The 72,089-nt window shown below is 41.5% G+C and overlaps 5 gene segments (V, D, J or C); 2 read left to right on the forward strand and 3 right to left on the reverse strand.

The window, feature by feature from the left end:
* The first annotated feature begins 13,947 nt into the window (after window positions 1-13,947).
* Window positions 13,948-14,938, forward strand: LOC123487053. The segment is given in 2 exon segments: window positions 13,948-14,126; window positions 14,256-14,938. Coding segments are annotated over 2 exon segments (399 nt in total).
* Window positions 14,939-16,011: 1,073 nt separating this feature from the next.
* Window positions 16,012-18,297, reverse strand: LOC121580035. The segment is given in 2 exon segments: window positions 16,012-16,636; window positions 17,844-18,297. A coding segment is annotated over 1 exon segment (243 nt).
* A 14,905-nt stretch (window positions 18,298-33,202) lies between these two features.
* On the reverse strand, window positions 33,203-35,463 carry LOC121579022. The segment is given in 2 exon segments: window positions 33,203-33,791; window positions 34,994-35,463. Coding segments are annotated over 2 exon segments (438 nt in total).
* Window positions 35,464-40,240: 4,777 nt separating this feature from the next.
* LOC123487052 lies at window positions 40,241-41,579 on the forward strand. The segment is given in 2 exon segments: window positions 40,241-40,350; window positions 40,488-41,579. Coding segments are annotated over 2 exon segments (399 nt in total).
* A 908-nt stretch (window positions 41,580-42,487) lies between these two features.
* On the reverse strand, window positions 42,488-43,717 carry LOC123487054. The segment is given in 2 exon segments: window positions 42,488-42,832; window positions 43,530-43,717. A coding segment is annotated over 1 exon segment (243 nt).
* Window positions 43,718-72,089: the final 28,372 nt, after the last annotated feature.

Below are 72,089 nucleotides of genomic sequence, written 5' to 3' on the forward strand. Positions count from 1 at the left end.
TTCAGAATTTGTTGTTGAACAATTATTGAATCTACACAAAAGTATAATGTATATTAATGTAATATTTTATTCATAACAATTGCTTAATATACGTGATATTCGTTTCATATAAATGTTTTATTCTATGTTTCAGAATCCAGAAGCCAGGTCACTGTAACTCAGACCCCTGCAGTGAAAGCTGTTCTCCCAGGACAGACAGTCTCTCTGAACTATAAAACCAGCAGAAATGTGTATCAAGCAGGTTACTCTGATGCCCGTCTTGCCTGGTATCAACAGAAACCTGGAGGAACTCATGAACTCCTTATTTACCATTCTAAAACACTCCATCTAGATGCAGTGGTAGTGGAACTCATAGTGACTTCACTCTGACCATCAGTGGAGTCCAGGCTGAAGATGCAGGAGATTACTACTGTCTGAGTTTCCACTACCCCAACAGTGTCTGGGCGTTCACAGATACATAAACCTCCCTCAGTCACACTGTACTGCTACAGCTGGGACCTACTGCAGGTGATGAGGGGGATGACAGTGACATGGAACACTGATCAGTAGTGGAGGTCAACTTTGATAATGGTTAGAAAGTGTCATTCAGATCACATGTTCTCCACATGTTCTCCAACATCCTCATCATCATCATCATCATCATCATCATGGTTGTAACTTGTTATATTGTCATGAACTGAAAGTGTACATAAAAATGTATTAGAAGTTTTTGGAACACATTACCAGTCCATTTGCAGAGTAAGATCTACTGAAGTAAAAATAAAAGTAATGTTAATTCAGCATAGACAGGGCTGGGTGGTTCTGCTTGTCCCAGAATAGAGCAGCACTGTCACCAGATATTCACTCTGTTCACAGGGGGTTGGAGGTAGAGAAGACCAGGGGAAATATAATGGAGAAGTGTAGACCACACATTGTTGAAAACCATTGTAAAAATATCTAATTTAATAAAATCATATTAGGAATATGGAAAGTAACTGTTTAGTAGTGTGAGTTCTGAGAGCAGATCTTAGAGGTTTATTATCAAATATCACTAATTATTATAACTGGTATTGGTGCTACAGTATAACAGGATCATTCAGTTCTAGAAATGATTGCAGAGTGTTTGTTGGATCAGATGCCCTTTAATTCTGTTTGAAAACATGAGAGTAGCTATATGCTACAATGCTGAAATTATAAAAGAAGCTGATTGATCTAAATTAGTATGAAGTGTTCTGCCTATTCATGCGATAGTGATCACTGGAATGATGATTAAATCAATTATTGGATTATTTTCTAATCAAAGCAAGCTTCATTTGAACTCAGAGGCAAGAAGACATGTACAACATAATCTCAAAATAGTTCATTTAGCACACAGCACTACTGATATTATTCACTATTATACTGTAACATTCAGCTCTAAAACACTCATGTTTCCAGAACTAGCACCATGTGGGTATTCTCTAGAACCCTACAATTGCTTCTCCGGTCTCTAGACACTATATTGACTTTTCCTGAAGGCGGCTGAATCACTGGTGTCGTCGTCGTGCAGGTGTACACCTCTCCATCTTCCCAGCGTGCCTTGCTCAGGGTCAGGGTGCTACTGCGGCTGAAGTGGCCACCCTTCTCTTCTTCTGTGGTGGTCAGGACCCCATCCTTGTCCTCCGCCCCGTCCACCTCCCAGCTCACCATCGCCCCCTGGGGGGAGTAGACACTCAGCAGGCAGGCCAGTTTGGCCGAGCACCCAGAGAGTTACTCAGAGGACAGGAGGGAGCAGAGACACTGTGTGCCTGACAGAGGGAATGGCTGGAGAAGAGGAGAGATGATAGAGGAGAGTCAGCTACTACTACTATTGTATAATGGAATATATTAGGAGAGGAGAGGAGAGAGGAGAGGAGAGGAGAGGAGAGGAGAGGAGAGGAGAGGAGAGGAGAGGAGAGGAGAGGAGAGGAGAGGAGAGGAGAGGAGAGGAGAGGAGAGGAGAGGAGGTAATACACAGGGTAAACAACTAGCTACAGTACTGAGAACAACCGACAACAACAAAACACTTAATCTATAAAGATAAAGGCAAAAATAAACTCTGAAAACATTTCTAGACAAAACAATTCATCAGAAATATGTATGTTACATTCATGCTCTACAGTTTAGCACACCAAGAGCAACAAAACACTAGGAGGGGGTTTCCTGGACACAGATGAAGCATTGTCCTAGACTAAAAGCTCTTTCAATGAAGATTATCCAATTGAGTTTGCTTTTCAGTCCAGGACTAAGCTTAATGTGTCTGGCAAACTGCCCCTAAGTCTACAAAGACATGCAGTAAACAGATACACTACATTACCTCATCAGGTATATGCTTAAACATTACAAAGCACGACTGATCATGACCTGGGGTTGTATATCCACAGCCTGTAAGGCTGAACGCATGTCATGTATGGTAAAATCAGCATCCAAAGAAGAGTCAACAGTATCCCTTTTCTTATTCACATTAACATGAGCATTTCAAATCTCACACCTACGTTGCTTTTATACTTCATCCAAAGTAACCTCACTATGTACACTAGTAACTGTCTTCCCCAACAAGTCAGCTTTTTCTTTATCATTTATTGACCCACAACCAAAACTGGAATTCGAGTGGACTTGCTTCTTCCGGTCATCTTCTTCAACATAGACCATACATCCCCCAGCTCAGTACCCCTGCCTATTGTAGAGCAGAACTGCCTCCATGCATTTCTCTTGACAGACTTAATGACCCTACGTACTAAATCTCATTTCCTTTGGAAATCAATTAGATTCTCAGGAGTCATAGAACCTACGCAACACTCTGTAAGCCCTATTTCTTTCTCTAATAGCCGCAGTGCACTCTTCAGTCCACCATGGAAACACCTTCCTTTTCTCACCCACTTCACTCTCTGGTACATACACATTTGTAGCACTCAAAATCAGTGATGTCACAGAGAAAGCACATACATCAACCAGCCTCTCTAAAGATAACTGTCCAACATTTAAGTAATGATCACCAAATTTTCCCAGTCTGCATTATGAAAGCACCATCATCTGAACGGTACCCTATCTGGAGTAGTAACATCAAAGTTCATGGTACACGAAATTGGGAAATTACCACTTCCAACAGTAGAATCATCCATTCCATTCACACATAGATGCAATAGAGTTAGAAGCCAGCGAGGTCCAGGCAGGATGTAACCCCTCTAAAAACATAAACTCTTGTACCACATCCATCGTTAAGACATATGCTCTTGTTTCCATCATATCTTCCACAATAGTACCATCAGCATCAGTATGTGTGCTTCCCCATAAACTATTATGTGCATTAAAGTTGCCGCACCATATCTCTCTAGAGCCCATTTCTCCTGATATTTCATCAAACATCGCTACAGACAGTTGTAAAAATGTTGCAACTTAATATTACTACCTGCAATGTATATTTCCACCATCACACATTCATATTCAGATGGGACAGGTATGTTACGATATACAAGACCTTCTCTTATGAACATAGTACAAATACCACCCTGTCCAGTTGATCTATCGGATCTGATTGAACAATAACCAGGAATAATAAAATCAAGATGTGGTCTAAGCCACATCAGGTTTAATCCCTAAATCAATGATATATTTCTTAAACGCTTGACCGTTAGTACAACACCTCGTTCCTGGCACGCCCTGCTATCTTCCAGCACCTTCCCAGTCTTTAATTGATTCCAGCTGAGGCTCATTTACCAATCAAGGCCATGATTGGCTGGACAATCAGCTCTCAAACTTTTTAAAGGTCAGCTGCTCATACATCGAGATGGTGGAAGAAAAAGTGTCGTTTGAAGCTGAAAACGCGTTGAGTACAGTTAGTGAGAAATATTAGTGGACAATAGTGAAGTCCAAGAATGGAACAGAAAGGGCTACAATTGTTGTGGAAAATTAGTCTGATGAATCGTTCCTTGTTGGAGTAAGTTTTTTGGATAAAGATGTTTATTTGGGAAACCCTTTTGAAGTCACGAGGATGGTGAAGTAGGCGTTGGGAAACGTGGATGCAGTCAAAGTAACCAGGAGTGGTATGGTGTTGATATCATAGTAACCAGGAGTGGTATGGTGTTGATATCATAGTAACCAGGAGTGGTATGGTGTTGATATCATAGTAACCAGGAATGGTATGGTGTTGATATCATAGTAACCAGGAGTGGTATGGTGTTGATATCATAGTAACCAGGAGTGGTATGGTGTTGATATCATAGTAACCAGGAGTGGTATGGTGTTGATATCATAGTAACCAGGAGTGGTATGGTGTTGATATCATAGTAACCAGGAGTGGTATGGTGTTGATATCATAGTAACCAGGAGTGGTATGGTGTTGATATCATAGTAACCAGGAGTGGTATGGTGTTGATATCATAGTAACCAGGAGTGGTATGGTGTTAATATCATAGTAACCAGGAGTGGTATGGTGTTGATATCATAGTAACCAGGAGTGGTATGGTGTTGATATGGTGTGTATCTAAAGAGCAAAAGGAATGTTTATTGTGGCTCACGAAAATATCGACGCATGAAGTGAACAGCTTTGGTTTTCGGAGCAGGAAACCGGTAAATGGTGTTATTTCTGGCATCCCGTTGGACATTGATAATCAATATCTTAGGCTAAAAATTCCAGGAGTAGTTAATGCACGTCACTTGAACCGTATGGAGAATGGGAAAAAGGAGCAAAGTTTATCTGTATTATTGATGTTTGATGAGTATTTACCACCCTATGTAAAGTTGGGATATAAGATACGCTGTAAGACCATTCGTGCAAAACCCGAAGCAATGCAAAAAGTGTAAAACGTTTGGCCATGTGTCAAGTGTTTGCAGATGGAAGGAATATGTTATTGAAGAGTCTGTGAATGTAAAATGTTTCAACTGTGGCGGGGATCATATTTCCAAATACCCTGCGTGTTCTGTTAGGGTGAAAGAGGTTGAGGTGTCAAGGATCAGGGCTGTACAGCAAATCTCCTATGTGGAGGCGGTGAAGAGCGTTGAAGTTCTGAAGAAGATATGGTGGTGGATGCACCACAACAAGTTGCAAATGTTATATTTCAATCAAGTAATCTGGATACACTTATTGTGAAAAAGGTGTATTTTATTAGCATTTATAGCCACAGTTATGTTTATTATTTATTTATTTTTATTTTGTAATTTTTATCATATTATTATTATTATTATTATTATTATTATTATTATATTTTTTATTTTATTATATATATATATATATATATATATTTTTTTTATGGGGAATGTATCAGCTTAATATTGCAGATAGATTGTATCTTCTATCAATGTAATTGTCTGCATCACTTCCAATCCCCATGTCTTTTTTTATTTTTTATATATATATTCCCCTTTATTACTTCTCAACCCCACCATCCTTTCCCCACCCGGAGCAAACTAGTGAACAACAACGCCCAGGCCTCTACTTCCGGTCTATACTTACTATCCACACCTTATGGACAGAGCCAACCTTACAACAATTCTATATATATATATATATATATATATATATATATATATATATATATATATATATTTATTTTTTTGCTCCTGAACTTCTTCTACTCTCAACCTCTCCGATCATTTTCATGAAGTCCATCCGGTTTGCTTCTAAATGCCATATCTTTCTAACTGTGCTCCTTCCCAAAAGCTCCCAACATACAACCTATATACTTATTATGGACACAGTATGCCCACATCATTAGCTATCTTTGCCATTATTTGTTGTTATTTGTTATTAGTCCCATCCTTCAACTCTATTCAATACCTCCCATCTATCTCTTAACACCATCCATATAGGATTTCTATTTGCCATATATATTTCAACCGTACTCTGATGTTTTACAAAAGTTCTGAACCTTTCTATTCTCATTGCTTCTACAGATTGTGAATTAAAAATAAACATTTTTGCTAAAAGTATTATTATATTATTGATTGATTGACTATGACTTTTCAGATCACCCATTAATATATAGCCACAGTTAGTATAGCCACAGTTATTAATTGTACTGCACAAGTGTCTAAGAAGCTGGACATCATTATATCTGCAGCCGAGAAGACTTAACAGCAGAAGCACTGCAAGGACTACTGTCGCCAGGAAATGTCCCGCCATCACAGGATCCTTCTGAGCCTGTGTAGGGACCTGATTAAAACACATTTCGTTTTGATTTAGTTGAATTAACATTTTGTTACTGATAGTTTGTATGGATTTTAAAAAATGTATTTATTTATTTTTTACCCCACATTTTTTTCCTTTTTGGATCCTTATTATCCATCTGTACAGTAGGTGGCGGAATACACATAATTGTTGCGAACACCATTATACCAAAGAAGAAGATCTCTTCAACTACAGATTCTCTGTGGGACCATGAAAGTCTGTTTGCGTAGAGAGAACACTTTGCATTGCCGGCACATGCTTTAGTGGTCTGGGAGTGTTTATAGCCCTGTGAGTTTAACACTTCATGACTGAGAGCTGTCCTTCATGACAACAGAACCCACAACAACCATGACTTTTATCACCATCCTCATCTGGACACTTGCCCTCTGCTTTCAGGAAAAAGATTTTGAGCTCAGACATTACACACATATCCGTAACCATAGAATTAGGAATTAGAATGTGATGTCAGTAACTGTCAATGCCTATATTTAGTAATACCCATATTTTATGTCATCTATTAAATGGTGGTTTATTCATTGTAAGAAAGTCCCCCTCCCTGAATCCACTATAGAGGTTACAGTAAAACCAGTCCACTCCCTCACATCGGGCCCAGTCCAGGGTATTACAGGCAGTGAAACTGTTCAACTACTAGACTGGTATCTGTGGGAGTGAAACTGAGATTTCCATAGACAGGGCTGGGTGCTTCTGCTTGTCCCAGAATAGAGCAGCACTGTCACCAGATGTTCACTCTGTCCCCAGGGGGTTGGAGGTAGAGAAGACTGTCACTACACTATATAGCAGCGTTTCCCAAACTCGGTCCTCTGGACCCCAAGGGGTGCACGTTTTGGTTTTTGCTCTAGCACTACACACCTGATTCAAATAATCAACTAATCATCAAGTTATGATAATTTGAATCAGCTGTGTAGTGATAGGACAAAAAACTAAATGTGCACCCCTTGAGGACCGAGTATGGGAAACGCTGCTAAATCTTGAAGTAGTGCCACTTGTAATATTTGTATTTGTATTTTTTTTTTTTTTGCTTCAAATCAAAGCCTATAACACACGTGAGAGTCCAAGATATCGGTTGACTGTTTGATAGTTCTTCTTTTATTACTGTAAAGTCTGTCAAGTCAAACAGGTCTGACACAGACTCAGTATCCTGATGAATGAAGACAGTCAACTACTACCATGGCAGAACCTCTTCTATTATATCATAGTATATTGTGATAGTATTAAATACTGGTCCATTATGATGTTAGAGTGAGTTTTAGACTTGACAGTTTTTAAAGACACCATTAATCAGCCTTACTGAATACATATTTTTCCAGAATATTGCAAATATACACTATCTATGATCCAGTTTATTAATAAAAACAACAACAATATGCATTCCAAAAAGAAATATTTATTTTAATCCATTATCACACAATCAAAGCATCAAAGCAAACATGATAGTGAATAAAAGCAGATCACATCAAATCTAAAACTAACACAATCTCAATCTACAGAATGGATTGACACATGAATTCAAGCCAAGCCCCCTGTTAGTCTACACCAGGGTGATCTCTAAATCAGAGAATTACTGATTTTAGAACAAATCTAGTCAAAGCAGAGGATCCAGCCTCCTCTCTCCACAGGGCTGTGTGGCTGAGGGGTCCTACCCAGAACAGTCAGCCCTCCTCAGGGTCTTGGTGACTGGAGTCTGGGATTTCTGCTGGGCTTCACAGGTCACCTCTCCTGCCTTGGTCCACTCCTGGGCAGTGAGAGTCAGTGTGCTGCTCCAGCTGTACAGGCCGTCCTTCTCCTGGACCCCGGGACTGGCCTCCTGCTACTTGCTGGTCCCATCCACTTTCCAGCTCATGGTCCAGTCTGAGGGGAAGCCCTTGTTGGCCAGACACGTCAGTGTGGCTGTTGTTGTACTGGACAGCTCCTCACTAGAGTGGGGAAGGACGGGTTTGGGAACTGTTACCTGGAAGAAACATAACACATCAACTACATCAAAACAAAGTACTTTGGAAATGACTTCTAAAACTTAGATTAGATTGCTAAAAGACGCTGAAGAAACCCAAACATTAGTATGATAGGAAAGCAGATTACAAGTATAAAGTATACAAGCAGAAAGCATACAAGTATGACGTGTTTAACTTTAGCATTATTTTGGCATAAATATATTTTTTTAGGATCGTTTCTCATCAGAATACTCATATTTGTAGTATTTTGCAGAATCCAAGAGGTTGGATACAAATAACAGAGACCTTTTCTGGCTATCATGAACACAATGCACTGATGACTACAATAACAAATATTATAGTTATCATACCAGAATAAGAGTTATATAGTCTGCAATCATACAAATAAAACATACAAAAAAATGCCCGCAATTTAACATTTTGATTAAATAAACTGTTGAAAGAAGGCTCTTTCAAAATCAATATATAACAATATTTTTGGAAAGTAAATTATCTCAAATCTAAATGTTTTAATAGAGATTAAAGAGTTTAAGAAAAAAAATGGAATCAGACAAACATCAAGAAACTTACTTCCAACATCTAGTCTGGTGCCGCTACCAAAAGTGTACCACAGTGATACAATCCCTATTACTGCTGGTACAAAAACCTACTGACCATTGGGCAAGCTGAAAAATATTTTTTTTAGACTGTGGTATAAATCATGAGCACATATGAATACTGGCCAAATATAATGTTATATTCGTCATTTGAAATAGTTTTTTGATTGAATGAAAAACATTATAGTTTTATTATAAAATAGAAAGGTATAAAACAAACCCAAACATTTTAGAGAAATGTTCACTAACTGATTTGAGGAACATACATAAGAGTCCAAGCATGAGTGAAGTGACAGTTAGAGCTGTATTCAATCTGTATATCTGAAGCCTTTAAATTTCAATTGGGCTTTAGCGCTGAACTTCAGCAATACGGATTGAATAGAGCCCTTCATCTGAAATAAAAGTTGTATCGTTGAAGTGTTACAGATTGCCGGATAGAAATGTCAAGATAATTTTTGATTGAGCTGACATATTACATTTACTTCACTTAGCAGATGCTCTTATCCAGAGGGACTTACAGGAGCAATAAGGGCCTTACTCAAGGGCACATCGACAGATTTTTCACCTAGTCGGCTCAGGGATTCGAACTAGCGACCTCTTAACCGCTAGGCTACCTGCCACCCCATATGCAGCGTTTACTGTGAATGCAGTCTCCGCTAACACAGGAACATTGCCTTTAAATTCCAATCACGCTGTAACGCTGAACTTCAGCAATACGGATTGAATAGACCCCTTCATCTTGATGCTTGTCATTTGCTTTCAAGTTGAAGTTGCTGTTGAATTCTAAAGCATATTATGTTAAAGAAAACTGATCTTAAATGGAATCTGATCTTGACAATGTGTTATTCTTTTCTCAGTATCCCGAGGGCAGATCACTGTGACTCAGACTCCTGCAGTGAAAGCTCTCCTTTCAGGTCACATACTGCAGTTACTCTCCACTGCTGTAAAACCAGCAGTGATCCATTAAAGGCTCTGTGCAGTCAAAATTCAGTTTTTCTTGTGTATTATATAATATTGTACAACAGCTGATGAAACTAACACTGTAAAAGTATGAAAAAAATGGATCAGTGTTATTTCATGATTGTTCCTAGTTGAAAATATGATGTACTGTACATAGGACCTTCTAATTAGCACGTTTGGATTTGAGGGAGGTTCGGCTTTCCATGGTGACATTACCATGTAGCAAATTAGTTAATAGACCAATAACAAAGAGAGTTCCAAATCTCTCTGCCAATAACAGCTAGTTTTCCGTTTTCCCCTCCCCCACTCAGACCACTCTCAGACAGTCTTAGCTGCAGGGGCTGTGGAGGAGGACTAGACCAGCGATAGTGTTAGGGACTAGACCAGTGATAGTGTTGAGGACTAGACCAGTGATAGTACTGAGGACTAGACCAGTGATAGTGTTCAGGACTAGACCAGTGATAGTACTGAGGACTAGACCAGTGATAGTGTTCAGGACTAGACCAGTGATAGTGTTGAGGACTAGACCAGTGATAGTGTTGAGGACTAGACCAGTGATAGTGTTGAGGACTAGATCAGTGATAGTACTTAGGACTAGACCAGTGATAGTACTGAGGACTATACCAGTGATAGTACTGAGGACTAGAGCAGTGATAGTGTTGAGGACTAGATCAGTGATAGTGTTAAGGACTAGATCAGTGATAGTACTGAGGACTAGACCAGTGATAGTGTTGAGGACTAGACCAGTGATAGTGTTCAGGACTAGATCAGTGATAGTACTGAGGACTAGACCACTGATAGTACTGAGGACTAGACCAGTGATAGTACTGAGGACTAGACCAGTGATAGTGTTGAGGACTAGATCAGTGATAGTGTTGAGGACTAGATCAGTGATAGTACTGAGGACTAGACCAGTGATAGTGTTGAGGACTAGACCAGTGATAGTGTTCAGGACTAGACCAGTGATAGTACCGAGGACTAGACCAGTGATAGTGTTGAGGACTAGACCAGTGATAGTGTTCAGGACTAGACAAATGATAGTACTGAGGACTAAACCATTGATAGTGTTGAGGACTAGACCAGTGATAGTGTTCAGGACTAGACCAGTGATAGTGTTCAGGACTAGACCAGTGATATTGTTCAGGACTAGACCAGTGATAGTGTTGTGACTAGACCAGTGATAGTACTGACGACTAGACCAGTGATAGTGTTCAGGACTAGACCAGTGATAGTGTTAGGGACTAGAACAGTGATAGTGTTGAGGACTAGACCAGTGATAGTGTTCAGGACTAGACCAGTGATAGTGTTAGGGACTAGAACAGTGATAGTGTTCAGGACTAGACCAGTGATAGTGTTGAGGACTAACCAGTGATAGTGTTGAGGACTAGACCAGTGATAGTGTTCAGGACTAGACCAGTGATAGTGTTAGGGACTAGACCAGTGATAGTGTTGAGGACTAGACCAGTGATAGTGTTCGGGACTAGACCAATGATAGTGTTGAGGACTAGACCAGTATTGGTGTTGAGGACTACAGTCTAGAGTATCATAGGTTCCCTTTATTATTTGACCGACCAACACCTCAAAATGAAAACAGTCACACAATGGATGATATACACTGAGTGCACAAAACATTAGGAACATACCATGACAGACTGACAAGGTGAATCCAGGTGAAAGCTGTGATCGCTTATTGATGTCACTTGATAAATCCACTTCAATCAGTGTAGATGAAGGGGAGGAGACAGGTTATAGAATGATTTCTAAGCCTTGAGACAATTAAGACATGGATTGTGTATGTGTGCCATTCAGAGAGTGAATGGGAGAGACAAAATATTGAAGTGCCTTTTAACGGGGTATGGTAGTAGGTGCCAGGCGCACCGGTTTGTGTGTCAAGAACTGCAACGCTGCTGGGTTTTTCACAGTCAACAGTTTCCTATGTGTATCAAGAATGGTCCACCACCCAAAGGACATTCAGCCAACGGCAGGCCAGTGGTCGAAAACGGGTAATTGATGAAAGAGGACAAAGGAGCCTGACATGAATTGTGCAGAGAAACAGACGGGCTACAGTTAGTCAACTGACAGACTAGTACAACATTGGTGACCAAAGACCCATAAAATAATGCACAACACATCGTACCTTGACACGAATGGGGTATGGCAGCCGACATCCTTACAAAGTTACACTTCTTTCAGCAAAAAAACAAGAAACTGAGTTTGCAGTGGGCTATGGAACGCAAATACTGGACACTGGAGAATTGGAAAAATATTGTTTGATCTGATGAATCCCTGTTCCTGCTGTTTCACGCTGATGGGAGGACTAGGGTATGGACAAAACCACATGAGTACATGCATCCAAAAAGCTGTGTATCAACGTTGGTGGTGTGATGGTGTGGGGTGTGTTTTCATGGCACACATTGGGCCCTTGATAAAAGTGGAGCAACGTTTAAATTGCCAATCAGGTGCATCCCTTCATGGCTGTGGGAAGCATTGGAGTCAACATGGGCCAGCATCCCTGTGGAAGGAACACTTTCGACACCTTATAGAGTCCATGACCTGACAAATTGAGTCTGCTCTGAGGGCAAAAGGGGGTGGAACTCAATATTAGGAAGGCGTATTTAGTCAGCCACCAATTGTGCAAGTTCTCCCACTTAAAAAGATGAGAGAGGCCTGTAATTTTCATCATAGGTACACGTCAACTATGACAGACAAAATGAGAAAGAAAATCCAGAAAATCACATTGTAGGATTTTTTATGAATTTATTTGCAAATTATGGTGGAAAATAAGTATTTGGTCAATAACAAAAGTTTCTCAATACTTTGTTATATACCCTTTGTTGGCAATGACACAGGTCAAACATTTTCTGTAAGTCTTCACAAGGTTGTCACACACTGTTGCTGGTATTTTGGCCCATTCCTCCATGCAGATCTCCTCTAGAGCAGTGATGTTTTGGGGCTGTCGCTGGGCAACACGGACTTTCAACTCCCTCCAAAGATTTTCTATGGGGGTTGAGATCTGGAGACTGGCTGAGGCCACTCCAGGACCTTGAAATGCTTCTTACGAAAGCCACTCCTTCGTTGCCCGGCGGTGTGTTTGGGATCATTGTCATGCTGAAAGACCCAGCCACGTTTCATCTTCAATGCCCTTGCTGATGGAAGGAGGTTTTCACTCAAAATCTCACGATACATGGCCCCATTCATTCTTTCCTTTACACGGATCAGTCGTCCTGGTCCCTTTGCAGAAAAAACAGCCCCCAAACCATGATGTTTCCACCCCCATGCTTCACAGTAGGTATGGTGTTCTTTGGATGCAACTCAGCATTCTTTGTCCTCCAAACACGACGAGTTGAGTTTTTACCAAAAAGTTATATTTTGGTTTCATCTGACCATATGACATTCTCCCAATCCTCTTCTGGATCATCCAAATGCACTCTAGCAAACTTCAGACGCGCCTGGACATGTACTGGCTTAAGCAGGGGGACAGGTCTCGCACTGCAGGATTTGAGTCCCTGGCGGCGTAGTGTAAAACGTAGTGTTACTGATGGTAGGCTTTGTTACTTTGGTCCCATCTCTCTGCAGGTCATTCACTATGTCCCCCCGTGTGGTTTTGGGATTTTTGCTCACCGTTCTTGTGATCATTTTGACCCGACGGGGTGAGAACTTGCGTGGAGCCCCAGATCGAGGGAGATTATCAGTGGTCTTGTATGTCTTCCATTTCCTAATAATTGCTCCCACAGTTGATTTCTTCAAACCAAGCTGCTTACCTATTGCAGATTCAGTCTTCCCAGCCTGGTGCAGGTCTACAATTTTGTTTCTGGTATCCTTTGACAGCTCTTTGGTCTTGGCCATAGTGGAGTTTGGAGTGTGACTGTTTGAGTTTGTGGACAGGTGTCTTTTATACTGATAACAAGTTCAAACAGGTGCCATTAATACAGGTAACGAGTGGAGGACAGAGGAGCCTCTTAAAGAAGAAGTTACAGGTCTGTGAGAGCCAGAAATCTTGCTTGTTTGTAGGTGACCAAATACTTATTTTCCACCATAATTTGCAAATAAATTCATAAAAAATCCTACAATGTGATTTTCTAGATTTCTTTTTCTCAATTTGTCTGTCAAAGTTGACGTTTTCCTATTATGAAAATTACAGGCCTCTCTCATCTTTTTAAGTGGGAGAACTTGCACAATTGGTGGCTGACTAAATACATTTTTCCCCCACTGTATATTACCAAATGAGGCATACATTATCTGCCTTGCTCCAGGAGTCCCATTTGCATAGAGAGGACACTTTGCATTGGCAGCACATGCTTCAGTGGTCTGGGAGTGTTTATATCCCTGTGATTTTAACACTTCATGACTGAGAGCTGTCCTTCATGACAACAGACGCCACAACAACCATGACTTTTATCACCATCTTTATCTGGATATTTGCCCTCTGTCTCCAAGGTAATATATTTTACAGAAAATTACCTGGACAATTGCGCTATATAACCTCATTACAGTTTAATTTCATATGCTACATGGAAAAATGTATTAACAATTGAATGCTCTTTCTACATGACATCTCTGTTTCAGAATCCAGAGGTCAGTTCACTGTGACTCAGACTCCTGCAGTGAAAGCTGTTCTACCAGGACAGACAGTCTCTTTGAACTGTAAAACCAGCAGTGATGTCTATAGCAATAACCTTCTAGCCTGGTATCAACAGAAACCTGGAGGAGCTCCTAAACTCCTTATTTACTATGCTACAACACTTCAGTCTGGGACTCCATCTAGATTCAGTGGTAGTGGAACTCATAGTGACTTCACTCTGACCATCAGTGGAGTCCAGGCTGAAGATGCAGGAGATTACTACTGTCAGAGTTTCCACTACCCCAACAGTGTCAGGGTGTTCACACAGTGATACAGAGCCGTACAAAAACCTCCCTCAGTCAGACTGCACAGTGACTGTACTGCTACAGCTGGGACCTACTGCAGGTGCTGAGGGGGAAGAGACAGTGACATGGAACACTAGATGAGGTCAACTGTGACATGTGACAATATGGTTAGAAAGCAATCATTCAGTTCACATGACCATCATCATCATCATTAACATCATCATCATGGTTTTAACTTGTTATATTTGTCATGGCCTTTAAGTGTGTATAACATTTATTTGAAGTTTTGAAACACATTACCTGTCAATATGTAAAGCAAGATCTACAGATGTAAAACAAAAGGTGTTCTAACCTCAACATTACTTCAAAGTTACAATCACTTCAGCCCCCAAAACAAGTCCCAAAATGGACCTCAACCAAATGTCTGATTTAAATTGTGATCTTCTACCGTTATATTAACTGTTTTCATGAGCAGGTTACTGACTGTTAGATCTGTGAATGAGACATGATGTTGGATTCAAACATGAGACACATGTACACTACATACACTATCTATGTAAAGTATAATATCAATTTTATCTGTCATTAATTACATGGTGGCATATCTGTTATGAGTCCCTCCCTGAATCCACCATAGAGGTTAAAACCAGTCCACTCCCTCACATCGGGCCCAGTCCAGGGTATTACAGGCAGTGAAACTGTTCAACTACTAGACTGGTATCTGTGGGAGTGAAACTGAGATTTACATAGACAGGGCTGGGTGGTTCTGCTTGTCCCAGAATAGAGCAGCACTGTCACCAGATGTTCACTCTGTCCCCAGGGGGTTGGAGGTAGAGAAGACTGTCACTACACTATATAGCAGCGTTTCTCAAACTCGGTCCTCTGGACCCCAAGGGGTGCACGTTTTGGTTTTTGCCCTAGCTTTACACTACTGATAAAAAAAGAAACAACTAATCATCGAGCTTTGATCATTTGAATCAGCTGTATAGTGTTAGGGCAAAAAACTAAACGTGCATCCCTTGGGGTCCCGAGAACCGAGCTTGGGAAACAATGCTATATCTTGAAGTAGTGGCACTTGTAATATTTGTAATTTTTTAAAATATATTTAGCTTCGAATCACAGCCTATAACACACGTGAGAGTCCAAAATATCGGTTGACTGTTTGATAGTTCTTATTTTATTACTGTAAAGTCTGTCAAGTCAAACATGTCTGACACAGACTCAGTATCCTGATGAATGAAGACAGTCAACTACTACCATGGCAGAACCTCTTCTATTATATCATAGTATATTGTGATAGTATTAAATACTGGTCCATTATGATGTTAGAGTGAGTTTTAGTCTTGACAGTTTTTAAAGACACCATTAAATCAGCCTTACTGAATACATATTTTTCCAGAATATTGCAAATATACACTATCTATGATCCATTTTATTAATAAAAACAACAGAAATATGCATTCCAAAAAGAAATCTTTATTTTAATCCATTATCACACAATCGAAGCATCAAAGCAAACATGATAGTGAATAAAAGCAGATTACATCAAATCTAAAACGAACAAAATCTCAATCTACAGAATGGATTGACACATGAACTCAAGCCAAGCCCCCTGTTAGTCCACACCAGAGTGATCTCTAAATCAGAGAACGACTGATTTTAGAACAAAGTAAGTCAAAGCAGAGGAACCAGCATCCTCTCTCCACAGGGGTGTGTGACTGAGGGGTCCTACCCAGAACCACAGGGGTGTGTGACTGAGGGGTCCTACCCAGAACAGTCAGCCCTCCTCAGGGTCTTGGTGACTGGAGTCTGTGATTTCTGCTGGGCTTCACAGGTCACCTCTCCTGCCTTGGTCCACTCCTGGGCAGTGAGAGTCAGTGTGCTGCTCCAGCTGTACAGGCCGTCCTTCTCCAGGACCCCGGGACTGGCCTCCTGCTTCTTGCTGGTCCCGTCCACTTTCCAGCTCATGGTCCAGTCTGAGGGGAAGCCCTTGTTGGCCAGACACATCAGTGTGGCTGTTGTTGTACTGGACAGCTCCTCACTAGAGGGGGGCAGGACGGTGAGGGTTGGGGAACTGTTACCTGGAACAAACAGAACACATCAACTAAGTAACTACATCAAGTACAGTTACAGTAAGAGATTATCTTCAGCAAAGGACACATCAAAATAAAGTGAATTGGAAATGCCTTCTAAATATGAATGTAAAAGTTAGATTGGTAAAAGATGTGGATAAACACAAACTGTAATATGATAAAGCAGATTAATGAACCGAACAAGTATTAAATAAGTAGAGTTACAAGTCATACAGCATCAGTTATACATGTCATACAGATATTATTTAGGAATGGATCTGATCAGAATACCCTTGCCATATTCATAGTATTTGCAGAATTTGAGCATAGATTGGTTTTAATCACATATCAACCATGTTAGTTCATGAAGTTGGTTACAAACATTACTGAGACCCTTTCTCTTCACACTAACAGTGAAGGCTACCATGAACTCAAAGCAACAATAATGAATACTATATCCAATACTATTAAATAGTCATCATACCAGAATTAAGAGTTATAGTCTGCAATCATACAAATCAGACATACAAATAAACCTGCAATTTAACATTTTGATTAAATAAAATGTTATTTGAAAGAAGGCTCAGTAATAAGCAATTAAAACATTTTGAAAATCTAAAATCACAATATTTTCATAGAGACAGAGTGTAAGAATAACATACTTAATAAGTGTAATCAGAAAGAAATATCAAGAGAGCTTGTTACTTACTTCCAACATCTAGTCTGGTGCCGCTACCAAAAGTGTACCACAGTGATACAATCCCTATTACTGATCGTACAAAAACCTCCTGAACATTGGCCAAGCTGAATTTCTTTGGACTGTGGTTTAAATAATTGACTCTAATATGGTATGAATACTTGCCAAAGATGATTTTATCTTGTTCATTTGAAATAAAGTATTTTTTGTTTTTTTTGCCCCCAAAATTGCAAAACCTGTTTATTGAACATTTCCTACAAGGTACAGTATGTTTATTCATACACCTAATCAAATGTAGGCTAATCACTCTCATCGTTTAAAGGCAGGTCAAATTTAATTAGATGTAATGACATACTAATTAAAATTGGCCATATTATGTGTAGGCTTTGTATTATTCCCCCCAAAATCATGTAAAAAAAAGTATGTTAAAAAATTCTCAATATCGAGGCTAGATTTATAGAGATATTGAAACACAACATCAAAAGCTGAATAAAACAATTAATTTTGTTGTTTACTTACTTCCAACATCAAGTCTGGTGCCGCTACCAAAAGTCCACCACAGTGATACAATCCCTGTTACTGCTGGTACAAAAACCTCTCTGTGTTGTGATGCTGCAGCTGTTACAGTGAAGATCACTCATACAGAATCACAATCAACACTAATACACTTTAACATCTTCCAGGTAAAACAAACACTTTATATAAGCTGTTTCTAGATAATACAAATATGTATTGTATCTTCAATCCAGATATTAGTATTTCTCCTTCTTCTGTGTATCAGGTGTTCTCCTAGTCTGTATATACAGTCCAGCATTAGATCCAGTGTTGCTAGTATTCCTCCATATTGTCCATATGAAAGACAACAGCAGCAGCAGTAGTGATAGTGATCCATGTTGTATATTCCTTTATTAAAGATGTTGATCTCAGATTTAACAGTGGTGGTGAAGTCACAGAGGACAGACAACACTACCAGAGGAATCCTACCAGCTTTAGCTTAGAGAAGTGTTCACTAACTGATTAGAGGAACTTACATAAGAGACCAAGCATGAGTGAACAGACAGTTCATTATATCTGATCATCATCAGAATAAAAATAAATGGTGGTGTGACATAAAAGTTGCCATACATTAGTTATTTTAGTAAAAATGTGCTGTTTGGTGTTATTAAAGGGAAGGCAGGTAGCTAGCGGTTAGAGTGTTGGCGTAGTAACCAAAATGTTGCTAGTTCAGATCCACAGGCCGACACTGTGAAACATCTGTCGATGTGCCCTTTAGCAAGACACTTAACCCTAATTGCTCCAGGGTCGCGTTTATAATGGCAGATGCTGGCCGTGACCCCACTCTCCGAGGATGTCTCAGGGGGAGTTGAGATATCCCCCCCAAAAAACTTGTCCAATTCCCGTATAATACACATGTGTGTAATAGGACAAATATAAGCACCCACCTAATTACTATTATTAGAAAAGCAAGCTCATGTAGGACAAAATATATTCTAACGATGGGAGCCTACTTGGAAACTGAAATAGATTTGAAACTCTTATTTGCATAATGCATCTGCCCCACTGCTCTAATAGTGTTTATAGCCTGGGAGTTTAACACTTCATGACTGAGAGCTGTCCTTCATGACAACAGAACCCACAACAACCATGACTTTTATCACCATCTTCATCTGGACACTTGCTTTCTGCTTTCAAGGTTACACTTTTCAGAATTTACTGTTGGAAATTTATTAAATCTACACCATTGAAATGTATATCAATGTTAATATTTCTATTCAGAACTATTGATTACTATATGTAATATTTTATTCATATAATTTTTTTAATTCTATTTTTCAGAATCCAGAGGAGAGATCACTGTGACTCAGACTCCTGCAGTGCACGCTGTTCTCCCAGGACAGACAGTCATTATTGACTGTAAAACCAGCAGTAATGTGTATAACAATAACTTTCTAGCCTGGTATCAACAGAAACCTGGAGGAGCTCCTAAACTCCTTATTTACCAAGCTACCACACTTCAGTCTGGGACTCCATCTAGATTCAGTGGTAGTGGAACTCATAGTGACTTCACTCTGACCATCAGTGGAGTCCAGGCTGAAGATGCAGGAGATTACTACTGTCAGAGTTTCCACTATCCCAATAGTGTCAGGGTGTTCACTCAGTGATACAGAGCTGTACAAAAACCTCCCTCAGTCAGACTCCACAGTGACTGTACTGCTACAGCTGGGACCTACTGCAGGTGCTGAGGGGAGGAGATGATCCAGTACAATGACACAGTGTGTAGTAGAGCTGAACAACAATAGAGTCAAACTAGAGCTATGTCTAGAAGACCTTAGATCATAACTGATCACTAAATGTTTATCCTGACCATTAACTACATGTTGACTCTGTTGAGTAACTCAAGGAAAACCATCAACCAATCTGAAAAGAGATGATGTGCAATGATCAAAACCCATAAAGATGACCTGTGTTTTGAATAGCTAGAATTTAATTAACATGATTCAAACACATACAATAAAGCCCACAAACATTACCCATACATCCTCTTTCACACCAATGCTGTGGTTGTTCCAGAGAGCAGCAGGTGAAGCAGGAGACTGGAGACGTCAGAGCTCTGGAGATCTCCCCTTTAGAGCTGTCATTCAGTGGCATCACACGGTCCACACACAGACTGCAGTTACTAACCCTGACCACTGGAGGGAGACAGAAAAGAGTGTCTGGTCTAATAACACATAAAAAACGACATGCTTATTATCATTATATCAGTCCTCATTCATCACTTATATCAGTGATTACAAAGCTATCATGTTTCTACATCACATCACACAAGATTTATTAATAAGTCTGATTTTCAGGAAGACTATTCAAGCAAAAGGCCTGATTGGGTGTGGTATATGGCCAATATACCACGGCTAAGGGCTCTACTTATGCACGACGCAACGCGGAGTAACTAGGCATAGCCCTTAACTGTGGTATATTGGCCATATATCACAAACCCCTGAGGAGCTTTATTGCTATTATAAACTGGTTACCAACTTATATAGAGCAATACAAATAAATGTTTTGTCATACCTGTGGTACACGGTCTCAAATACCACGTCTGTCAACCAATTAGCATTCAAGCTCGAACCACCCAGTTTATAATGACATATAATACACTTTGCTTTGAGATGATAAAAAATTATTGTAAGCCACTTAAACGAACTAAGGTTCTGTCAAAGCTTAACCTCTCTCCTGCCACGCCTGTCTGGAACCTTCCAGAACCTTCCCAGCATTTGATTGATCCCAGATGAGGCTTGTTAACCAATCAAGGCCATGATTGGCTGGACAATCAGCCTCAACCTTTAAAATGCTTCTGTTCTCACAGATCCCTTTAACGCCCAGTTGTTTTGAACGAGTGCGGAGGAGGACGAGGGGTTGACATTCTGTCGGACGGGAAAAGGAAGGAAGTGAAACATATTATGAATTAATATGGAGTGAGGGATTATTACTAGTCTTCCGGAAGATCTGGTGAAGGAGAAGATGATGGACTAGAAAAAAAGGAGGGACATGGAATATGTTTAGAGTAAATATGCAATGGAGGATCGCACATAACTTTTGGAAGAGCTTGAGGAAGCAATATATCAGTCCCCATTCAGCACTTATATCAGAAATGATATCAGTGATTACATAGGTATCATGTTTCTACATCACATCACACAACATTTACTAATAAAGTCTGACTGTCCTAGAATAATATTTACATATAAGACACTTTGTATTGGCAGCACATGCTTCAGTGCTCTGGGAGTGTTTATATCCCTGTGAGTTAAACACTTCATGACTGAGAGCTGTCCTTCATGCAGGGACGGCTTGTTCAATAGGGCGATATGGGCGACGCACTGCCAAACGGGAAAAGGAAGGGATTTTTTTTCTAATCAATTATATCACGGCAACAGCAGTTATCAGTGTTCATGTCTGATCTGCCAGCCACTAAATGTCAAATCAGGCTAAAGTCGTGCTTCAAATGGCCCCGCCCGTTTTTTGGGCGATTTCAGTCAGGTTGAAAATCGCCCAGAAGTCTCTCATAGCCTGTCATGTAAAATCTATTTTTTTCACATTTCAAAGCTTTCAATACATTCTCTATGGGTGTCTGTGTGCATGCACTTACGCCCTTCGTCATACGTGACGTAACGTTGAACGTAACTAAGACAATGGCGGCTATCAGCGTCTATGTTGCGACCTGCAGTGTGGCGTTATTTTATGTTTTTAATTTGTAGACTTAGTTTACAAACATTCTGCAAACATTCTGCTTTGGACTGATCTTCGGTTTTGGACTGATCTTGTTGATCGTGTACATACCCGCTACGAACGGACTAAATAATGAAAACGCTGCTGGCAGCGGAATCCCAATACAGCTGGGAGACTTGACTGGATGACAGAGTCCCGGACAGAGAGGTGGAGCCGGCCACCTTCACCCCTGGTCAGAGCGGACCGCGATCCTGGTAAGAGAGCGACTCTGTACCCCGACATTGAACTGCTTTCTGTGTCATTGAACCTTACTATTGTTGATAAAACAAGTTTACTGGAGAACGGAGAAAAAGTAGAGACTTTTGGACAAGGTGGATAATTGTATAATATAAGGCAGTTTATTCAGAGGTAAAGATATCTGCAATCGCGTGCACGGACCCGTTCGTCAAACTCGTAGGGAGTTTATCAGAAGAGCCCCTAAACATTGTGTGCTGACATTTTATACAATAAAATGAAGTAGGTTGAATCTAGTAGTTCTGATCTTCTGATTGGTCCTGATGAGTTGGGCGATGTCACCTCCAGGCTAGTGTCACTGTTGCATTGGCTCTGAGTCGGGTTCTCTGTCTTCAGATGTTCAGCCTAAGAGAAGAGGATTTGTGTGTGTGTGTGTGTGTTTGTTATCAGTGTGTGTGTGTGTGTGTGTGTGTGTGTGTTTGTTATCAGTGATGATGTGTGTGTGTGTGTGTGTGTGTGTGTTTATCAGTGATGATGTGTGTGTGTGTGTGTGTGTGTGTGTGTGGGGTGTGTGTGTGTGTGTCCTCAGGGCAAGAACTCGTGAGTTGGAAGAACTGAGAGACCTATGGCGTGGGTGTTATCCTTAGCCACCTGCTGACAAGGCTGACAAGATAGGACTCTTGTTCATTGTATTGAATACAAAGGCCCAACACAAAATGGGTCATGCACAAGATTTTAGTCAGACCAAGCTATAACATTATATATTTACTACGACAGTACATTCAACCAAAAGCTAATATAACAAAGGCATCAGAGATTATTTATAATCTGTCACAGAAACTGGAATCCATCTCCCCAGATCAGTCAATAAATGCTTCTGGTATTGACTTATATGCTGCCCCTGTCTTCATGTTGTTGCTGGACATATCTTTTTTAAAATGTGTGTAGGTCACCTAAATCATCAGAAAAATTGCCCCTCCTGAGAATTTTTTCAGGAGCCGCCACTGCCTTCATGACAACAGAACCCACAACAACCATGACTTTTATCACCATCTTCATCTGGACACTTGCTTTCTGCTTTCAAGGTTACCATTTTCAGAATTTGTTGTTGAACAATTATTTAATCTACACAAGTATAATGTATATTCATGTAAATATTTTATTCAGAACAATTGCTTAATATATGTGATATTCATTTCATATAAATGTTTTATTCTATTTTTCAGAATCCAGAGGACAGATCACTGTGACTCAGACTCCTGCAGTGAAAACTTTTCTCCTATGACAGACAGTCTCTCTGAACTGTAAAACGTGCAGTAATGTGTATCAAGCAGGTTACTCTGATGCCCGTCTTGCCTGGTATCAACAGAAACCTGGAGGAACTCATGAACTCCTTATTTACCATACTAAAACACTCCATCTAGATGCAGTGGCAGTGGAACACAGGCTGAAGATGCAGGAGATTACTACTGTCAGAGTTTCCACTACCCCAACAGTGTCTGGGTGTTCACAGATACAAAAACCTCCCTCAGTCAGACTGCACAGTGACTGTACTGCTACAGCTGGGACCTACTGCAGGAGCTGAGGGGGATGACAGTGACATGGAACACTGATCAGTAGAGGAGGTCAACTTTGAAAATGGTTAGAAAGTGTCATTCAGATCACATGTTCTCCACATGTTCTCCAACGTCCTCATCATCATCATCATCATTATCATGGTTGTAACTTGTTATATTGTCATGAACTGAAAGTGTATATAAAAATGTATTAGAAGTTTTGGAACACATTACCAGTCCATATGCAGAGTAAGATCTACTGAAGTAAAAAGAAAAGTAATGTTAATTCAGCATAGACAGGGCTGGGTGGTTCTGCTTGTCCCAGAATAGAGCAGCACTGTCACCAGATATTCACTCTGACCCCAGGTGGTTGGAGGTAGAGAAGACCAGGGGAAATATAATGGAGAAGTGTAGACCACACATTGTTGAAAACCATTGCAAAAATATCTAATTTCATAAAATCATATTAGGAATTAAACATCATAAATATATATGTTATGGAAAGTAACTGTTTAGTAGTGTGAGTTCTGAGAGCAGATCTTAGAGGTTTATTATCAAATATCACTAATTATTATAACTGGTATTGGTGCTACAGTATAACAGGATCATTCAGTTGTAGAAATGATTGCAGAGTATTTGTTGGATCAGATGCCCTTTAAATTCTGTTTGAAAACATGAGAGTAGCTATATGCTACAATGCTGAAATTATAAAAGAAGCTGATTGATCTAAATTAGTATGAAGTGTTCTGCCTATTCATGTGATAGTGATCACTGGAATGATGATTAAATCAATTATTGGGTTATTTTCTAATCAAAGCAAGCTTCATTTGAAATCAGAGGCAAGAAGACATGTACAACATAATCTCAAAATACTTCATTTAGCACACAGCACTACTGATATTATTCACTATTATACTGTAACATTCAGCTCTAAAACACTAATGTTTCCAGAACTAGCATCATGTGGGGATTCTCTAGAACCCTACAATTGCTATTCCGGTCTCTAGACACTATATTGACTTTTCCTGAAGGCGGCTGAATCACTGGTGTCGTTGTCGTGCAGGTGTACACCTCTCCATCTTCCCAGCGTGCCTTGCTCAGGGTCAGGGTGCTACTGCGGCTGAAGTGGCCACCCTTCTCTTCTTCTGTGGTGGTCAGGACCCCATCCTTAACCTCCGAATCGTCCACCTCCCAGCTCACCATCGCCCCCTGGGGGGAGTAGACACAGTAGCACCCAGAGAGTTACTCAGAGGACAGGAGGGAGCAGACACACTGTGTGCCTGACAGAGGGAAGAGCTGGAGAAGAGGAGAGATGATAGAGGAGAGTCAGCTACTACTACTATTGTATAATGGAATATATTAGGAGAGGAGAGGAGAGGAGAGAAGAGGAGAGGAGAGGAGAGGAGAGGAGAGGAGAGGAGAGGAGAGGAGAGGAGAGGAGAGGAGAGGAGAGGAGAGGAGAGGAGAGGAGAGGAGAGAATACACATAGGATAAACAACTAGCTACAGTACTGAGAACAACCGACAACAACAAAACACTTAATCTATAAAGATGAAGGCAAAAATAAACTCTGAAAACATTTCTAGACAAAACAATTCATCAGAAATATGTATGTTACATTCATGCTCTACAGTTTAGCACACCAAGAGCAACAAAACACTAGGAGAGGGTTTCCTGGACACAGATGAAGCATTGTCCTAGACTAAAAGCTCTTTCAATGAAGATTATCCAATTGAGTTTGCTTTTCAGTCCAGGACTAAGCTTAATGTGTCTGGCAAACTGCCCCTAAGTCTACAAAGACATGCAGGAAACAGATACACTACATTACCTCATCAGGTATATGCTTAAACATTTACAGTGGGGGAAAAAAGTATTTAGTCAGCCACCAATTGTGCATGTTCTCCCACTTAAAAATATGAGAGAGGCCTGTAATTTTCATTATAGGTACATGTCAACTATGACAGACAAAATGAGAAAAAAAAATCCAGAAAATCACATTGTAGGATTCTTAATGAATTTATTTGCAAAGTATGGTGGAAAATAAGTATTTGGTCAATAACAAAAGTTTCTCAATACTTTGTTATATACCCTTTGTTGGCAATGACACAGGTCAAACGTTTTCTGTAAGTCTTCACAAGGTTTTCACACACTGTTGCTGGTATTTTGGCCCATTCCTCCATGCAGATCTCCTCTAGAGCCGTGATGTTTTGGGGCTGTCGCTGGGCAACACGGACTTTCAACTCCCCTCCAAAGATTTTCTATGGGGTTGAGATCTGGAGACTGGCTAGGCCACTCCAGGACCTTGAAATGCTTCTACGAGCCACTCCTTCGTTGCCCGGACGGTGTGTTTGGGATCATTGTCATGCTGAAAGACCCAGCCACGTTTCATCTTCAATGCCCTTGCTGATGGAAGGAGGTTTTCACTCAAAATCTCACGATACATGGCCCCATTCATTATTTCCTTTACACGGATCAGTCATCCTGGTCCCTTTGCAGAAATACAGCCCCAAAGCATGATGTTTCCACCCCCATGCTTCACAGTAGGTATGGTGTTCTTTGGATGCAACTCAGCATTCTTTGTCCCCCAAACACGACGAGTTGAGTTTTTACCAAAAAGTTATATTTTGGTTTCATCTGACCATATGACATTCTCCCAATCCTCTTCTGGATCATCCAAATGCACTCTAGCAAACTTCAGACGGGCCTGGACATGTACCGGCTTAAGCAGGGGGACATGTCTGGCACTGCAGGATTTGAGTCCCTGGCGGCGTAGTGTGTTACTGATGGTAGGCTTTGTTACTTTGGTCCCAGCTCTCTGCAGGTCATTCTTTAGGTCCCCCCGTGTGGTTCTGGGATTTTTGCTCACCGTTCTTGTGATCATTTTGACCCCACGGGCTGAGATCTTGCGTGGAGCCCCAGATCGAGGCAGATTATCAGTGGTCTTTTATGTCTTCCATTTCCTAATAATTGCTCCCACAGTTGATTTCTTCAAACCAAGCTGCTTACCTATTGCAGATTCAGTCTTCCCAGTGTCACGATCGTCTAAGGAAGCGGACCAAGGCGCAGCGTGTTTAGCGAACATGTTGACTTTATTAAATTAAAGCAACCACGAACAAAACAAATGACGATAGTGAAGTCCACAGTGACAATGACTGAACATGGAACAAAAACCCACAAACACAAGGTGAAGACACACAGTTTAAATATGGCTCCCAATCAGAGATAACGAGCCGACAGCTGACACTCGTTACCTCCGATTGGGAGTCATATTTAAACTGTGTGTCTTCACCTTGTGTTTGTGGGTTTTTGTTCCATGTTCAGTCATTGTCACTGTGGACTTCACTATCGTCATTTGTTTTGTTCGTGGTTGCTTTAATTTAATAAAGTCAACATGTTCGCTAAACACGCTGCGCCTTGGTCCGCTTCCTTAGACGATCGTGACAGAAAAACCCACCATACCAGGACCAAGCAGCGTGTCCAGGAACAGGCAACCTGGACGTGGGAGCAGCGTCGGAGGGTCGAGAGGCAACCCCAAGAAATTTTTAGGGGGGGGCACACGGCATGGACGACGGAGGCAAAGATGGGGCGAATCCAGGAGGCCACCAGGCCAGGGGTACACCGCCCTGTACGTCCTGTGCGGATGCCTCACACAGAGTGTGTGAGGGTAGGCATTCAGCCAGGACGGGTGGTGGCCGCTGTTCACTCCAGGCCTCCTATCCGTCTCCACAGCCCGGTCCGGCCTGTTCCTGCCACCCGCACCAAGTCTACGGTGCGCGCGTCGCCAGCCCGACCCGGCCTGTTCCTGCCACTGCGCACTAAACCTACGGTGCGCGTCGCCAGCCCGGTCCGGCCTGTTCCTGCCACCCGCACCAAGTCTACGGTGATGCGTCGCCAGCCCGACCCGGCCTGTTCCTGCCACTCGCACCAAACCTACGGTGCGGCGTCGCCAGCCCGGTCCGGCCTGTTCCTGCCACCCGCACCAAGTCTACGGTGCGCGCGCCAGCCCGACCCGGCCTGTTCCTGCCACTCGCACCAAACCTACGGTGCGCGTCGCCAGCCCGGTCCGGCCTGTTCCTGCCACCCGCACCAAGTCTACGGTGCGCGTCGCCAGCCCGACCCGGCCTGTTCCTGCCACTCGCACCAAACCTACGGTGCGCGTCGCCAGCCCGGTCCGGCCTGTTCCTGCCACTCGCACTAAGCCAGGGGTGCGAGAAGTCAGCCTGGTAAGGCCCGTTCCTCCTCCACGCACAAAGCCAGGGGTGCGAGTCGTCAGCCTGGTAAGGCCCGTTCCTCCTCCACGCAACAAGCCTACGGGGTGCGTCGTCAGCCCTGTCCGGCTCGTTCCTGCTCTCCGCACCAAGTCTGTGGTGCGCGTCGCCAGCCCATTCCGGTCCATTCCTGTTCCACGCACCAAGCCAGGGGCGCGTGTCGTCAGTCCGGCTCCGGCCAGCGGGGCTAGACAGGACCAGGGGTACTTTGGGGGGTGTATCGGAGGGTGGTGGTCAAGGCCGGAGCCAGAACCGCCGCCGAGGAGGTATGCCCGCCCCAGCCCTCCCTGTTTTGTTTAGTTGAGGCGCGGTCGCAGTCCGCGCCTTTTGGGGGTACTGTCACACCCTGGCTCTGGGACTCATTATGTTGAGCCAGGGTGTGTTTCATTCTATGTGTTTATTTCTATGTTGGTAGTTCTGTTGTGTCTATTTCTAGGTTGTTGTATTTCTTTGTTTGAGTGACTCCCAATCAGAGGTAACGAGTGTCAGCTGTTGGCTCGTTGTCTCTGATTGGGAGCCATATTTAAACTGTCTGTGTTCACCTTGTGTTTGTGGGTTTTTGTTCCGTGTTCAGTCGTTGTTACTGTGGACTTCACGAGTCGTCTTTTGTTTTGTATTTAGATACTTTAATATAATAAAGTCATGTTCATTTCACACGCTGCGCCTTGGTCTACTCTCCTTTACGACGATCGTGACACCCAGCCTGGTGCAGGTCTACAATTTTGTTTCTGGTGTCCTTTGACAGCTCTTTGGTCTTGGCCATAGTGGAGTTTGGAGTGTGACTGTTTGAGGTTGTGGACAGGTGTCTTTTGTACTGATAACAAGTTCAAACAGGTGCCATTAATACAGGTAACGAGTGGAGGACAGAGGAGCCTCTTAAAGAAAAAGTTACAGGTCTGTGAGAGCCAGAAATCTTGCTTGTTTGTAGGTGACCAAATACTTATTTTCCACCATCATTTGCAAATAAATTCATTAAAAATCCTACAATGTGATTTTCTGGAGAAAAAAATTCTCAATTTGTCTGTCATAGTTGACGTGTACCTATGATGAAAATTACAGGCCTCTCTCATCTTTTTAAGTGGGAGAACTTGCACAATTGGTGGCTGACTAAATACTTTTTTCCCCCACTGTACATTACATTTACATTTCTTAAACATTACAAAGCACAACTGATCATGACCTGGGGTTGTATATCCACAGCCTATTAAGGCTGAACGCATGTCATGTATGGTAAAATCAGCATCCAAAGAAGAGTCAACAGTATCCCTTTCTTATACACATTAACATGAGCATTTCAAATCTCACACCTACGTTGCTTTCATACTTCATCCAAAGTAACCCCACTATGTACACTAGCAAATGTCTTCCCCAACAAGTCAGCTTTTTCTTTGTCATTTTTTGACCCACAACCAAAACTGGAATTCGAGTGGACTTGCTTCTTCCAGTCATCTTCTTCAACATAGACCATACATCCCCCAGCTCAGTACCCCTGCCTATTGTAGAGCAGAACTGCCTCCATGCATTTCTCTTGACAGACTTAATGACCCTACGTACTAAAGCTCTCTTTCTTTGTTCAAAGTTCATGGTACACGAAATTGGGAAATTACCACTTCCAACAGTAGAATCATCCATTCCGTTCACACATAGATGCAATAGAGTTAGAAGCCAGCGAGGTCCAGGCAGGATGTAACCCCTCTAACAACATAAACTCTTGTACTACATCCATCGTTAAGACATATGCTCTTGTTTCCATCATATCTTCCACAATAGTACCATCAGCATCAGTATGTGTGCTTCCCCATAAACTATTATGTGCATTAAAGTTGGGCACCATGTCTCTCTACAGCCCATTTCTCCTGATATTTCATCAAACATCGCTACAGACAGTTGTAAAAATTGTGCAACTTAATATTACTACCTGCAATGTATATTTCCACCATCACACATTCATATTCAGATGGGATAGGTATATTGCGATATACAAGACCTTCTCTTATGAACATAGTACAAATACCACCCTGTCCAGTTGATCTATCGGATCTGATTGAACAATAACCAGGAATAATCAAATCAATATGTGGTCTAAGCCACATCAGGTTTAATCTCTAAATCAATTATATATTTCTTAAACGCCTGATCGTTAGTACAACACCTCGTTCCTGCCACGCCCTGCTATCCTCCAGCACCTTCAAAGTCTTTAATTGATTCCAGCTGAGGCTCATTTACCAATCAAGGCCATGATTGGCTGGACAATCAGCTCTCAACCTTTTTAAAGGTCAGCTGCTCACACGTCTCTTCAACGAGGGGAGAGATGGTGGAAGAAGAAGTAGTGTCGTTTGAAGCTGAAAGCGTGTTGAGTACAGTTAGTGAGAAAGATGAGTGGACAATAGTGAAGTCCAAGAATGGAACAGAAAGGGCTAAAATTGTTGTGGAAAATGAGTCTGATGAATCGTTCCTGTCACGTTCGTATAAGGACGGGTCAGACCAAGGCACAGCGTGAAAGGCATACATGTTTATTTCACCGATAAACACACGAACAAAACAACAAACCAACGAAACGTGAAGTCCTGAGGCTAAACACAATACAAGCCTCTAACACGGAACAAGATCCCACAACTAATGATTGTAAACAGGCTGCCTAAGTATGATCCTCAATCAGAGACAACGAGCGACAGCTGTCTCTGATTGGGAATCACACCCGGCCAAACATTGAAATACAACACCTAGACTGAGAACATAGAAAATACAACATAGAACTCCACACCCTGACTCAACATACTAGAGTTTCATACGTCAGGGTGTGACAGTTCCTTGTTGGAGTACATATTTTGGATAAAGATGTTTATTTGGGAAACCCTTTTGAAGTCAGAGGATGGTGAAGAAGGCATTGGGAAACGTGGATGCAGTCAAAGTAACCAGGAGTGGTATGGTGTTGATATCATAGTAACCAGGAGTGGTATGGTGTTGATATCATAGTAACCAGGAGTGGTATGGTGTTGATATCATAGTAACCAGTAGTGGTATGGTGTTGATATCATAGTAACCAGGAGTGGTATGGTGTTGATATCATAGTAACCAGGAGTGGTATGGTGTTGATATCATAGTAACCAGGAGTGGTATGGTGTTGATATCATAGTAACCAGGAGTGGTATGGTGTTGATATCATAGTAACCAGGAGTGGTATGGTGTTGATATCATAGTAACCAGGAGTGGTATGGTGTTGATATCATAGTAACCAGGAGTGGTATGGTGTTGATATGGTGTGTATCTAAAGAGCAAAAGGAATGTGTATTGTGGCTCGTGAAATCGACGCATGAAGTGAACAGCTTTGGTTTTGAGCAGGAAACCGTAAAAGGTATTATTTCTGGCGTCCCGTTGGACATTGATAATCAATATCTTAGGCAAAGAATTCCAGGAGTAGTTAATGCATGTCGCATGACCCGTATGGAGAATGGGAAAAAGGAGCAAAGTTTATCTGTATTATTGATGTTTGATGAGTATTTACCACCCCTATGTAAAGTTGGGATATAAGATACGCTGTAAGAGCATTCGTGCAAAACCCGAAGCAATGCAAAAAGTGTAAAACGTTTGGCCATGTGTCAAGTGTTTGCAGATGGAAGGAATATGTTATTGAAGAGTCTGTGGATGTAAAATGTTTCAACTGTGGCGGGGATCATAATTCTGAATACCCTGAGTGTTCTGTTAGGGTGAAAGAGGTTGAGGTGTCAAGGATCAGGGCTGTACAGCAAATCTCCTATGTGGAGGTGGTGAAGAGCATTGAAGGGCCAAGAGGCCTCAGTTCTGAAGAAGATATGGTGGTGGATGCACCACAACCAGTTGCAAATGTTATACTTCAATCAAGTAATCTGGATACACTTATTGTGAAAAAGGTGTATTTTGTAGCATTTATAGCCACAGTTATTAATTGTACTGCACAAGTGTCTAAGAAGCTGGACATCATTATATCTGCAGCCGAGTGGTTATCCCACTGGCTATGTGGTTATTCCACTGGCTATAAGGTGAATGCACCAATTTGCACCAATCCAGTCGCTCTGGATAAGAGCGTCTGCTAAATGACGTAAATGTAAATGTAAATGTAAATGAGAAGACTTAAACAGCAGAAGCACTGCAAGGACTATTGTCGTCAGGAAATGTCCCGCCATCACAGGATCCTTCTGAGCCTGTGTAGGGACCTGATTAAAACACATTTCGTTTTGATTTAGTTTAATTAACATTTCATTACAGATAGTTTGTATGGATTTTAAAAAATATATGTATTTATTTATTTTTTACCCAACATTTTTTTCCTTTTTGGATCCTTATTATCCACATGTACAGTAGGTGGCGGAATACACATAATTGTTGCGAACACCATTATACCAAAGAAGAAGATCTCTTCAACTACAGTTTCTCTGTGGGACCGTGAAAGTCTGTTTGGTTAGAGAGAACACTTTGCATTGCCAGCACATGCTTCAGAGGTCTGGGAGTGTTTATATCCCTGTGAGTTCAACACTTCATGACTGAGAGCTGTCCTTCATGACAACAGAACCCACAAAAACATGACTTTTATCACCATCCTCATCTGGACACTTGCCCTCTGCTTTGAGGAAAAAGATTTTGAGCTCAGACATTACAAACATCTCCGTAACCATAGAATTAGGAATTAGAATGTGATGTCAGTAACTGTCAATACCTATATTTAGTAATAACCATATTTTATGTCATCTATTAAATGGTGGTTTATTCATTGTAAGAAAGTCCCCCTCCTTGAATCCACAATTGAGGTTACAGTAAAACCAGTCCACTCCCTCACATCTGGCCCAGTCCAGGGTATTTCAGGCAGTGAAACTGTTCAACTGCTAGACTGGTATCTGTGGGAGTGAAACTGAGATTTACATAGACAGGGCTGGGTGGTTCTGCTTGTCCCAGAATAGAGCAGCACTGTCACCAGATGTTCACTCTGTCCCCAGGGGGTTGGAGGTAGAGAAGACTGTCACACACTATAGGTAGCGTTTCCAAACTCCGGTCCTCGGACCCCAAGGGGTGCACGTTTTGGTTTTTGCTCTAGCACTACACACCTGATTCAAATAATCAACTAATCATCAAGTTATGATAATTTGAATCAGCTGTGTAGTGTTAGGACAAAAAACGAAATGTGCACCCCTTGAGGACCGAGTATGGGAAACGCTGCTATATCTTGAAGTAGTGCCACTTGTAATATTTGTAATTTTTTATTTTTTATTTTAGCTTCAAATCAAAGCCTATAACACACGTGAGAGTCCAAGATATCGGTTGACTGTTTGATAGTTCTTATTATACTACTATAAAGTCTGTCAAGTCAAACACGTCTGACACAGACTCAGTATCCTGATGAATGAAGACAGTCAACTACTACCATGGCAGAACCTCTTCTATTATATCATAGTATATTGTGATAGTATGAAATACTGGTCCATTATGATGTTAGAGTGAGTTTTAGACTTGACAGTTTTTAAAGACACCATTAATCAGCCTTACTGAATATATATTTTTCCAGAATATTGCAAATATACAGTATCTATTATCCAGTTTATTAATAAAAACAACAACAATATACATTCCAAAAAGAAATCTTTATTTTAATCCATTATCACACAATCGAAGCATCAAAGCAAACATGATAGTGAATAAAAGCAGATCACATCAAATCTAAAACTAACAACATTTCAATCTACAGAATGGATTGACACATGAACTCAAGCCAAGCCCCCTGTTAGTCTACACCAGAGTGATCACTATATTGAAGAGCGACTGATTTTAAAACGAAGCAAGTCAAAGCAGAGGAACCAATATCCTCTCTCCACAGGGGTGTGTGACTGAGGGGTCCTACCCAGAACAGTCAGCCCTCCTCAGGGTCTTGGTGACTGGAGTCTGGGATTTCTGCTGGGCTTCACAGGTCACCTCTCCTGCCTTGGTCCACTCCTGGGCAGTGAGAGTCAGTGTGCTGCTCCAGCTGTACAGGCCATCCTTCTCCTGGACCCTGGGACTGGCCTCCTGCTTCTTGCTGGTCCCGTCCACTTTCCAGCTCATGGTCCAGTCTGAGGGGAAGCCCTTGTTGGCCAGACACGTCAGTGTGGCTGTTGTTGTACTGGACAGCTCCTCACTAGAGGGGGGCAGGACGGTGAGGATGGGGACTCTGTTACCTGGAACAAACAGAACACATCAACTAAGTAACTACATCAAGTACAGTTACAGTAAGAAATTATATTCAGCAAAGTACACATCAAAATGAAGTGAATTGGAAATGCCCTCTAAATATTAATGTAAAAGTTAGATTGGTAAAAGATGTGGATAAACACAAACTGTAATATGATAAAGCAGATTAATGAACCGAACAAGTATTAAATAAGTAGAGTTACAAGTCATACAGCATCAGTTATACATGTCATACAGATATTATTTAGGAATGGATCTGATCAGAATAGCCTTGCCATATTCATAGTATTTGCAGAATTTGAGCATAGATTAGTTTTAATCACATATCAACCATGTTAGTTCATGAAGTCTGTTACAAACATAACTGAGACCCTTTGTCTTCACACTAACAGTGAAGGCTACCATGAACTTAATGCATCAATAATGACTACTATATCCAATGCTTTTAAATAGTCATCATACCAGAATTAAGAGTTATATTCTGCAATCATACAAATCAGACATACAAATAAACCTGCAATTTAACATTTTGATTTTAAAAAATGTTATTTGATAGAAGGCTCAGTAAAAAGCAATTAAAACATTTTGAAAATCTAAAATCACAATATTCTCATAGAGACAGAGTGTAAGAATAACATACTTAATAAGTGTAATCAGAAAGAAATATCAAGTGAGCTTGTTACTTACTTCCAACATCTAGTCTGGTGCCGCTACCAAAAGTGACCCACAGTGATACAATTCCTATTACTGCTCGTACAAAACCTCCTGAACATTGGCCAAGCTGAAATTCTTTGTACTGTGGTTTAAATAATTGACTCTAATATGTTATGAATACTTGCCAAAGATGATTTTATCTTGTTAATTTGAAATGAAGTATTTTTGTTTTGTTTTGCCCCCAAAATTGCAAAACCTGTTTATTGAACATTTCCTACAAGGTACAGTATGTTTATTCATACACCTAATCAAATGTAGGCTAATCACTCTCATCGTTTAAAGGCAGGTCAAATTTAATTAGATGTAATGACATACTAATTAAAATTGGCCATATTATGTGTAGGCTTTGTATTATTCCCCCAAAATCATGTAAAAAAGTATGTTAAAAAATCCTCAATATCGAGGCTAGATTTATAGAGATATTGAAACACAACATCAAAAGCTGAATAAAACAGTTAATTTTGTTGTTTACTACTTCCAACATCAAGTCTGGTGCCGCTACCAAAAGTCAACCACAGTGATACAATCCTATTACTGCTGGTACAAAAACCTCTCTGTGTTGTGATGCTGCAGCTGTTACAGTGAAGATCACTCATACAGAATCACATTCAACACAAATACACTTTAACATCTTCCAGGTAGAACAAACACTTCAAATAAGCTGTTTCTAGATAATGCAAATATGAATTGCATCTTAAAACCAGATATTAGTATTTTTTCTTCCTTCTTCTGTGTATCAGGTGTTCTCCTAGTCTGTAGGTACAGTCCAGCATTAGATCCAGTGTTGCTAGTATTCCTCCATATTGTCCATATGAAAGACAACAGCAGCAGCAGTAGTGATAGTGATCCATGTTGTATATTCCTTTATTAAAGATGTTGATCTCAGATTTAACAGTTGTGGTAAAGTCACAGAGGACAGACAACACTACCAGAGGAATCCTACCAGCTTTAGTTTAGAGAAGTGTTCACTAACTGATTAGAGGAACTTACATAAGAGACCAAGCATGAGTGAACAGACAGTTCATTATGTCTGATCATCATCAGAATAAAAATAAATGATGGTGTGACATAAAAGTTGCAATATATTAGTTATTTGAGTAAACATTTGCTGTTTGATGTTATTAAAGGGAAGGCAGGTAGCTAGTGGTTAGAGCGTTGGCCTAGTAGCCAAATGGTTGCTAGTTCAAATCCCCAGGTCGACCCTGTGAAACATCTGTCGATGTGCCCTTTAGCAAGGCACTTAACCCTAATTGCTCCAGGGTCTCTGTTTATAATGAAAGATGCTGTACGTGACCCCACTCTCCGAGGATGTCTCAGGTGGAGTTGGGATATCCCCCCAAAAAAATATTTTTCTAATTCCCGTATAATACACGCGTGAAATAGGACAAATATAAGTACCCACCTAATTACTATTATTAGTAAAACAAACTCATGCAGGACAAAATATATTGTAATGATAGGAGCCTACTTGGAAACTGAAATAGATTTGAAACACTCATTTGCATAACGCATCTGCTCCACTGCTCTGGTAGTGTTTATATCCCTGTGAGTTTAACACTTCATGACTGAGAGCTGTCCTTCATGACAACAGAACCCACAACAACCATGACTTTTATCATCATCCTCATCTGGACACTTTTCAGAATTTACTGTTGAAAATTAATTACATCTACACCATGGAAATGTATATCAATGTTAATATTTATATTCAGAACTATTGAATACTATATGTAATAATTTATTCATATAATATTTGTAATTCTATTTTTCAGAATCCAGACTCAGAGGACAGATCACTGTGACTCAGACTCCTGCAGTGATAGCTGTTTTCCAGAACAGACAGTCATTATTGACTGTAAAAACCAGCAGTGCTTGGTAATAACTATCTAGCCTGGTACCAACAGGAAACCTGGAGGAGCTCATAAACTCCCTTATTTACACGCAGCTACAACACTTCAGTGATACAGAGCCGTACAAAACCCCCTCAGTCAGACTGCACAGTGACTGTACTGCTACAGCTGGGACCTACTGCAGGTGCTGAGGGGGAAGAGACAGTGACATGGAACACTGATCAGCAAGGAAATCTTGAATAAGGATAGAAAGCATAATTAATATCACATGTTCTCCATCATCATCATCATCATCATCATCATGGTTGTAACTCTGTATATTTGTCATGACCTGAAAGATCATCTAAAAGTTATTAGAGGTTTTGAAAACACAATACCTGTCCAAATGCAAAGTAAAAAAGTAACACAAAAGGTGTTATGACCTCAACATTACTTCAAAGTTACAATCACTTCAGCCCCCAAACCAAGTCCCCAAATGGACCTCAACCAAATGTCTGATTTAAATGGATTTGTCGTTGAGGACGACTCCTGCAGGTGTACACTTGCCTCCCTCTTCCCAGCGTGCTTTGCTCAGGGGTCAGAGTGCTGCTGAGGAGTAGCCGCAGCAGGCAGGCCGGTGGTGACCGAGCCCCAGAGAACTGCTCAGAGGACAGGATGGAGCAGAGACACTGTGGGCTTCACAGAGGGATTAGCTGGAGGAGAGAGGAGAGAGGCGGGTCAGCTACTACAACTCTATATTAGGAGAGGAGAGGAGAGGAGAGGAGAGGAGAGGAGAGGAGAGGAGAGGAGAGGAGAGGAGAGGAGAGGAGAGGAGAGGAGAGGAGAGGAGAGGAGAGGAGAGGAGAGGAGAGGAGGGTCAGCTACTACCACTATTAATTCTACTACTACTGAGGAGACGAGACGAGACGAGACGAGACGAGACGAGACGAGAAGAGAGCTACTACTACTACTAAAACTACAACAACAACAACAACAACAACAACTACTACTACTACTACTACTACTAATACTACTCTATAACATTAGGAGAGGGGAGAAGAACTCCCCAGGGGAGAGGGAGAAAAGACACTGGCCATGTCTGAATATCCATACTACTGTACTAAATAGTATGTGAAAAAATAGCGTTTTATAGTATATGAAATTTTGAACATAGTACTCCGAATGCATCCGCTAATTCGTGATTCGTTCATTTTTGTACAGCGCATCAATTTATCTGATTATCAGCTGTCGTCAAACACGTGAGTCGGAAAAGACGAGTGAATTCTACTTGATTAAACACCAAAATGAGTGTATATAGTAGGCTAATGTGGGTATTCGGACACAGCCACTGTGTTATCAGTGAACAAAACAATTTCAGATTGACAGTAAACAGCATAAACAACTAGCTACAGTACAAAGAACAACCAAGCACAACCGAGAACAACCAAACACCTAGTCTATGAAGAAATAGGTAAACAAAAAAAGTCTGGACTAATTATTTGACAAAACATGTAAAGGTACATTCATGCTCTACAGTGTAGCCTTCAAAGAGCAACAAAACACTGGCGGTTTCCCGGACAAAGGTCAAGCCTAGTCCTAGACTAAAAGCATTTTTTATTGAGATTCTCCACTGAGATTGCTTTTTATTCCAGGACCAGGCTTAATCTGTGTCTGGGAAACCGCCCCTAATTCTAGAAAGACATGCAGGGAACAGATACCATATATAGTCTGGATACAGTATCATTTAACATTCACAATGTAAAATCTGACATGAAACCTCCATATTAATTTTTGTCAAATCTACTTTGAGACACAAACCAAAATGACCCTCAAATTACTGTTCAAAACTATAGATGAGGTTCACACTTTAAACCATGTCTGTGTTAGTATCTACTATGAATACAATACAAACTGTTGCTTATATAAATAGTAGTAGCTACATCTTGACAGCACAATGAGCTAACATGCAATATTGTGTATCAAAATGTGTTATTTCGCATGTTATTATTGCCAAATAAACTTGGTGGTATGTGAACAACTCTCTCCCTTCTCTTCCATTTACCAATCTACCAATGTGTTGACAGACATTTCAAAAAATATATAGAATAAAAGTATTTCCTCTGGAGAAGATGATACAATCTCATAACGTTGTTCAATATCATGATTACATTTTGTTGTATGATGGAAGAAAGACAAACATTTACATACTTTTTAGAACCAGTTTTGTGCAACTTCCAAAAGTCCTCCACAGTGATTCATTCTGGTGGTCTCTGTACAAAAACCTCCTTCACACAAGTGTGAGCACCTTCACAGATAGATCACTCGCAGTACCACCCTGAATACTGAAGTATTAGTATAATATAATGGGCTCTGATAGTACTGAAATACTAGTATAATCAAATCAAATTTATACAGCACATTTCAGACATGGAATGCAACAAAAAGTGCTTTACAGGAAGAAACTAATAAAAAACAATGAAAATAAAAGCTGAAATATTTACTACTCAACAAACATAAGATAAAAACAAAAGAATGACACAAACTGAACAACTAAAAAGAACCCTAAGGAAAGCAAAGGTAAAAATATGTGTTTTAAGACCTCTTTTAAATATTTCCACAGTTTCGGCCCCCCTCAGGTTCTCTGGCAGGCTATTCCAGAGGCTGGGGGCATAATAACTAAAGGCTGCCTCTCCATGCCTCTTGGTCCTAGGCTTTGGGATAGTTAAAAGGCCAGTGCCAGAGGACCTGAGGGACCTACTGGGAACATAACTCGTGTTCAATCAATCGTGGATTGATTTAAAAACCAATCTTAAAATTAATTATAAAACTCACAGGCAGCCACTACAATAGGGACTGATGGTAATAAAGTAATAGTATTATACAATAGAGTATAATACTAGTAAACTCCTTATTTACTATGCTAAAACACTTCAGTCTGGGACTCCATCTAGATTCAGTGGTAGTGGATCTGGGAGTGAGTCCAGGCTGAAGATGCAGGAGATTACTACTGTCAGTTTCCACTATCCAAATAGTAAATATGTGTTCACACAGTGATACAGAGTCGTACAAAAACAAAACCTCCCTCAGTCAGACTGCACAGTGACTGTACTGCTACAGCTGGGACCTACTGCAGGTGCTGAGGGGAGGAGATGATCCAGTACAATGACACAGTGTGTAGTAGAGCTGAACAACAATAGAGTCAAACTAGAGCTATGTCTAGAAGACCTTAGATCATAACTGATCACTAAATGTTTCTCCTGACCGTTAACTACATGTTGACTCTGTTGATTAACTCAAGGAAAACCATCAACCAATCTGAATAGAGATTATGTGCAATGATCAAAACCCCTAAAGATGACTTGTGTTTTGAATAGCTAGAATTTTATCCACTTGATTCAAACACATACAAGGAAGCCCTTAAACATTACCCATACATCCTCTTTCACACCACTGTGGTAGTTCCAGAGAGCAGCAGGTGAAGCAGGAGACTGGAGACGTATGATCTGTGGAGATCTCCCCTGTAGAGCACAGCCAATCAGCAGCATCACATATTCAACACATAGACTGCAGTTACTAACCCTGACCACTGGAGGAAGACAGAAAGCAAATACTATCTTCTCTAATAACACAGTAATAACAATATGCTCCACTTGTAGATGTCTAAAGTCATTATATCAGGCCCCATTCAGCACGTATATCAGAAACCATTTCAGTGATTACATAGATATCATGTTTCTACATCAAATCAGTCTGACTGTCCAGGAAGACTACTTAAATGTAGGACACTTTACTGAATAATGGTGGATGGGGAGAAGACCAGAAGATTATTTGCATAGTGATGATGCTCTGCATAGACAGAACATGCTTCAGTGGTCTGGGAGTGTTTATAGCCCTGTGAGTTTAACACTTCATGACTGAGAGCTGTCCTTCATGACAACAGAACCCACAACAACCATGACTTTTATCACCATCTTCATCTGGATATTTGCCCTCTGTCTCCAAGGTAATATATTTTACAGAAAATTACCCGGACAATTGCAATATTACGCTATATAACCTCATTACAGTTTAATTTCATATGCTACATGGAAAAATGTATTAACAATTGAATGCTACTTCTACATGCCATCTCTGTTTCAGAATCCAGAGGCCAGGTCACTGTAACTCAGACCCCTGCAGTGAAAGCTGTTCTCCCAGGACAGACAGTCTCTCTGAACTGTAAAACCAGCAGTGATGTCTATAACAATAACGTTCTAGACTGGTATCAACAGAAACCTGGAGGAGCTCCTAAACTCCTTATTTACCAAGCTACAACACTTCAGTCTGGGACTCCATCTAGATTCAGTGGTAGTGGAACTCATAGTGACTTCACTCTGACCATCAGTGGAGTCCAGGCTGAAGATGCAGGAGATTACTACTGTCAGAGTTTCCACTACCCCAACAGTGTCTTGGTGTTCACACAGTGATACAGAGCCGTACAAAAACCTCCCTCAGTCAGACTGCACAGTGACTGTACTGCTACAGCTGGGACCTACTGCAGGTGCTGAGGGGGAAGAGACAGTGACATGGAACACTAGATGAGGTCAACTGTGACATGTGACAATATGGTTAGAAAGCAATCGTTCAGTTCACATGACCATCATCATCATCATTAACATCATCATCATGGTTTTAACTTGTTATATTTGTCATGGCCTTTAAGTGTGTATAACATTTATTTGAAGTTTTGAAACACATTACCTGTCAATATGTAAAGCAAGATCTACAGATGTAAAACAAAAGGTGTTCTGACCTCAACATTACTTCAAAGTTACAATCACTTCTGCCCCCCAAAACAAGTCCCAAAATGGACCTCAACCAAATGTCTGATTTAAATTGTGATCTTCTACCGTTATATTAACTGTTTTCATGAGCAGGTTACTGACTGTTAGATCTGTGAATGAGACATGATGCTGGATTCAAACATGAGACACATGTACACTACATACACTATCTATGTAAAGTATAATATCCATTTTATCTGTCATTAATTACATGGTAGCATATCTGTTATGAGTCCCTCCCTGAATCCACCATAGAGGTTAAAACCAGTCCACTCCCTCACATCTGGCCCAGTCCAGGGTATTACAGGCAGTGAAACTGTTCAACTACTAGACTGGTATCTGTGGGAGTGAAACTGAGATTTACATAGACAGGGCTGGGTGGTTCTGCTTGTCCCAGAATAGAGCAGCACTGTCACCAGATGTTCACTCTGTTCCCAGGGAGTTGGAGGTAGAGAAGACTGTCACTACACTATATAGCAGCGTTTCCCAAACTCGGTCCTCGGGACCCCAAGGGGTGCACGTTTTGGTTTTTGCCCTAGGTTTACACAGCTGATAAAAAATGATAAGCTAATCATTCGAGCTTTGATAATTTGAAACAGCTGTGTAGTGTTAGGGTAAAAAACTAAATGTGCACCCCTTGGGGTCCCGAGGACCGAGTTTGGGAAACACTGCTACATCTTGAAGTAGTACCACTTGTAATATTTGTAATTTAAAAATATATATATTTAGCGTCGAATCACAGCCTATAACACACGTGAGAGTCCAAGATATCGGTTGACTGTTTGATAGTTCTTCTTTTATTACTGTAAAGTCTGTCAAGTCAAACATGTCTGACACAGACTCAGTATCCTTATGAATGAAGACAGTCAACTACTACCATGGCAGAAACTCTTGTATTATATCATAGTATATTGTGATAGTATAAAATACTGGTCAATTATGATGTTAGAGTGAGTTTTAGACTTGACAGTTTTTAAAGACACCATTAATCAGCCTTACTGAATACATATTTTTCCAGAATATTGCAAATATACAGTATCTATGATCCAGTTTATTAATAAAAACAACAAAAATATGCATTCCAAAAAGAAATCTTTATTTAAATCCATTATCACAAAATCGAAGCATCAAAGCAAACATGATAGTGAATAAAAGCAGATCACATTAAATCTAAAAAAAACAAAATCTCAATCTACAGAATGGATTGACACATGAACTCAAGCCAAGCCCCCTGTTAGTCCACACCAGAGTGATCACTAAATCAGAGAACGACTGATTTTAGAAAAAGCAAGTCAAAGCAGAGGAACAAGCATCTCTCTCTCCACAGAGGTGTGACTGAGGAGTCCTACCCAGAACAGTCAGCCCTCCTCAGGGTCTTTGTGACTGGAGTCTGGGATTTCTGCTGGGCTTCACAGGTCACCTCTCCTGCCTTGGTCCACTCCTGGGCAGTGAGAGTCAGTGTGCTGCTCCAGCTGTACAGGCCGTCCTTCTCCTGGACCCCGGGACTGGCCTCCTGCTTCTTGCTGGTCCCGTCCACTTTCCAGCTCATGGTCCAGTCTGAGGGGAAGCCCTTGTTGGCCAGACACATCAGTGTGGCTGTTGTTGTACTGGACAGCTCCTCACTAGAGGGTGGCAGGACGGTGAGGGTGGGGGAACTGTTACCTGGAACAAACAGAACACATCAACTAAGTAACTACATCAAGTACAGTTACAGTAAGAGATTATCTTCAGCAAAGGACAAATCAAAATAAAGTGATTTGGAAATGCCTTCTAAATATTAATGTAAAAGTTAGATTGGTAAAAGATGTGGATAAAACACAAACTGTAATATGATAAAGCAGAATAATGAACCGAACAAGTATTAAGTAAGTAGAGTTACAAGTCATACAGTGTCAGTTATACATGTCATACAGATATTATTTAGGAATTGATCTGATCAGAATAGCCTTCTCATATTCATAGTATTTGCAAAATCTGAGCATAAATTAGTTTTAATCACATATCAACCATGTTAGTTCATGAAGTTGGTTACAAACATAACTGAGACTTTTTGTCTTCACACTAACAGTGAAGGCTACCATGAACTCAATACAACAATAATGACTACTATATCCAATGCTATTAAATAGTGATCCTACCAAAATTAAGAGTTGTAGTCTGCAATCATACAAATCAGACAAAAATAAACCTACAATTTAACATTTCGATTCAATAAAATTTTATTAGAACGAAGGGTCAGTCAAAAGCAATTAAAACATTTTGAAAATCTAAAATCGCAATATTTTCATAGACAGAGTGTAAGAATAACATACTTAATAAGTGTAATCAGAAAGAAATATCAAGTGAGCTTGTTACTTACTTCCAACATCTAGTCTGGTGCCGCTACCAAAAGTGTACCACAGTGATACAATCCCTATTACTGATCGTACAAAAACCTCTCTGTGTTGTGATGCTGCAGCTGTTACAGTGAAGATCACTCATACAGAATCATAATCAACACAAATACACTTTAACATCTTCCAGGTAGAACAAACACTTTATGTAAGCTGTTTCTAGATAATACAAATATGATTTGTATCTTAAAACCAGATATTAGTATTTTTTCCTTCCTCTGTGTATCAGATGTTCTCCTAGTCTGTAAGTACTGTCCAGTATTAGCTCCAGTGTTGCTAGTATTCCTCCATATTGTCCAAATGAAAGACAACAGCAGCAGCAGTACTGATAGTGATCCATGTTTTATATTCCTTTATTAAAGATGTTGATCTCAGATTTAACAGTTGTGGTAAAGTCACAGACAGACAACACTACCAGAGGAATCCTACCAGCTTTAGTTTAGAGAAGTGTTCACTAACTGATTAGAGGAACTTACATAAGAGACCAAGCATGAGTGAACAGACAGTTAATTATGTCTGATCATCATCAGAATAAAAATAAATGGTGGTGTGACATAAAAGTTGCCATACATAAGTTATTTGAGTAAAAGTTGCTGTTTGATGTTAGAGCGTTGGCCTAGTTACCAAAAGGCTGCTAGTTCAAATCCCCAGGACGACATGGCGAAACATCTGTCGATGTGCCCTTTAGCAAGGCACTTAACCCTAATTGCTCCAGGGTCGCCGTTTATAATGGCAGATGCTGGCCGTGACCCCACTCTCTGAGGATGTCTCAGGGGGAGTTGGGATATCCCCCCCAAAAAACATATCCAATCCCCGTATAATACACATGTGTGAAATAGGACAAATATAAGCACCCACCTAATTACTATTATTAGAAAAGCAAACTTATGCAAGATAATTATATTCTTATGATGGGAGCCTACTTGGAAACTGAAATAGATTTGAAACACTCATTTGCATAATGCATCTGCTCTAAGAGTGTTTATAGCGCTGTGAGTTTAACACTTGATGACTGAGAGCTGTCCTTCATGACAACAGAACCCACAACAACCATGACTTTTATCACCATCTGGACACTTGCTTTCAAGGTGGTACTACTACTCCTCCTCCTCCTCCTCCTCCTCCTCCTCCTCCTGACAGGGAGACTAGCTGGAGGAGAGAGGCGGGTCAGCTACCACAACTCTATAGTAGGAGAGGAGAGGGGAGAAGAGGAGTGGAGAGGGTCATCAACTACTACTATTACTACTACTACTACTACAACAACAAAAACAACAACAACTACTACTACTACTACTACTACTACTACTACTACTACTACTACTACTACTACTACTACTACTACTACTACTACTACAACAACAACAACAACAACTACTACTACTACTACTACTACAACTACTACTACTATTACTACTATTACTACTACAACTACTACAACTACTGAGGAGAGGAGGAGAGGAGAAGAGAGGGGAGAAGAAGAGAGGAGAGGGTCGGCTACTACTATTACTACTACTACTACTACAACAAAAACAACAACAACTACTACTACTACTACTACTACTACTACAACAACAACTACTACTAGATATGTTTTAAGATCTCTTTTAAATATTTCCACATTTTCGGGCCCCTCGGGTTCTCTGGCAGGCTATACCTGAGGCTGGGGGCATAATAACTAAAGGCTGCCTCTCAATGTCTCTTCGTCCTAGGCTTTGGGATAGTTAAAAGGCCACTGCCAGAGGACCTGAGGGACCTACTGGGAACATAACTTAAAAGCATGTCTGACATGTATTGGGGTGCACAATCGTGGATTGATTTAAAAAACAATCTTAAAATTAATTCTAAAACTCACAGGCAGCCAGTGCAGAGATCTTTAAAGCGCTGTAATGTGTACTCTACGTCTGGTCTTGATCAGTACCCGTGCTGCAGCATTCTGTATGTTTTGCAGTTGACCAATGGCTTTCATGGGTAGACCAGACAGGAGAGCATCACAGCAGTCAAGCCTGCTTGTATTGAAAGCATTGATGAGTCTCTCTGTATCAGTCTGAGAGTGAAACGGCCGCATCTTGGCAATGTTCCTCAGGTGGTAAAAAGCTATTTTGGTCACATTCCTAATGTGTGAATCGAATTTTTATTCAGAATCTAAAATAACACCTAGGTTTTTTTACCTGGTGTTTTATCTTTATTGCCCGTTAATTAAAATGTGTGACTAGATTCTCTCTCTGTTATTTGGCTCCAACAATAAGTACCTCCGTGTCATGCCCTGACATAGAGATCGCTAGTTGGTTTGGTCAGGGTGTGAGTATCTATGTAATGTGTAATTCTATGTGGAGATCTAGTATGTTTAGATCTATATTGGCCGGGTGTGGTTCCCAATCAGAGGCAGCTGTCGATCATTGTCTCTGATTGGGGATCATACTTAGGTAGCCTGGTTGCCTACCTTAGTTGTGGGATCTTGACTCGTGTTTGGCTTGTTGTGTGTAGCCACTGTTGAGCTTCGCGTTACGTTGCTTTTGTTGTTTTGTCTAGTGTTTATTCATTCTAATAAACATGTACGCATACCACGCTGCACCTTGGTCTGACCCGTCTCTCAATGAACGTAACAGAAGATCCCACCAAACAAGGACCAAGCAGCGTGCCCAGGAGAAGCATAAATCATGGACTTGGGAGGAGATATTAAATGGTAAGGTTTCATGGACATGGGAAGAGATCCATGCTGGGATGGATCGCCTTCCTTGGGAGCAGACAGAGGCAGCAAGGGAGGAGAAACGGCAACTTAAAAAGACTTGGTCACGAAGAAAGCCTGAGAAGCAGCCCCAATCAATTTTTTGGGGGGGGCACACGGGGTGGACGACAAGGTAGCAGGAGGCCGTGAAAGTGCTGACTGTAGAGGAGGAGGCCGCTCTTTTAGAGGTCCTCCAAGACCTGCGGATCTGCAGTTTAAGAGAGGAGGCCACCACATTACGGGGGCTGATAGTGAGAATTGAGCAGGAGAGCTCCCTTCAAGAGGAGGCGCTGCAGGAGGCCCGTAGGGAGAAGGAAGTAGTGGATGCACGGAGAGAGGAGCTGGTCAGGCAAAAAAAGGAGTGTGTGTTCATTGAGGAACCAAGGTATGCGGAGATACGCACTGTGTCACCAGTGTGCATTCACAGCCCAATGCGTCCTGTGCCAGTGCCCCGCACGTGTCGTGCGAATGTGGGCATCCAGCCAGGACGGGTTGTGCCAACTGTACACTCCAGACCTCAAGTACGCCTCCACGGTCCAGTACATCCTGCTCCGGTTCTACGCACTGTGTCACCAGTGCGCCTCCCCAGCCTGGTACGCCCCGTACCTGCTCCCCGCACCAAACCAGTGGTGCGCGTATCCAGTCCAGTACGACCCGTACCTGCTCCCTGCACCAAACCAGTGGTGCGTGTATCCAGTCCGGCACGGCCCGTGCCTGCTCCTCGCACCAGACCAGTGGTGCGTGTTCCCAGTCCGGCACAGCCCGTACCTGCTCCCTGCACCAAACCAGTGGTGCGTGTATCCAGTCCGGCACAGCCCGTGCCTGCTCCTCGCACCAAACCAGTGGTGCGTGTCGCCAGCCCGGTACGCCCCGTGCCTGCTCCTCGCACCAGACCAGTGGTGCGTGTTCCCAGTCCGGCACAGCCTGTATCTGCTCCTCGCACCAAACCAGTGGTGCGCGTCTCCAGTCCGGCAAGGCCCGTGCCTGCTCCTCGCACCAGACCAGTGGTGCGTGTTCCCAGCCCGGTGCGGCCCATGCCTGTTCTTCGCACCAGACCAGTGGTGCGTGTCCGCAGCCCGGTAAGCTTCTCCACTCCAGTGCCAGAGCAGTCCGCTCCACCGGGGCCCAGTCCAGCTCTGATCAGCTGCTCCAGTCCAGTGCCAGAGCAGTCCGCTCCACCGGGGTACAGTTCAGCTCCGGTCAGCGGATCCACTCCGGAGCCAGAGTAGTCCGCTCCACCGGTGCCTAGTCCAGCTCCGGTCAGCAGCTCCACTCCGGAGCCAGAGCAGTCCGCTACACCGGGGTACAGTTCAGCTCCGGTCAGCGGCTCCACTCCAGGCCCAGACGTCAGCCCCTCCCACACCAGGGTCCAGACAGGGCTTGGTGCATCGTGGGAGGAAGGAGAGGGGAAGGATCGCGCCGAGGTCCAGACCAGACCAGACCAGGGGTGCAACGGGGAGGCAAAGAGGGAGAGGTCATCACGCCCAGAGCCGGAGCCGCCTCCGAGGCTGAATGCCCACCCGGACCCTCCCCTAATGAGTCAGGTTGGTGCGGCCGGAGTATGCACCTTTGGCGGGGAGGTACTGTCAAGCCCTGACATAGAGTTCGCTAGTTGGTTTGGTCAGGGTGTGAGTATCTATGTAATGTGTCATTCTATGTGGAGATCTAGTATGTTTAGATCTATATTGGCCGGGTGTGGTTCCCAATCAGAGGCAGCTGTCGATTGTTGTCTCTGATTGGGGATCATACTTAGGTAGCCTGGTTGCCTACCTTAGTTGTGGGATCTTGACTCGTGTTTGGCTTGTCGTGTGTAGCCACTGTTGAGCTTCACGTTACGTTGCTTTTGTTGTTTTGTCTAGTGTTTATTCATTCTAATAAACATGTACGCATACCACGCTGCACCTTGGTCTGACCCGTCTCTCAACGAACGTAACACTCCGTCTTGTCTTGATTTAGCTGGAGGAAGTTGTGAGCCATCCAAGTATTTAAATAACTAATACAGTCTAATAATTTATCCATGGAGTTGAAATCCTCTGGTGCCACAGAAATGTAAAGTTGTGCATCGCTGCGCAGCAGTGAAAATCAATGTGGTGCTTCCTGATAACGGTTCCATATGGTAACATATGTAAACTGAACAGTACTGAAACCAAAATCGAACCTTGTAGAATGCCACCTGTGATTTGTATTTTCTCTTAATTATGGTCACCAAGGGTGTCTAAAAACTCTCGACAGGTTAAATAGGTCCTCAACCAATTCAGAACTGGACCAGAGAGGCCAATCCACCTCTCCAGTCTGTCCAGAAGTACATCATGGTCAACAGTACAATATGGACTGATAGTACTGAAGTACTAGTGTAATACAATAGGGACTGATAGTACTGAAGTACTAGTATAATACAATAGGGACTGATGGTAATAAAGCACTAGTATTATACAATAGAGTATAATACTAGTAAACGCCTTATTTACTATGCTAAAACACTTCAGTCTGGGACAATTGCAACATTAGGCTATATAACCTCATTACAGCTGAATTTCATATACTACATGGAAAAATGTATTAACAATTGAATGCTATTTCTACATGACATCTCTTTTTCAGAATTGAGAGGCCAGGTCACTGTAACTCAGACCCCTGCAGTGAAAGCTGTTCTCCCAGGACAGACAGTATCTCTGAACTGTAAAACCAGCAGTGATGTCTATAGCAAAAACTATCTAGCCTGGTATCAACAGAAACCTGGAGGAGCTCCTAAACTCCTTATTTACTATGCTACAACACTTCAGTCTGGGACTCCATCTAGATTTAGTGGTAGTGGATCTCATAGTGACTTCACTCTGACCATCAGTGGAGTCCAGGCTGAAGATGCAGGAGATTACTACTGTCAGAGTTTCCACTATCCAAATAGTACATTTGTGTTCACACAGTGATACAGAGCTGTACAAAAACCTCCCTCAGTCAGACTGCACAGTGACTGTACTGCTACAGAAAGCAGATACTATCTGGTCTAAAAGCAGTAATAACGTTATGCTCCACTTGTAGATGTCTATAGTCATTATATCAGTCCCCATTCAGCACTTATATCAGAAACCATTTCAGTGATTACATAGATATCATGTTTCTACATCACATCAGTCTCTGTCCAGGAAGACTACTTACATGTAGGACACTTTACTGAAACATGGTGGATGGGGAGAAGACCAGAAGATTATTTGCATAGTGATGATGCTCTGCATAGACAGCACATGCTTCAGTGGCCTGAGAGTGTTTATAGCCCTGTGAGTTTAACACTTCATGACTGAGAGCTGTCCTTCATGACAACAGAACCCACAACAACCATGACTTTTATCACCATCTTCATCTGGATACTTGCCCTCTGTCTCCAAGGTAATATATTTTACAGAAAACTACCCGGACAATTGCAATATCAGGCTATAGAACCTCATTACAGTTTAATTTCATATGCTATATGGAAAAACGTATTAACAATTGAATGCTATTTCTACATGCCATCTCTGTTTCAGAATCCAGAGGCCAGGTCACTGTAACTCAGACCCCTGCAGTGAAAGCTGTTCTCCCAGGACAGACAGTCTCTCTGAACTGTAAAACCAGCAGTTGATGTGGCTAACAATAACTATCTAGCCTGGTATCAACAGAAACCTGGAGGAGCTCCTAAACTCCTTATTTACCTAGCTACAACACTTCAGTCTGGGACTCCATCTAGATTCAGTGGTAGTGGAACTCATAGTGACTTCACTCTGACCATCAGTGGAGTCCAGGCTGAAGATGCAGGAGATTTCTACTGTCAGAGTTACCACAGTGGTGGAGTGTTCACACAGTGATACAGTCGTACAAAAACCTCCCTCAGTCAGACTGCACAGTGACTGTACTGCTACAGCTGGGACCTACTGCAGGTGCTGAGGGGAGGAGATGATCCAGTACAATGACACAGTGTGTAGTAGAGCTGAACAACAATAGAGTCAAACTAGAGCTGTGTCTAGAAGACCTTAGATCATAACTGATCACTAAATGTTTCTCCTGACCATTAACTACATGTTGACTCTGTTGAGTAACTCACGGAAAACCATCAACCAATCTGAAAAGAGATGATGTGCAATCATTAAAACCCCTAAAGATGACCTGTGTTTTGAATAGCTAGAATTTAATTAACATGATTCAAACACATACAATATAGACCACAAACATTACCCATACATCCTCCTTTACACCACTGCTGTGGTAGTTCCAGAGAGCAGCAGGTGAAGCAGGAGACTGGAGACGTCAGAGCTCTGGAGATCTCCACTTTAGAGCTGTCATTCGGTGGCATCACAAGGTCCACACACAGACTGCAGTTACTGACCCTGACCACTCGAGGGAGACAGAAAACCTAGACTGCCTGGTCTAATAACACATTAATAACAATATGCTCCATTTGTAGATGCTTATAATCATTATATCAGTCCCCATTCAGCACTTATATCAGAAATGATATCAGTGATTACATAGGTATCATGTTTCTACATCACATCACACAACATTTACTAATAAAGTCTGACTGTCCTAGAAGAATATTTACATATAAGACACTTTGTATTGGCTGCACATGCTTCAGTGGTCTGGGAGTGTTTATATCCCTGTGAGTTTAACACTTCATGACTGAGAGCTGTCCTTCATGACAACAGAACCCACAACAACCATTACTTTTATCACCATCTTCATCTGGACACTTGCTTTCTGCTTTCAAGGTTACTTTGGTGTCCAAGACAACGATGCTGATCTATGCTGTGATGATAAGAAGTCCGCTTACACTGTACTTTGATTACAAAAGTTTATTTATATCAAAGTTCACAGTATCAATTTACAGACATCTGCAAAATATCTGGAGAGAAACGGCCAATCTGTTGATCTAATATGTTGTCTCTCCCCGTCCCTTTGTTCAGAACATGGTATTTATATCGTATGTAACATAATATGGCGTGATTTTAATAAACCAATTCCCTGCCTCTACATAGCAGACATTCCTCTATTCCAAGAAAGCTATGTAGTAATGCTTTCCAGATGTTTCCGCAAGCCGAGCCAAGTTTCCTCTAACACACCATTTGCAAACGTCAGCAAAATTAAAAACTGTTTAGGATACTACATATTTCCCCCCTTCGAGACTAATTAAGTCTCGAAAACAAAAAGAATAGGATTATGACAAATAACAATTTTTGTTCTTGAGTAACTTCAGCAATAAACCAAAATGTATGGAGAGTAAACACATGGTTATATAGACACATTTTTGTATGGAGTGTAAATAAATTGTTATGGAATGTAAATAAATTGTTATGGAGTGTAAGAGCGAAAAACCTGTATGGCAGCTTTCATTCCAAATATCCATTTATTAATCAAGACAGGAAAATTCTCTCACGGTCCCTCTGCCCCAGGCGACCACCTAAGTACTCCAGATCAATTTATAAATCTTTATCAATGCATTTTAAGCTATGATGCAATTGAATACACATGAAAACCTCAGCAAACAAAATACAAAAAAAAAAATCCACATTCAGGCTGGTCGACCCATCGGACCCTCCTGTGGATTCTCTCTGTCCCTGCCTAGACCCAATATCCTTAAGCTTCAACAAAATAAACAAAAACATCTGAGGTCCCCACATGTACCCAACAACAGAAAACATAATTCTTCAAAACATTAATACAGAAAGAATATAACACAAAGTATGTATTACACATGCAAATATGTCTATATATCATTGCAGACACTGGAATGTAGTCCACTATACTTCATCTCCTCAGCAGTGTCGACTTCCAATGAAACATTGATGATGGAATCTGAACATCTCCACACCTTCCTTGTTCCACTTCCTCCAGTCCATTCATATTGTCCATGTTTGAGTATTTGAATCCCCTCTACACATTCCCCCATATGCTTCTGGAAGAAAAGAAAAGACCAACCAGTATCTTTTGCAAAACAACACATGCAAATTAAAACATCAATGTCAGCAATAATATAAGAATGATATATAAGATTATATATAAAATGAATGACATCACATTTCCCCCTTTTGAATCATAAGAAAATACTAAATATCACAAGAATATGTAAAGACGTAAAAAATTATCGGATATTCAAAATGGATATCTATCCATCAATACTCCATCCAGTCCCGCTTGTTTATCTCCATCTAGATCAGTAACAGTTAACAACGGCATCTGAGTGTTGTCCCCAGGCATCACAACTCCAACCCATCTCAATATCATAGCCTTCGCAAAAGTTAGTATAAAGTACAAAAGCAAAACATCACACACAGCGCTACAAGAGCTGCTACTAAAATCTGAACTATCACTGCTCCCACTGGGCCTAACTGATCTTGCAACCAAGCCTTCGCTGACCATCCAGCTCCTTCAGATCGACCAAACGCATCCCTTATAGTCTTCAATGCATCTATAACACTAGTGATATTATCGGAACTATCGGGGATCAAAGTATAGCAATCATCCCCCCTCAAGTTCATAGCCAAACATAATCCACCTTGTTTTGCTAAAATATAGTCAAGAGCCATGTCATGTTTCAACAGCGTCAGTCTGTGACTTCTTTGAGTATTTGACAGAAGATTAAACCCTCGTATCGTTTCATTTGCAAAGCCCTGCAAAGTATAGGCAATATTATCAATGTGATCTGCCAAAAATGTTACACCATACCATGGAAAAAGTCCAAGTCCCCACTTCTCTCCTATACTTATCCTCCAATGGTAGGATTCCAAACTATGAAATTGTGCCATTTCCCTTTTCACCCTATTTCCAGACCTAGAATCAGATTTAGCAGTGTCCGGTGCCTTCCCCTTTTGAATAGTATAAACCTCATATGGAAGCTTCAACGTCGACATGTAACAACATCCTCTCCATCCATAGGGTAAGAATATATATGCTTTATCAGCACAAACCCACCAAATATCTCAAAAATTCCCAATAGTCACATTGCCAGGCAAAAGCTGATCTTTTACCATCAAAGTCCTTCTGTTCTTACTAAATGGAACATAAAAAGTTACTTCATATGTCTCATCACTAACCTTACGTTCATGCTTACCCAAAGGCATCATATAATCATCACAATCTGATATTCCCATAAACATACCCGGTCCATCATATGTTTTATTTGAACAAAAACAGCTTTTAGCCCTCACTGGTTTCACCTCCAATGCTTCAGGAATCGCTGTTAACTGATTTTCCTTCTGATCTAACAAATTCACATAGGGTAATTCATTTAACCAAGAACAATTAAACCTAGGCCTAAACAAATGCTTCGACAACGACATCATTATATCTGTTAATGATTGTTGCTGATACAACAACCATGATAAAGCATAAGATTGACACGCGGTTGATAGAGGTTGAGCCACTGTCTCTAAGATTGAACCCCATGTGCCTGGTGCTGGAATTCTCAACAGACATGGACCCTCAAGATTCCTCACTGATCTTACAGAATGAGTTAACTGCTGGAACCATATATTCCTACCTGCCCATCCATCTTTAATTTGCAAAACAGAAGAATCAAATCCATATGCCTTCCATTTAGTTTATCTCTTCCCTAACGAGCGGTATTGATCAGATATATCTTCTGGTGTTCCATCAAAATTAAAGAACTCATCCTGTACCTCCGGGATAGTATTCTGCACTATTTCAGATGAATGTACATGATTCACTGCTACCATCTGTTCTCCTATTTCAACACTATCCTTACCACCATCTACAGCACTCTCCATCGGTATCATAGACCTCTGAGTCACGTTTACTACATCCTTTAGTTTCAGAAAAGTTGTTGTTGGTGTCTGTGTCACATTTCCGAGACGTGTTATCGCTGTTGTAACATTCATTTCTTCCAAAGTTACTGTTAAAATAGTGGCTTTAGTTGATGTATTAACACTCTTAATTATTTCCAGTGGCAAAGTAACAGATGTCCTCTGTGTATTATTTACTGTTGGAGTGGCTACTGTAATATACTGCTCCTGAACTCCTTTGGTGACTGTGGAAACTTCAACAGACTTTAAATCTTCCATCATAAGCGTCACCTTACGGGTTACATAGCCTTCTAACCAGTAATTCTTAACCGTAACAAATTTGAACGCTGGCTCTAAATAAGTACAAGTATATTCTCCCTGATCTTCCCATGTAATATTACTCAAAATAAGTGAGTGATCACTCATAACCCTCTTCCACTTCATATCGTTGTACAAAATATACTTCCTTTGACTAGGTGGCACAGCTTCTACTTCTGGTCCTGATAACAACACTTCTTCGCCATAATTATCTCTCCACGTGGGAGGAATGTCACCACCCCCACTCCGTCTCTCACATCTACAAGGAAGATGAGCTGTACAACCCATCCTAACCCTAATGACAGTCTTTTCTTCTAAAATTGGTGTTGGAGCGAGTTTCTGAGGCGCCATTGTAATGAAATGTGATACATTTATAGCTTTAATAGCTGTCAATGTTGAAAGAGTTGAATTGCTTCTTACTGTTGTTGTATTAGGCTGAAGTGTTGATGTAATTGTTGTGGATTCATCTATTTTCCCTACAGCTTGGAGCTCTTTACTTGTATTTCCATCTATCACCACTAGCGTCACTACATTAACTCTCAGTCCCGACTCTAATCCCTCACTTTCAAACTGTGGATTATAAAAAATACATTTATAATCACCTTGATCCTCCTGCTGGGAATTGTACACATAGAGAGTACAATCACCCTAAATCTTCATTCTTCTCTTATCATTCAGCAACGCATACTTTCTCAATGCAACTGCTCCTAACAGATCTAAACTCCTGCCATAGCTCTCTTCCCACTGAACTCTAAATTTCCTTTCACCACTCTTCTCTCTCATGCACTGGCATGGAAGCTGAGCTGACTTCCCTAGGGTTACTTCAACCCTAGTTTTCGTAACGTTTTGGTCTAACTTTTCTCCTAACTGGTCTGGGCCTACTTTGTCTAACTGAATCACCAGCTTCTCCTGTAACAGAGTTGCCCTTGGTGATCTCCGCGGTTTCACATTCCACTGAAATATTCCCTGTTGTTTCTGGGACGTATTGAAAATCAATGTCCCCAAATCTCTTTTCCTTTCCATCCATTGCAGAGTCATCTCTGGCATCATCAGAAGTGTACACTTTATCATCAATGTTGTCCACAACATGGACAATCTCTCCTTCTGGGTTTTGACACTGGATATTGTCATGCATCTCTCCTTCCGCCTGTTCTTCCCTATCTTCATCCTGCTCTCTTGAGCCTTCAACATCCTGTCTCTCTGTGCGTGGCACTTCTTCTCCAGGCGCTTTAACACAATGTGACAAATGATACCACGTTGGAGACCCTTTAACCTGGACAGCTGTTCCAGAACTACGAACAACTTCAAATGGTCCTTCACGACGTTCGTTATACCACTTCCTTCTAAATACCTTCACGAACACCTTGTCCCCAGGTTGCACTGTACTCCGTTTTTTCTCATCAAGCTTCTCCTGCACCTCTTATTTTCTTTGCCTGTCAGAAACATATGTGGACAGCTTTTTATGAAAATTGGTCGTATATGTAACGTACGCTCTCATTTCATCTTCCAAGAGAGCCAAGCTTGGACCCTTTCCGCTTGTTCGCAAACAAGGCGTAGGCATCCTTCTTCCTGTGACCAGTTCATGGGGTGTCATACGTAGATCACGCAACTCACTTGAGCGACACACCATTAATGCTAAAGGAAGCGCTGCTATCCAGTTTAGACCCGTATGCTGGCAAATTTTGACAATGCGATTTTTCAAGACACCGTTCATTTTTTCACAAATCCCTTGACTTTGTGGGTGATAAACTGCTCCAAGACGTTACTTAATTCCCAATTTTTGCAACATCAATTTCACTGATTTATCCACAAATTCTTCCCCATTGTCTGAGGATATTCGATCGGGAAGTCCCCACCTGCTTATGACTTCTTTACACAAGAACTTAGCAACCGACTGAGCATCTTTTCACTTGGTTGGACAGGCCTCCGGCCATCGTGAAAATCTATCTACAACCACCAACATGTATCTTTTCCCATCAACTGGTTTTATCATATCAACAAAGTTGATAACCAACTCACGCATAGGACCTCTCGGTGTAGGAATGTGACCAGGAAGAACAGTCACACCCCTGCGAACATTATTTTTCAGACAAATTGTGCACCTGCCTATGACATAGTCAACCTGTTCAAGCAAATATGGTTCCCAAAAACCATACTCCTTTGTGATCTTTCTCCTAACCTCCCCCTTGCAACATGAGCTAACCCATGTGCTTCCTGAATCATCAGACCTAATAGGTCTAGAGGCGCTACTATCAACCCCTCATGGTTTCTCCAAAGACCAGTAGTATCTTTGACGGCACCTCTGTCTAGCCATAATTGTTTGTCGATCGTAGAAGCAGCTTCCTGCATCAAAATCACATCCTTAAGCGTAATTTTGTCTTCCAAGTCCACTGCATGAGTGACCAGAAAAACTTTGCCCAATTTGTCCGCTCCTGTGACGGCTTTTGCAGCTTCATCAGCAGCTTTGTTCCCTTGTGTGACTTTTGACACATCTGTCTTATGAGCTGCACACTTAGCTATCGCTATCTCTTTAGGCTTCATCAGAGCATGCAACAGTTTCATTATTTGCGGATGATGTTGTATCGGAGAACCATCCGTTTTCTTAAACCCTCAACCTTTCCACACTGCTCCAAACAGATGACATACACTACGTCCATATGCTGAATCAGTGTATATCGTCACTCGCTTTCCTTCTGCTAACAAACATGCTTCTGTTAGCCCCACAAGTTCAGCAAGTTGTGCAGACACAGGCTGTGGTATTACTTCAGCCTTTTCAACGACAAATCCAGTTCCTTGGGCTTTAACTACTGCATAGCCAGCACACAATTTATCTCCCACACGATAACAAGACCCATCAGTCCAATACTCCAGGTCTGCCTCACGTAATGGAAAGGCTTGCAAATCTGATCTAAGCCTTTAGTATTTCTCTGCTTCTTGGACACAATCATGTGGCTCACCATCCTCTGAAGTTGGCAAATTCTCGGCTGGATTCACCGTATCACACCTCACTAGGGTGACATCTTCCTGCTCTAAGAGCCTATGATAGTCTCTGGAGCCTAGGCATAGTCAATGTATATTTTCCAAAGTTCAGAAGATTTCTGAGACTATGATGGGTAAGAATTGTTACTGGGTAACCCATTGTAACAGATGATGCTTTGTTATACATTGAATATACTCCCACCATTGCTCTGTAGCACAGTGGTAGCCCTAGTTCTACTTCGGAATAGGCAGTAGAGTAGTAGGAAATAGGCTGAGGATTCGTCCCTGTGCCTGTCGGCTGACAAAGAACTGCACATGCATATTTACCTCCAGTAGAAGTAGACACATATAGCAAAACATTCTTAGAGTAGTCTGGTAGTGTGAGTGCAGGTGCCTCCTGCAACCTCTGTTTGATCGTTTCAAATGCCACAAGGCCTTCCTGTGTCCAGGAAAGATTGCTATGGAGTTGACCACCTCCAGTATCCTTAACCATAGCTCTCAAAGGTCCCGTCAAACTAGCATAGCTCTCAATCCAAGCTGAAGAATAACCAGCAATACCAAGAAATGTCATCATCTCTCTGACAGTTCTAGGCTTTGGAGCCATACGAATAGCTTCCAATTGACTATCCGAAATGCTTCTGTGTCCATGCGTTATTTTCTGACCCAAATAAACAACCTTCTCCTGGCAATATTGCAACTTTTTCTGTGAAACCTTATGCCCCTTTTCTGCCAATACCTGTAGCAATTTAATTGAGTCTCTATGACATGTTTCCTTATTCTGTGAGCAGATAATTATATCATCTACGTACTGAATGACAGTGCTTTGCAATATCTGATCTATCCCTACCAAATCATCCTTCAGTACTTTATTGAAAAGGTGGGGGCTATGCCTGTACCCCTGTGCCTAACGACTGTACTCATAGAACTGTCCCTTATATGTGAACCCAAATAAACCCTGACTTTCTACACTAAGTGGAACACTAAAAAATGCACCACATAAGTCTAACACCGTAAAATGTGGCGCATCAGGAGGAATTTGGGCTAACAAGGTATGCGGGTCTGGCACTTCCGCTGGAAAGTCAGTCACTACCTCATTCACTGCTCTCAAATCATGAACCACACGATAAGTTCCATCTGGTTTTTTCACAGGCAACAAAGGTGTGTTACTCTGAGGATTTTTTGTTGTCCTTAAAACACCTGCTTTCAAAAGTCCTTCAATTTGTGGTTCGATCCCTTGGATTGCTTCATCTTTCAATGGATAATGATTCTTCCAAGGAGGTCTGGCTCCTGGTGAGTTCAACTTTCACCGGTTGGGCTGATTTCACAAGTCCAATATCGGTACTGTGTTGAGACCACAAACATTCTGGAACTTGTTGCAACATCTCCTCTTTCATAGGGTCTGAATCCATCTTCGCACTGCAAATAGATTAATGTGTCATCCTTACAGCTTGTGGCTGTCCTTGTCCTTGAGCCGAAATCATGATTTTGAGAAATCGCTGATCTTCACTCCTCCAAATCGCCAAATTCTCTTTCATCGGTACGAAAACAGCTTTCTCTGCTTCTGTCATCATTTCGCCTATTTGCTTCTGCTCATAGCCTTCAGAAACCAACAAGGTCACATGTGGCACACTCTTCTCAATCTCAAATTCTTTATCCAGATAATCATCTGTGTTTATCTTCATAGCTGCTCCTTGTGGTCCTAAAATTATGCAACATGAGCTGAGATGAACTTTCTTTGGTTGATGACTCAACCATTCCTCTGAGTCTGATTGGGCAGCATTCTTGAAATACTTGAGCGTACAATGAAATGGATATTCCGGAAGCCTCACATCTGGCATGTTTGTCACAATGAATTTCTCCCATATCTTAGCCTGCTTCAAAAAATCTTCACTGAGATTTCCAATCCAGAATACTGAAGAAGAATCCATCTCTGTCGTCATCAACAATTGGTAAACCTTTTCCTTTGGCACTTCTACCAGACAGCCGTCTGGTGTACATTTTATTGTACAGTTCAATTTACACAATGCATCTCTTCCCAACAATGCGATAGGTGTATGTTCTGATACCAGTATGGGTATTGTAATTTTCTGATTTTCATAGCAGAGCTCAATTGGTTCTGTAAGAGGAATCAGCTGTTTCACTCCCTCAAATCCGATTGTCCTAATTAGTTGATTGGACATAGGGAGATGTGTAGCATCTTCAGGCCGAACACAGGTAAAAGCAGCTCCGCTATCCGCCATCACTTCCAATGGTCGTTTGTTTACTTTCACCTCAATTGTTGGATATTTTTCCGGTCCTGATGCTACCAGCTGACACCCCCCTTTCGGATCTTCTGGGCACCTCTAGAATCCTTGCTCCGGGCCCCTATAAGGGTTCACCGGTCCTCCAGATGATCTTGACTGGCCCTGTATCTTCCTCTGAAATTCCCTCTGGTGTTTCCTCCTGGCCCATTACACTCACGGGCAAAGTGACCAACCTGTCCACAATTATAACACACTTCTGAAGATTGCTGGAAGTATGGCTTACATTTTCCTCCTCTTCCTCTTCCTAAACCTTCTCATCCTCTTCCTCTCCAATTCTTTCTCTGTCCAGAAACTGGCTGTGGATATGAAACGACTGGTACCGCTATTGGTGGCTGGTACAATTGCGGTTGGAACTGGTTTGGTTGAAGCTGTGTCAGTGATTGTTGATTTGGTGCACACTGATTCTGCATAACCAAAGCATGTTTCTTCTCCTTCTTATTCTCCACCAGTTGTATTTGAGTTTTCTGAGAGTTTCTTGGTCCTGTTCTTTCTGGCTGTGTTCCTTTTTCCGGTACAGATCCACTTGATGGGCTATATGATCTGTATAGACACCTTTTGTCATGCTTCCAAGTCCAACCACCTCTGCCAGTTTGCTCCTTACTGGTGAGGGCAGTCCCATCTGTAGTTTAGCTCTCAAAATTGACTGCTCAATTTGACTCACATCTGGATCATTTCCGGTAATATTTCTCCACACTTGATGAACTCTTGACACGTAGGCTCTCTGATTTTCTTGTTGTCCTAGTGGATCAATCAGAATGTTGTCAGGATACACATTTGTTGGAAACATATCTTTCAGTGCTCCCCACAGCCGATTTCTACTTGCAGCCAACAATTCAGGGTCGTTCACTGCAGTCCCCACATATCTATGAAGTCCAGCTCTCTGAAAAATTTATTCCATGCCTGGAATCCCAAGGAGATTAGCCAAAAGTATCTTAATGTCTCCTATGGCAGACTGTGTTCCCACCGTAATTTCTTCCAACTTTGAAAACCAAGGATATATTCAATCTTGAAGAGTAGGCAGCTTCTCAAGTATATCTGACATATCAGTATTCTGCAAAGGCTTATACTCCAGGTTCTGTCCTCGAATGATCACTGGCATCATCTTCTTACTGGTGCTCCCTTGTCTTGGCCTTAATGTATACTTCTTCTCCAATTCTTGGGATCCTTTTTTCATACGTTTTTTCTTCTGTATCTTCAGCTTCTTGAGTTGTTCTTCCAATTGTCTTACTTCTTCTAAATTATTGGCCTTATCCAGGCATGATATGCATTGATCTATATCTTGTTCTATTTCTTCTGTGCTAGTCATTGTAGGATAAAATCCTCTTGAATATGAAGTACTTTTAATCTCCAAATCTTCATCGCTGTCTCCATCTACTTTCATCAGAACTCGAATCTCTTGTATTCTTCTTCTTCCAACTTCCATCACCCCTTCTTTCTGCTCTGGCCAACCTCTGTCTGATCACAGGGTCATATCCACCCATGATCTCTTCTGAATCACTCTGATCATCATCATCATCATCATCTTCAAGGTCCATCCTCCTGAACCTCACTCCACCCTTAGTTTCCAGACATCTCGTTTTGTTCTTGCTTTTGGAGTTTGGATTCATCTTTATGGTCGTTTCTGCTCGTCCTCTCTCTATTATTTGTTCATCTTCATCTCTGATGCAATAATCACCCTCCTGAATGATCACTGGAAGCTGAGGATAGACGTCCTTAAACTCTACTTCTTCCTCGTAAGGTGGGGGTCTTTTTGCTGAATCCATATGTGAGAAAGGTGTATTGACTTCTGCCATTTGTTTTTCTGTTACCTTCACCTCTTTTGCAATTTTCTCTATACCTCTGTCTCTTTGATCTTTTCTATCTTTTATCAGTTTTGTCCTTCATTTCCAAACAGCTTTAGAACACCCAGCTCTCTTTGTCTCTTTTCTTTACGTTGTTCCCCTTCTTTTGATCTGCCTTATATGTGGATACAAGCACTTGCATTATCTTGATGATGTCTGGGTTAAGAGTCCCTTCCACTGGCCATGGTTGTTCAATGTCAGGCCAACGTTTATTCCATTTTCCAGACAACCTTGCAATACCATTAACTAGAGGATTACTATTTTGTACTATATCAACAGGAGTAATTACTTTTGTAGTTTTGATGTCCTTTTTCCCCATTGTAACGACTCTTTTATATGTGTCTCTCCTTTTTATTTATTTTATTTGTAAATAAAGGAGATGGAGAGAAAGGAGATGGAGATGTTGGCGATGGCCCAGGTGGGCAAATCGTGGTCCTGGGAGGACATGCTCGGGGGCAAAGTGCCATGGGCTAGGATTAAGGCCCTGGTGAGAGAGGAGCAGCGGCGTTAGCAGTGTCATCGTCGGACAGGCGAGAGGCAACCCCAGAAAATTTTTAGGCGGGGGCACACGGCATGGGCGACTGGGCAGCAGGAGGCTGCCACAGGTTGTATTGGGAGATTAGGAGAGGAGGCCACCGGGTTTGGGGGGCCAGATGGCAGGTTGGCGGAGCCTGGATGGAGAGCGGAACCAACTTCCCGTACTCAGGCATGGCAGCATGGGACTGGGCAGGTTCCGCGGTATGCGGAGCGGCGTTCTGTGCCACGAGTGGTCCGGCATAGTCCTGTACGTCCTGTGCAGAGCACCCCGCGCGTGTTGTGCGAAGGTGGGCATGCAGCCAGGACGGAGTGTGCCGGCTCAGCGCTGCGTGGCCTCAGTGCCTCTCCTCGGTCCCGGATATCCTGCGCCAGTGTCACGTGCTGTTATGCCAGTACGGGTACACAGCCCTGTACGTCCTGTGCTGATGCCTCCGACAGAGTGTGTGAGGGTGGCATTCAGCCAGGACGGGTTGTGGCAGCTCTTCACTCCAGGTCTCCTATCCGTCCCCACAGCCCGGCCCGGCCTGTCCCTGCTCCACGCACCAAGCCTACGGTGTGCGTCGCCAGCCCGGCCCAGCCTGTCCCTGCTCCTCGCACCAAGCCTACGGTGTGCGTCGCCAGCCCGGTCCGGTCTGTCCCTGCTCCTCGCACCAAGCCTACGGTGTGCGTCGCCAGCCCGGTCCGGCCTGTCCCTGCTCCACGCACCAAGCCTACGGTGTGCGTCGCCAGCCCGGTCCGGCCTGTCCCTGCTCCACGCACCAAGCCAGGGGTGCGAGTAGTCAGCCCGGTCCGGCCCGTTCCGGCTCCACGCACCAAGCCAGGGGTGCGTGTCGTCAGTCCAGCACAACCCGTGCCTGGGTCACCGGTGCCTGGTAAGGTACCGGTCAACTGCTCCACTACGGAGCTGAAGCTAACCGCTCCTGCTACGTCCAGTTCAGCTCCAGCCAGCGGGGCCAGACCGGACCAGGGCGCTATGGGGGTTTATTGGAGGGTGGTGGGCAAGGCCGGAGCCAGAACCGCCGCCGAGGAGGAATGCCCACCCAGCCCTCCCCTGTTTTGCTCTAGTGGAGGCGCGGTCGCATTCCGCGCCTTTAGGGGGGGGTACTGTAACACCCTGGCTCTGGGACTCTATATGTTGAGCCAGGGTGTGTTCTTTCTATGTGGTGTATGTCTATGTTGGGAGTTCTAGTTTGGTTATTTCTATGTTGGCCTGAGTGACTCCCAATCAGAGGCAACGAGTGTCAGCTGTGGCTGGTTGTCTCTGATTGGGAGCCATATTTAGAGTCTGTTTTTCCCTTTGTGTTTGTAGGTTCTTGTTCCGTGTTGGTCTATGTTACCTAGGACGTTACGAGTCGTTTGTTGTTTTTGTTTACTGTCCGTGTTTATCGCTAATGATAAATAAACATGTTCGTTCATCACGCTGCGCCTTGGTCCTCCTCTCTTAACGACGATCGTGACACTCCCTCTCTACTCTGTCTGCATGTCACAGCAGCTCAGTGCAGGCAGGGGAGTGGCATATTTGCTCTACGTAACTCTAAACACATAAAATCCCACGCGTGCGTAGTTCATTCACCAGTGCGATTTCAGAGTGGATGGTGCTCTCAGGCAACTCCCTCCAAGTCCAAACAACAGAGCAGACAGACCCGCTGTCGCTACGCTTGCTCCCCCCCTTGACAAACAGCAACACCCAACAAAACTCACAAACCAACACAGAACACAAATCCCACTTAGAAACCTCTTATCTTCAATTATTCTAATCTGCAGATTTATAGTTATGTTGTTATCAATTACAAAACATCTCTATACACTCTTAAAAAGTCCTCCCTGTAGGCTCATGATATTCTAATGGTTAGTGAACGTTCTCTTTTTACAGAGACTCATAAGATTTTTTACCTTACCGTCCTTCCAGGGGGCTCATATTTAGTTAACAATTATTAACGTTCTCACCAACGGAGACTCATAAGATGTTTAACCTTAACTTAAACAAGAATCCCTGTTCTCAACCAAAACATATATATGTATATATCTCTAACATAAATCTTATCCTAACATGAGTCGACACACAGTTTAAACACAACAGAGACATCTTTATTTTATTATTTTTCTCTCTCCCACACACACACACAGAGACATAGGCTCTCCTCTTCACACACACAATTCAAGAGGAATGATTCAATTCATACAATACATTAAGCATGCTACCGTCGCTCCTTATTTCCTTTATATTCTTTACTGAATTTGTGCTACCTCCAGTTGCAGAAAATTCAATGAGAGGTTACTTCCGACATATACTTATATTCTGAGAGGTAACGTGCAATTGAATGTATATTCTACAACTGACAGTTCCCAGAACTGACCCGACAGTCAATCTAATGACTCCCAGGATTTATGGCCCATCTTAATGATCGCCTCTTTGAGGGCTTCCTTAATCAGCGACGTCCTAAAAGTATACTTTTTCCTTATTTCCTGGCCTTATTCCTTCATACTATTCCTGGACACTCCTTTTAATTTTAATCAAGCCAAAATATCGGTGTGCCCTATACACACTCCCCCCTGTTTGCGTTGTTTCCAACTCAAACAAATTTAGAATGTTTAGAACGGATTCTCATCACACAGCAAATAACAGCAAAGCGCACACACAAGTCCTTTAACGGTACGTCTGAACGCACACACATGCACAAGCACACGAACCGACCAGCGGCCAAAACTGTGAGAAATCTCACCTTATCTGCCGGCGTCTTGAGCGGGAGTCACTTCGCAGCCCATGAATGGAATGCAGAGAAAAGACGCAATTCGTCCGAAAGGTCTCTCGTCGCCATTTAATGTGGTGTCCAAGACAACGATGCTGATCTATGCTGTGATGATAAGAAGTCCGCTTACACTGTACTTTGATTACAAAAGTTTATTTATATCAAAGTTCACAGTATCAATTTACAGACATCTGCAAAATATCTGGAGAGAAACGGCCAATCTGTTGATCTAATATGTTGTCTCAACCCGTCCCTTTGTTCAGAACATGGTATTTATATCCTATGTAACATAATATGGCATGATTTTAATAAACCAATCCCCTGCCTCTACATAGCAGACTTTCCTCTATTCCAAGAAACCTATGTAGTAATACTTTCCAGATGTTTCCGCAAGCCGAGCCAAGTTTCCTCTAACACACCATTTGAACTTAATGAAACTGGTTACAATTGACGGAGTCACCCATAATTCACCAAATGACATTTTGAAGGAAGAAACAAAGTACTTTAAGCATATGTTTTCTTTTCAGTCGCCTCCATCTCCTCTAACTGAAGCTAATTGTAGAGATGTTTTTCTATTGATAATGTCAAATTAACAGCCACAAAAGACTCATGTGAAGGTGAAATTACAGAGGAGGAACTTCTGGATGCAATTAAAGACTTTAAGTCTGGGAAAACTCCAGGGTTGGATGGCATACCAGTCGAGGTATACCAAACCTTTTTTGATATACTAAGAGGACCGTTATTAGCATGTTTTAACCACTCCTATGTAAATGGTAGATTATCTGACACTCAAGAAGAAGGACTGATCTCATTATTACTGAAACAGGATACAAGTGGAAAATATAAGGATCCAGTCCATTTACAAAATTGGAGGCCCCTTACACTTCAGTGTTGTGATGCAAAAATCCTAGCAAAATGTATAGCGCATAGAATTAAAAAGGTATTGTCGGAAATTATTCAATCTAATCAGACAGGTTTTTTACATGGAAGATACATTGGAGATAATATAAGGCAAGTATTGGAAACATTAGAACACTATGGAAAATATGGGAAACCAGGCCTGCTATTCATAGCAGACTTCGAAAAGGCATTTGATAAAGTTCGACTGGGGTTTATATATAAATGCCTGGAGCATTTCAATTTTGGAGAATCTCTTATAAAATGGGTCAAAATCATGTATAGTAACCCTAGGTGTAAAATAGTAAATAATGGCTATTTCTCCGAAAGTTTTAAACTGTCAAGAGGAGTGAAACAAGGTTGTCCACTATCGGCATATCTATTTATTGTGGCCATCGAGATGTTAGCTATTAAAATCAGATCCAAAATAATATCAGAGGATTAGAAATACAGGGCTTAAAAACAAAGGTGTCATTGTACGCTGATGATTCATGTTTTTTTTTAAATCCACAACTAGAATCCCTCCACAGCCTCATAGAGGATCTAGATACATTTTCTAACCTCTCTGGATTACAACCAAATTTTGACAAATGTACTATATTACATATTGGATCACTAAAAAATACAATTTTTACATTACCATGTAGTTTACCAATAAAATGGTCTGATGGTGATGTGGATATACTCGGAATACATATCCCAAAGGAAATAAATGATCTCACTTCAATAAATTTTAATAGAAAATTTGCAAAAATAGATAAGATCTTACTACCATGGAAAGGAAAATACCTGTCAATTTGTGGAAAAATCACCTGATTAACTCTTTAGTATTATCCCAGTTTACCTATTTGCTTATGGTCTTGCCTACGCCTAGCTGAACAGTTTTTAAATTATATGAGAAAAAAAAATTCAATTTTATTTGGAGCGGCAAGCCAGACAAAATTAAAAGAGCATATTTATATAATGAATATGAATTCGGAGGACAGAAATTATTAAATATTAAAGCATTAGACCTATCACTAAAAGCTTCAGTCATACAAAAGTTATACTTAAATCCGAACTGGTTCTCAAGCAAATTAGTAAGATTGTCTCACCCAATGTTCAAGAAAGGCCTTTTCCCTTTATTCAGATTACAACCTCTCACTTTCAGTTATTTGAAAAGGAAATAATCTCCCAAATGTCACTATTTCTAAAACAAGCCATAGAAAGTTGGTTGCAATTTCAATTTAATCCTCCAGAAACGACAGAACAAATAATGCAACAAATATTGTGGTTAAATTCAAATATACTAATTGACAAAAAACCTTTATTTTTTTGACAGAATGTTTAAAAAAGGTATAATCTTCGTAAATGATATCATCGGTAGGACTGGTGGAGTTATGACGCGCACATGCAGCTAACAAAAACATATGGAAATGTCTGCTCTACCCAAAATTACAACCAAATAATTGCAGCCTTACCGCAAAAATGGAAGAGGAAAGTGGAAGGGGGAGAAAGTAAGGAACTTGTCTGTCAGCCTTGCATTAAAGAACATAATTGGTTAAGGAAAACTGTGATAAATAAAAAAGTATATCAGTTTCACTTAAGGACCAAAGGATTGACAGCCGTCCCATATAGATTGCAAAATAGTTGGGAAGAGATCTTTGATGTACCGATCCCATGGCATAGTGTTTATGAACTGACACGCAAAAAGCGACACCGGATTCAAAAATTAGAATCTTTCAATTTAAATTATTATATAAAATTCTTGCTACCAATAGAATGTTATTTATATGGGGATACAATCTTCCCAGCTCTGCAGATTTTGCTGTGAAGAGACGGAATCATTGGATCATTTGTTTTGGTTCTGTCCATTTGTAGCTTGTTTTTGGACACAGGTCCAGGAATGGCTAAAGGATTGCAATATTTACCTGGAACTAAACTTGCAGATAGCATTACTGGGTGATCTGAAAAGCCATAGTCAATCAATCAATAATATAATAATACTTTTAGCAAAACTGTTTATTTTTAATTCACAATCTGTAGAAGCAATGAGAATAGAAAGGTTCAGAACTTTTGTAAAACATCACAGTACGGTTGAAATATATATGGCAAATAGAAATCCTATATGGATGGTGTTAAGAGATAGATGGGAGGTATTGAATAGAGTTGAAGGATGGGACTAATAACAAATAACAACAAATAATAACAAAGATAGCTAATAATGTAAAGCATACTGTGTCCATAGCAAGTATATAGGTTGTATGTTGGGAGCTTTTGGGAAGGAGCACAGTTAGAAAGATATGGCATATAGAAACAAACCGGATGGACATCATGAAAATGATCAGAGAGGTTGAGAGTAGAAGAAGTTCAGGAGCAAAAAAAAATATATATATATATATATATATATATATATATATATATATATATATATATATACAGTGGGGAAAAAAGTATTTAGTCAGCCACCAATTGTGCAAGTTCTCCCACTTAAAAAGATGAGAGAGGCCTGTAATTTTTATCATAGGTACACGTCAACTCATGACAGACAAATTGAGATTTTTTTTTCTCCAGAAAATCACATTGTGGATTTTTTAATGAATTTATTTGCAAATTATGGTGGAAAATAAGTATTTGGTCACCTACAAACAAGCAAGATTTCTGGCTCTCACAGACCTGTAACTTCTTCTTTAAGAGGCTCCTCTGTCCTCCCACTCGTTACCTGTATTAATGGCACCTGTTTGAACTTGTTATCAGTATAAAAGACACCTGTCCACAACCTCAAACAGTCACACTCCAAACTGCACTATGGCCAAGACCAAATAGCTGTCAAAGGACACCAGAAACACAATTGTAGACCTGCACCAGGCTGGGAAGACTGAATCTGCAATAGGTAAGCAGCTTTGTTTGAAGAAATCAACTGTGGGAGCAATTATTAGGAAATGGAAGACATACAAGACCACTGATAATCTCCCTCGATCTGGGGCTCCACGCAAGATCTCACCCCGTGGGGTCAAAAATGATCACAAGAACGGTGAGCAAAATCCCAGAACCACACGGGGGGACCTAGTGAATGACCTGCAGAGAGCTGGGACCAAAGTAACAAAGCCTACCATCAGTAACACACTACGCGCCAGGGACTCAAATCCTGCAGTGCCAGACGTGTCCCCCTGCTTAAGCCAGTACATGACCAGGCCCATCTGAAGTTTGCTAGAGTGCATTTGGATGATCCAGAAGAGGATTGGGAGAATGTCATATGGTCAGATGAAACCAAAATATAACTTTTTGGTAAAAACTCAACTCGTCGTGTTTGGAGGACAAAGAATGCTGAGTTGCATCCAAAGAACACCATACCTACTGTGAAGCATGGGGGTGGAAACATCATGCTTCGGGCTGTTTTTCTGCAAAGGGACCAGGACGACTGATCCGTGTAAAGGAAAGAATGAATGGGGCCATGTATCGTGAGATTTTGAGTGAAAACTTCCTTCCATCAGCAAGGGCATTGAAGATTAAACGTGGCTGGGTCTTTCAGCATGACAATGATCCCAAACACACCGCCCGGGCAACGAAGGAGTGGCTTCGTAGAAGCATTTCAAGGTCCTGGAGTGGCCTAGCCAGTCTCAGATCTCAACCCCATAGAAAATCTTTGGAGGGAGTTGAAGTCCGTGTTGCCCAGCGACAGCCCCAAAACATCACTGCTCTAGAGGAGATCTGCATGGAGGAATGGGCCAAAATACCAGCAACAGTGTGTGAAAACCTTGTGAAGACTTACAGAAAACGTTTGACCTGTGTCATTGCCAACAAAGGGTATATAACAAAGTATTGAGAAACTTTTGTTATTGACCAAATACTTATTTTCCACCATAATTTGCAAATAAATTAATTCAAAATCCTACAATGTGATTTTCTGGATTATTTTTTCTCATTTTGTCTGTCATAGTTGACATGCACCTATGATGAAAATTACAGGCCTCTCTCATCTTTTTAAGTGGGAGAACTTGCACAATTGGTGGCTGACTAAATACTTTTTTTCCCCACTGTATAATAGAATTATTGTAAAAGTAACTCTGTCCATAAGGTGTAGATAGTAAGTATAGACCGGAAGTAGAGGCCTGGGCATTGTTGTTCACTAATTTACTCCAAGTAGGGAAAGGATGGTGAGGTTGAAAAGTAATAAAGGGGAGTATATATATAAAAAATAAATATAATTTTTTTTTTTTTTTAAAACACACCATTTGAAAATGTCAGCAAAATCATAAACTGTTTAGGATACTACATTACCATTTTCAGAATTTGTTGTTGAACAATTATTTAATCTACACAAAAGTATAATGTATATTAATGTAAATATTTTATTCAGAACAATTGCTTAATATATGTGATATTCATTTCATATAAATGTTTTATTCTATTTTTCATGATTCCAGAGGACAGTTCACTGTGACTCAGACTCCTGCAGTGAAATCTGTTCTCCCAGGACAGACAGTCTCTCTGAACTGTAAAACGTGCAGTAATGTGTATCAAGCAGGTTACTCTGATGCCCGTCTTGCCTGGTATCAACAGAAACCTGGAGGAACTCATGAACTCCTTATTTACCATACTAAAACACTCCATCTAGATGCAGTGGCAGTGGAACTCATAGTGTCTTCACTCTGACCATCAGTGGAATCCAGGCTGAAGATGCGGGAGATTACTACTGTCAGAGTTTCCACTACCCCAACAGTGTCTGGGTGTTCACAGATACATAAACCTCCCTCAGTCAGACTGTACTGCTACAGCTGGGACCTACTGCAGGAGCTGAGGGGGATGACACTGACATGGAACACTGATCAGTAGAGGAGGTCAACTTTGAAAATGGTTAGAAAGTGTCATTCAGATCACATGTTCTCCAACGTCCTCCTCATCATCATCATCATCATGGTTGTAACTTGTTATATTGTCATGAACTGAAAATGTATATAAAAATGTATTAGAAGTTTTGGAACACATTACCAGTCCATATGCAGAGTAAGATCTACTGAAGTAAAAATAAAAGTAATGTTAATTCAGCACAGACAGGGCTGGGTGGTTCTGCTTGTCCCAGAATAGAGCAGCACTGTCACCAGATATTCACTCTGTCCCCATGTGGTTGGAGGTAGAGAAGACCAGGGGAAATATAATGTAGAAGTGTAGACCACAAATTGTTGAAACCATTGCTAAAATATCTAATTTAATAAAATCATATTAGGAATTAAACATCATATATATATATATATATATATATATATATATATATATATATATATGTTATGGAAAGTAACTGTTTAGCACTGTGAGTTCTGAGAGCAGATCAGACTCCACAACAACCATGACTTTTATCACCATTTTATCTGGATATTTGCCCTCTGGATTCAAGGTAAAATATTTGACTGTGACAGCAATGGACAGTGGTTGGCCTGGTACCAACAGAAACCTGGAGGAGCTCCTAAACTCCTAATATACTTGGCTAAAACCATTCAGGCTGGGACTCCATCTAGATTCAGTGGCAGTGGATCTGGGAGTAACTTCACTCTGACCATCAGTGGAGTCCAAACTAAGTTAGTCTATTCCTAGAAAACATTGAACCGCTGTAGTTTACAACAATTATAGTTTCTGAGGTGGAAGTTGGGAGAGTTATATTTGGGTGTTTCAGTGAAACGTAAGTGAGGGAGGCCACACTCTCTCGCTTTCCCAGATGTTTAGTTCATTTCATTCCAATCTCCTTTGCATTATTGTAGCCATTTTCTGTAGCCTGTCAACTATGCGTCTGTTTATCCATGTTCTCTCCTCTCCGCACAGGCTATACAAACGCCTCACACCGCGTGGCTGCTACCACTCTAACCTGGTGGTCCCTGCACGCACAACCCACGTGGAGTTCCAGGTCTCCGGCAGCCTCTGGAACTGCCGTTCTGCGGCCAACAAGGCAGAGTTCATCTCCAGCCTATGCTACCCTCCAGTCCCTCGACTTCTTGGCGCTGACGGAAACATGGATTACCACTGAAAACACTCACTCCTACTGCTCTCTCCTCGTCTGACCATGTGTTCTCGCATACCCGAGAGCATCTGGTCAGCGGGGTGGTGGCACAGGAATCCTCATCTCTCCCAAGTGGACATTCTCTCTTTTTTTCCCCCTGACCCATCTGTCTATCTCCTCATTTGAATTCCATGCTGTCACAGTCACTAGCCCATTCAAGCTTAACATCCTTATCATTTATACGCCCTCCAGGTTCCCTTGGAGAGTTCATCAATGAGCTTGACGCCTTGATAAGTTCCTTTCCTGAGGATGGCTCACCCCTCACAGTTCTGGGTGACTTTAACGTCCTACATCTACCTTTGACTCATTTCTCTCTGCCTCCTTCATTCCACTCCTCTCCTCTTTTGACCTCACCCTCTCACTGTCCCCCTAC

This window comes from Coregonus clupeaformis, unplaced genomic scaffold (assembly GCF_020615455.1).
Source record: "Coregonus clupeaformis isolate EN_2021a unplaced genomic scaffold, ASM2061545v1 scaf1441, whole genome shotgun sequence".
NCBI lineage: Eukaryota > Metazoa > Chordata > Actinopteri > Salmoniformes > Salmonidae > Coregonus > Coregonus clupeaformis.